We start from the raw sequence: 72,089 nt of genomic DNA on the forward strand, positions 1-72,089 counted from the left end.
AGTTTATCTCAGCATCTACAGGGACTACCTGTGAATCACATACAGTTTATCTCAGCATCTACAGGGACTACCTGTGAATCACATACAGTTTATCTCAGCATCTACAGGGACTACCTGTGAATCACATACAGTTTATCTCAGCATCTACAGGGACTACCTGTGAATCACATACAGTTTATCTCAGCATCTACAGGGACTACCTGTGAATCACATACAGTTTATCTCAGCATCTACAGGGACTACCTGTGAATCACATACAGTTTATCTCAGCATCTACAGGGGACTACCTGTGAATCACATACAGTTTATCTCAGCATCTACAGGTACTACCTGTGAATCACAATACAGTTTATCTCAGCATCTACAGGGACTACCTGTGAATCACATACAGTTTATCTCAGCATCTACAGGGACTACCTGTGAATCACATACAGTTTATCTCAGCATCTACAGGGACTACCTGTGAATCACATACAGTTTATCTCAGCATCTACAGGGACTACCTGTGAATCACATACAGTTTATCTCAGCATCTACAGGGACTACCTGTGAATCACATACAGTTTATCTCAGCATCTACAGGGACTACCTGTGAATCACACACAGTTTATCTCAGCATCTACAGGGACTATCTCAGCATCTACAGGGACTACCTGTGAATCACATACAGTTTATCTCAGCATCTACAGGGACTACCTGTGAATCACATACAGTTTATCTCAGCATCTACAGGGACTACCTGTGAATCACATACAGTTTATCTCAGCATCAACAGGGACTACCTGTGAATCACATACATTTTATCTCAGCATCTACAGGGACTACCTGTGAATCACATACAGTTTATCTCAGCATCTACAGGGACTACCTGTGAATCACATACAGTTTATCTCAGCATCTACAGGGACTACCTGTGAATCACATACAGTTTATCTCAGCATCAACAGGGACTACCTGTGAATCACATACAGTTTATCTCAGCATCTACAGGGACTACCTGTGAATCACATACAGTTTATCTCAGCATCTACAGGGACTACCTGTGAATCACATACAGTTTATCTCAGCATCTACAGGGACTACCTGTGAATCACATACAGTTTATCTCAGCATCTACAGGGACTACCTGTGAATCACATACAGTTTATCTCAGCATCTACAGGGACTACCTGTGAATCACATACAGTTTATCTCAGCATCTACAGGGACTACCTGTGAATCACATACAGTTTATCTCAGCATCTACAGGGACTACCTGTGAATCACATACAGTTTATCTCAGCATCAACAGGGACTACCTGTGAATCACATACAGTTTATCTCAGCATCTACAGGGACTACCTGTGAATCACATACAGTTTATCTCAGCATCTACAGGGACTACCTGTGAATCACATACAGTTTATCTCAGCATCTACAGGGACTACCTGTGAATCACATACAGTTTATCTCAGCATCTACAGGGACTACCTGTGAATCACATACAGTTTATCTCAGCATCAACAGGGACTACCTGTGAATCACATACAGTTTATCTCAGCATCTACAGGGACTACCTGTGAATCACATACAGTTTATCTCAGCATCTACAGGGACTACCTGTGAATCACATACAGTTTATCTCAGCATCTACAGGGACTACCTGTGAATCACATACAGTTTATCTCAGCATCTACAGGGACTACCTGTGAATCACATACAGTTTATCTCAGCATCTACAGGGACTATCTCAGCATCTACAGGGACTATCTCAGCATCTACAGGGACTACCTGTGAATCACATACAGTTTATCTCAGCATCTACAGGGACTACCTGTGAATCACATACAGTTTATCTCAGCATCTACAGGGACTACCTGTGAATCACATACAGTTTATCTCAGCATCTACAGGGACTACCTGTGAATCACATACAGTTTATCTCAGCATCTACAGGGACTACCTGTGAATCACATACAGTTTATCTCAGCATCTACAGGGACTACCTGTGAATCACATACAGTTTATCTCAGCATCTACAGGGACTACCTGTGAATCACATACAGTTTATCTCAGCATCTACAGGGACTACCTGTGAATCACATACAGTTTATCTCAGCATCAACAGGGACTACCTGTGAATCACATACAGTTTATCTCAGCATCAACAGGGACTACCTGTGAATCACATACCACTACCTGTTCTAACAGTGATCATACAGTTTATCTCAGCATCTACAGGGACTACCTGTGAATCACATACAGTTTATCTCAGCATCTACAGGGACTACCTGTGAATCACACATACTACTGTGAATTATTTCTCAGCATCTACAGGGACTACCTGTGAATCACATACAGTTTATCATACAGGGACTACCTGTAATCACATACAGTTATCTCAGCATCTACAGGGACTACCTGTGAATCACATACAGTTTTATCTCAGCATCTACAGGGACTACCTGTGAATCACATACAGTTTATCTCAGCATCTACAGGGACTACCTGTGAATCACATACAGTTTATCTCAGCATCTACAGGGACTACCTGTGAATCACATACAGTTTATCTCAGCATCACAGGGACTACCTGTGAATCACATACAGTTTATCTCAGCATCTACAGGGACTACCTGTGAATCACATACAGTTTATCTCAGCATCTACAGGGACTACCTGTGAATCACATACAGTTTATCTCAGCATCTACAGGGACTACCTGTGAATCACATACAGTTTATCTCAGCATCTACAGGGACTACCTGTGAATCACATACAGTTTATCTCAGCATCTACAGGGACTACCTGTGAATCACATAGTTTTCTCTCAGCATCTACAGGGACTACCTGTGAATCACACACAGTTTATCTCAGCATCTACAGGGTAAATCACATACAGTTTATCTCAGCATCAACAGGGACTACCTGTGAATCACATACAGTTTATCTCAGCATCTACAGGGACTACCTGTGAATCACATACAGTTTATCTCAGCATCTACAGGGACTACCTGTGAATCACATACAGTTTATCTCAGCATCTACAGGGACTACCTGTGAATCACATACAGTTTATCTCAGCATCTACAGGGACTACCTGTGAATCACATACAGTTTATCTCAGCATCAACAGGGACTACCTGTGAATCACATACAGTTTATCTCAGCATCAACAGGGACTACCTGTGAATCACATACAGTTTATCTCAGCATCTACAGGGACTACCTGTAAATCACATACAGTTTATCTCAGCATCAACAGGGACTACCTGTGAATCACATACAGTTTATCTCAGCATCTACAGGGACTACCTGTGAATCACACACAGTTTATCTCAGCATCTACAGGGACTACCTGTGAATCACATACAGTTTATCTCAGCATCTACAGGGACTACCTGTGAATCACATACAGTTTATCTCAGCATCAACAGGGACTACCTGTGAATCACATACAGTTTATCTCAGCATCTACAGGGACTACCTGTGAATCACATACAGTTTATCTCAGCATCTACAGGGACTACCTGTGAATCACATACAGTTTATCTCAGCATCTACAGGGACTACCTGTGAATCACATACAGTTTATCTCAGCATCTACAGGTACTACCTGTGAATCACATACAGTTTATCTCAGCATCAACAGGGACTACCTGTGAATCACATACAGTTTATCTCAGCGTCCACAAATCATTTTCTAGAAATTTCTAAAAGTCCACGGTCAAATTCGTATATCTACGTCGAGGTCTTTAAGTATGTCTTAGGCATCTCTGACAAATTTAAATTGTATTTTAGAAGTGTGTGAACTTATTCGCAGGTCCCTACGAAACCATTGTATAATCCACATGTGTGAATGTGCTATGCACCAAAAACAGTCAAAATGAAAAAGTTGTGGTTAGTTTGTTAAATCAAAACGTGTTCCAACAGGAATGCAACCAGTTTATATCTACGTCTTCGAGACAATTTGTTTATCTAATAGTACGAAACACGTTAATTTCTTGATTCTGCTTGCTCCCGTAATTCTTTGGGCCTAGTGTGCTTGTCCACGACATATTTTGAATCTTGTGCTTGACCACTTGTTTGGTACCTGGTGCTTGCCCCGATATATTTTGGTACCTGGTGCTTGCCCCGAAATATTTTGGACCTTGTGCTTGCCCCGAAATATTTTGGACCGTGTGCTTGCCCCGATATATTTTGGACCTTGTGCTTGCCCCGATATATTTTGGACCGTGTGCTTGCCCCGATATATTTTGGACCTTGTGCTTGCCCCGATATATTTTGGACCGTGTGCTTGCCCCGATATATTTTGGACCGTGTGCTTGCCCCGATATATTTTGGACCGTGTGCTTGCCCCGATATATATTTGGACCGTTTGCTTGCCCCGATATATTTTGGACCGTGTGCTTGCCCCGATATATTTTGGACTGTGTGCTTGCCCCGATATATTTTGGACCTTGTGCTTGCCCCGATATATTTTGGACCGTGTGCTTGCCCCGATATATTTTGGACCGTGTGCTTGCCCCGATATATTTTGGACCTTGTGCTTGCTCCGATATATTTTGAACCGTGTGCTTGCCCCGATATATTTTTAACCTTGTTCTTTCCCTGATATATTTTGAACCGTGTGCTTGGCCACGACATGTTTTGGATCTGGTGCTTGCTCCCGAAAATATTTGGGCCTTGTGCTTGCCAACGACATATTTTGGAACAAAGGATTTTGGACCTTGTGCTTGCTTCCGAAGTGCTTGCTCCCATAATTCCTTGGGCCTTGTGCCTGCCCCGCCATATTTTGGACTTTTTGCTTGTTTCCGACATCCTTTGGGCCTGATGTTTCTTGCGACATGCTTAATGTCTCTTACTCGTCAGATTATTCTTTAGAACAAACAATCCTAAAACAACATAGTTATTGAAACATGTTTTGAAACTGCTTGTCCCAACACCAAAGGACGTGAGGCTGGCTTTGCCTCCATATTCTCTGCACATCGATCCTTTAGTATTACTTTAGGAATGTTGATTGTTATCATTTGACATATGTTAATGTTACACGTCTCAAATCCTTAGGACATATTACATAGTAGTTGTTCTAACCAATGGTAACGACCAATATGCACAACCAATGGTCAATATATATATAATATAAATACTATAATACTACCAATGGTCAATATATATGTATTATAATTCAAAAACTACAATACTACCAATGGTCAATATATATATATAATATAAATACTACAATACTACCAATGGTCAAAATATATATAATATAAATACTATAATACAACCAATGGTCAATATATATATAATATAAATACTATTATACTACCAATGGTCAAAATATATATAATATAAATACTATAATACAACCAATGGTCAATATATATATATATAATATAAACACTATTATACTACCAATGGTCAATATATATGTATTATAGATATAAAAACTATAATACTATTAGTTACACAGTGTGTTTGTGACCTAAGACGGAAATTTTTTATCAGGCGAGGCGAAGGTTTGGTTGTGACGACATAGCCGATCTCAGACATTCTAATTACATTACTACATCCACAGGCTTCTGGTTTGATAAAAATATAATAACCTACATGTACCTCTACTATATGAACAAGGTGAGACACTCCGATACTTCAACTGTGGAACGGAAGTGGAACTCTTCAAGGGAGCAGTTGCAAGAAGCAATCTGATAGGTCAATTAATTTAATTAACCAATCAGATTGCTCCTTGCAAAACTGATTGCTTGAAAGATCAACTTCCGTTCCAAAGGTAGCAGTATACAGTAGATTTGAAAAATTCAGCAAAATAATGTGCAGGCTTTAATTCATCCTCGATACTCCAGGGGTTCCGATCACTTTCGATCTCTACACCCCTGGACTATCTCATAGTAAAACCGGAGGCAACAGAATAGAACAGGTAATTTAGTCATTTGATGTACATCAAAAGAGCCGTATAACGGTACACTGTGGTTGACTGTGTGGCTTAGATGTTAGGCGTCGATCTCTCTGTAGTCTTCAAAGGAAATCTTTGCTAGCCTGTGATTGGTCAAATGTTTTCCGCTGAGCTGCCTTCAATTTCACTATGAGATAGTCCAGGGGTGTAGAGATCGTAAGTGATCGGAAGCCCTGGAGTATCGAGGATGGCTTTAATTATGTACACACATCTGTTTAACCTTAAATACCATCTATATAAAAGTATATATATTTTTAATTTACACAGCATTTGCAATTGTCATGCAGAGTTCAATTTTGGACAGGTCCGTTTTTGTTGTTTTGTGAGCCTGTAAAAACCATGGTAACCAATTTTTTTTCAGATTGCAAAAAAAAATGGTATCAAGCATCATTGTCGTGATAGCGGAACTGAGCCTATTTCGACATGGGTATAAAAATTAAACTTTCGAACAATCTTACCTCGTACCGAGGCTATCAATTTCTGCTGCTACAGTCCACAGAATTGAGTTTTTCCGTCTTAGACGCACCTTCGGATACCCTCTAAACCATTAATTTCGAACCCATTTTGTTGAATTTCTTTATGCAAATGTGAAGCCTCCATCTAAGTCAAAAAGATTGAATTCACCAAATTAAGGACATATACATTTTTTTTAATTTTTTTTATGCATATATTAAAACAGGGGCTTTCTGCTTATTAAAAATTCGGTCTGCTACCATAGTTGATGCATCGTCCGCTACTTGGATACTTCGTGTCTTGTTTCATATTAAAAACCCGTAACTTCGCGACAAAAACCTGGCATACATTGCAAAAAGAGGATTCTTAATTAATGTACGTTGAATAAACGAGCGGACACTCAATATTTTCGTCAAATTTGGTCTTATTTCAAAGTGAATTGAAGCGTACCCTCAACTTCCGGTTCATGGAGTGTTTCACATTTTATTTTTTTCCAAAACCAGTTGCAGACGCCTGTGCTACATGTGTGTTTCACTTACTGATAATTGGAAACTACCCACTCCCTCTCCTCGATATCTAAGTGCATGCAGTAAAGGAGGATTTATGTGTGTCGTTTCGAAAATTTACTATTCCCTGGAAAAGGCATGCAGATATGGCGCATTTTTTTTTTTTTTTTGTATCATAAACCCAAGTGACTGTCATTTTGCCAGAGTTTATAACGAGAGCAATGGAGAGACAAAAGTTAAATACCACACATCATATTGAACAATCGATACTGTGATCAGTAAGAAACACTAATGTATCGGGAGAGGAGCAGCCAGATTGGAATTCGAACTCGGGAACGTCAAAAACTAGACGGATATTCTGTCGATTGAACAATTTGTTCGCCGATGATCGACCCAGTGCGATCCCGCCAAATCCCTCCTATACCAAAATCTGCGTCCTCGAAGACACAACAGGCCATTATACCATGGGACAGGCGAGGATAAAATGTAGCGGCCAGACCGGAGCTCGAACCCGGGACCTCCGACGTCAAGACGTTACATAGTCTATATTTTGTAGAGGTAAGCGTGTTGGAATAATATTTCCACGAGTATATTATATACTCTTAATAGATTCTTATTGTCTGTTTTTCTACTTATTCTACGAATATTCCTTGTAAATTGGAAAGAGTCTTTAAGGTCTTCTGGATCTCAATAAACTAACCCTCGGTTTCCAAAATTTATGGAATAGCCTAGAAAACTGTTTGTGATCTTTGTAGTCCGCTGAGACGTACTGGGTGACATCTGAAGGGTCTACGTGGGGAATGGATTGTAGGGACGATAACTTGTAGAAATCTGCCAAACAGAGCGAAATTTTATATAGTTCTTGGTATGTTAAAGTGATTCAATGCTGTCCCATGCTCAGCCTTAACAAAGTGGGATGACTTGATTCTAAATTAATCAATGACATGTGGACCTGTAAAATAATGAGCAAATCTGATAACACAAATTGAAAATCTTGTTAGTAATAAAATTATAAATTAATGAAATGCTTATACATGTAGGTTGTTTTCAGTATTCATCCCTTCCATGTTTGAATGCAGAGCATTTCACGTTCGATGGGATGGCACAAATGGTGATGTGGTATCGTTTATTATAAGTACATGTGTGGCAAAGGGACAAGCGGGAATCTTGGGTATGAAGAGTTGATATTTATAGAAAACATTATCAAGGTTCATGATGTGGGGCAGTTGCCAAGTATTGGTCGCTGGTCGGTGGTTTTTCTCCGGGTACTCCGGCTTTCCTCCACCAACAAACCTGGCACGTCCTTAAATGACCCTGTTAATAGGACGTTAAACTAATAAAACCAATCAAACCAAGCTTTATGATATATGTATAAGTCACAATATATCGAACTATGCATATAACAAAATGATTTCCTTAGTCTCATGGTATTCATTTCAGCACATGTATAATGAACTTATTTATACATGGTGAACTTTATATTACATAATGATATTTTAGGCGCCCTCATATATACAGTAAGTGGTATTTTATGTTCAAACATCAGAACACGTTTTATAGACAATACAATATACAGTAAGTGGTATTTTATGTTCAAACATCAGAACACTTTTTATAGACAATACAATATACAGTAAGTGGTATTTTATGTTCAAACATCAGAACACTTTTTATAGACAATACAATATACAGTAAGTGGTATTTTATGTTCACACATCAGAACACTTTTTATAGACAATATAATTGACAGTTTATTTCACTAAACAGTACCGTAAAGAATTACGCATAAGGCAAAAAAATAATATGTTTGTTTAGGGTTACCCGACCGACCCTAACTTTTTACCCCCGACTCTATTTTTTTTTCTCATTTTTCCACGAAAAAAAAATTAAATGTCGGGATTTCGATCTCAGGCTCCGGTTCCGGCCATTATTTTAGAGTGAAAGACACTGTTTTTGTTTAAATCCTCCCGACCTACCGACCCTATTTTTTTGGCTAATGTAACCCTAAACAGACATTTTTGGCCTTATTCACTTAAATACAAGACTGACATGTATTAAATCTAAGTATCTGACTTAAAACAGATTTATTGTTCATCTCCTATATGTTAATAAGATTCTACAATTCTAAATTGTAATCACATTGTAATGGCACTTTATCTCATTATCCTTGACATAAATAATATCATTTACAAACAAAACTCATGTACATGATAATTAAATTAATCTGATGCATATAAAGCAGTCAGCCTTTACTTGGGAGGAATTTACACTTTGTTTAATATAACAAGTTATTGTTTCACACCTTGTCATGCAAAAACCTGATGTGTAGGTATAGGTGTGATGACATGTAACAAAACGGCGGTTAATAAATTATAAAAAGAAAAAAACTTTAAAAAAAAATATCAATAAACAAAGTAAAGACAGGCGGGTTTCATACAGTGCAGTGAGGACTGTCTAAAGTTCACTTAACAGATAGTTACAAAGCAGTGTATAATTAGCTGAATACATTCGCGGTACTAATTTGTCAGTGATAGTGTATCAATAACAGTTGACCAAGGTGACGAAATGAGATCAAACATATTATGCAATAGAATATGAAAACATATCAGTCAAGTATCTGTCAATACTGCATACTTCCAATCTCTCACAGAGGAAAAGTGTGGCCAATAAATCTCTTGCTACCACAGTTGACTCCACAATAACTCCCTTTCATGGTGTGTATTTTTCCAATCAGCCTGTCGTTTTGTTCGAGGTTAAGAAGCATGCAGTATGTAAATGTTATTGCATGGCTTTCGAGTAATAATGGATTTTTTACCCACGAGTGAAGCGAGTGGTTAATAAATCCCCAATGACAAGATATCATGCAATAACTAACTTACTCGAAGGTGCAGTAAATCAGTTATTGCATGATTTCTCGTCACTCGGGGGTAATAAATTTCTTATTACTCGAAAGCCAATAGCCTTTACTTAGTGAACGCTTTAGATACTTTGACCACAGTTCATACCATAAAATACATAGATGTATGGAACAAAGGCACTGAATGACACCTATATTGACCTCAAACTCAATTTGATTGTTGATTATAACGTAAATGATACTGTCGTGGTCCAAATTGATGATGCTAATTATATAATATGATGATTGACAAGATATGGCAAGCCAATTTAACATTTATCAAAGGAGCAAAGTCTGTCCCGTATTTAATCGAATCATATAAGATATATCATTTATTTATTTCATTTATTTATAGTATATAAAATATCTTATATAACATATATCTCGCATAGAAATTAGATTAGATATCTTATTTATGTATAATTATAAGGAATCTCATTTAATATTCTATATAAGATATTTTATATAGTATATAAGATATGACAATAGATATATAAATATCTTATATAATTGAAATATCGTTGCTATATAAGATATCTTATATAGAATGAGATTTCGTAGCATTTAAAACAGAAACTAATTTCTCCCTCGAGCATCATTCGGAGCACTTCGGTGCATATCTAAGAACCATTCGGAAAAAAAGGCGGAGATGGCGCTGAAAGGGATAACCTAGCGCTGTTTGGTTGCTTTCAACGATATATATTGAAAACGCAGAAGCACTTATTTCCGTTATTCTAGTTGTCGATTCTGACATATCGGCAATAAATATAATAGCGGAGTCAATCTGCATGCACACTTTTATCTCGTTCAACCAAATGCTTTATACTAGCGTAGCAGGCGAAGCCAACAAGAGTCTGGTTGAACGAGTAGAGGTATACTGTACATGTCTCTATATATATGTAGACTCGCGAGATATTTCGGGTAGGGAGACTTCATGTTTGGGGCTTTGTTGAAATCTCGTTACTCTATAAGATATATTGCAACGAGATTTCAATTATATAAGATATCGCATATATTATAGAATATGATATCCTTTATGATATACATGTATAAGATATCATTATATAATAAATTATATATCTTTAATACGATACAAGATACCGTAACTGTATCTTATATAAGATTCATAGAAAATTTTGTATAAGATATCTCATATATTATATGAGATATCTTACACAGGCAATATGTCTTCAGGTAAATTCAGGTCAATTTCAGGTCAATTTCAGGTGAAATTTTTCAGGTCAAATTGACCTGAAAAGAGCAAAAAAGTCATTTCAGGTCAAAATCTTGACCTGAAATTGACCTGAAATTCATATGAAATTGACCTGAAATTGACCTGAATTTCACATGAAGAAATTTTCAGGTCAATTTCAGGTCAAGATTTTTTCAGGTCAAATTTACCTGAAGACATATTGCCTGTATATTTCGCAATCAAGATATCTTATATATACGCATTGAAATTAAAGATCGACATTGTTCTTTGAATAAATGTCATTTTGGCTTGCCAAAACAAGATTCAAATGTTGTTCGTCGGTGTTTGGTGACGCTCATAATGGTTTGTCCAATACCCATCCGCCGTCCTTCGACGCAAGATGGAGTGCCACATGGGCGTGACAGATTGGATTGGTGAAGTTCATGTATAAGGCGTGGTCAATATTCAGACACAAATTATTCTGATTGGTGGAGAGAAAATGGTTGTGACCAATATGCAAACACACCCTAAGATGATTCCCAAGTTTGGTCCATGGTCATTTCATAAAAATGACGCATTGGTACGGATGCGTACATTGCAGTATCGTAAGGTTTTGTCGATGACGTAGTAGCTAGTCGTACTCCGAGCCAATAGTAATACTTATCTCCCCTGGGTGTATGTAGGTGGCGTGGTACCATTGATTTGTGTCAATTACAACTGTAAAAAAGGGGAAATGCTTTTAATATGCATTTGATATTTAGATTTAATTGGAAAATATTGTCTATGTAATTGATCGTCACATGTACACGTGTAGTTTGGAAGTCGTGACTTACATATGTCTCCTTTCTGGACTGTGATGTTCATGCTGTGACACACATGTTCACACTCCGGGGTCGGGATCAGACTCCAAGTTTTCTCTCCTGAGATTTGTGCCTGCCAGGACGGTCGCTGTACATAGTCTAACTACAGCATAGAAAAACGAGTCTAAATAGTGGAATGCCATTTCCTTTCAAAATAGTGTATTAAATCAAATACTCGTAGATAATGTTGAATATCATCTTCTGTGTTATAATTCATCAAGAAACTATACATGACACCCGAACTATTTGCTCATAGTTTCTTGATCATTACTATCTTGTAAACGACGTAATTAAAAGAACATGTACACTAACATGTAAGTTGACGTAATAGACAATAAGACAGTACCTGTTTTTGTGGATCCGCTTAAAAATGTATTAATGATTTTTTTCTGTTAGGCGAGCTTCCATCCGTTTCGATCCCTATAAATACGTATTGCACACACAGGTGTGATTTGACTAATCTAGGCTTCCAAAAAGTTTGAAAGTATTCTATAAATACAAGCACTATAGGATTGTTTCTATAAACTACTTACGTGTATAAAAGCTCCCAATCCGGTTCCACCCATGAAGATCCAATCTAGAGCACTGGATTCGGCGTCGTTCGGTAGGAAATAAGGTTTTTGGTAATGTTCTCTAAGAACGCTAGATACACCAGGGTGACAGTTACTCCTGAAAGGTGATAAACAAAAGTACAAACAATCTGTACAAAGAGGAGGCTAGATACGCCAGGGTGACAGTTACTCCTGAAAGGTGATAAACAAAAGTACATGTATACGGTAATAACAATCTGTACAAAGAGGAGGCTAGATACGTCAGGGTGACAGTTACTCCTGAAAGGTGATAAACAAAAGTACATGTATACGGTAATATACGGATACGGTAATAACAATCTGTACAAAGAGGAGGCTAGATACGTCAGGGTGACAGTTACTCCTGAAAGGTGATAAACAAAAGTACATGTATACGGTAATAACAATCTGTACAAAGAGGAGGCTAGATACGTCAGGGTGACAGTTACTCCTGAAAGGTGATAAACAAAAGTACATGTATAACAATCTGTACAAAGAGGACGCTAGATACGCCAGGGTGACAGTTATCCTGAAAGGTGATAAACAAAAGTACATGTATACGGTAATAACAATCTGTACAAAGAGGAGGCTAGATAGTCAGGTGACAGTTACTCCTGAAAGGTGATAAACAAAAGTACATGTATACGGTAATAACCTGTACAAAGAGGAGCTAGATACTCAGGTGATAAACAAAAGTACATGTATACGGTAATAACAATTGTACAAAGAGGACGCTAGATACCCAGGTGACAGTTACTCCTGAAAGGTGATAAACAAAAGTACATGTATACGGTAATAACAATCTGTACAAAGAGGAGGCTAGATACACCAGGGTGACAGTTACTCCTGAAAGGTGATAAACAAAAGTACATGTATACGGTAATAACAATATGTACAAAGAGGACGCTAGATACGTCAGGGTGACAGTTACTCCTGAAAGGTGATAAACAAAAGTACATGTATACGGTAATAACAATCTGTACAAAGAGGAGGCTAGATACGTCAGGGTGACAGTTACTCCTGAAAGGTGATAAACAAAAGTACAAACAATCTGTACAAAGAGGAGGCTAGATACGTCAGGGTGACAGTTACTCCTGAAAGGTGATAAACAAAAGTACATGTATACGGTAATAACAATCTGTACAAAGAGGAGGCTAGATACGTCAGGGTGACAGTTACTCCTGAAAGGTGATAAACAAAAGTACATGTATACGGTAATAACAATCTGTACAAAGAGGAGGCTAGATACGTCAGGGTGACAGTTACTCCTGAAAGGTGATAAACAAAAGTACATGTATATGGTAATAACAATCTGTACAAAGAGGACGCTAGATACGTCAGGGTGACAGTTACTCCTGAAAGGTGATAAACAAAAGTACGTGTATACGGTAATAACAATCTGTACAAAGAGGAGGCTAGATACGCCCAGGGTGACAGTTACTCCTGAAAGGTGATAAACAAAAGTACATGTATACGGTAATAACAATCTGTACAAAGAGGAGGCTAGATACGTCAGGGTGACAGTTACTCCTGAAAGGTGATAAACAAAAGTACATGTATACGGTAATAACAATCTGTACAAAGAGGAGGCTAGATACGTCAGGGTGACAGTTACTCCTGAAAGGTGATAAACAAAAGTACATGTATACGGTAATAACAATCTGTACAAAGAGGAGGCTAGATACGTCAGGGTGACAGTTACTCCTGAAAGGTGATAAACAAAAGTACATGTATACGGTAATAACAATCTGTACAAAGAGGAGGCTAGATACGTCAGGGTGACAGTTACTCCTGAAAGGTGATAAACAAAAGTACGTGTATATGGTAATAACAATCTGTACAAAGAGGAGGCTAGATACGTCAGGGTGACAGTTACTCCTGAAAGGTGATAAACAAAAGTACATGTATACGGTAATAACAATCTGTACAAAGAGGAGGCTAGATACGTCAGGGTGACAGTTACTCCTGAAAGGTGATAAACAAAAGTACATGTATACGGTAATAACAATCTGTACAAAGAGGAGGCTAGATACGTCAGGGTGACAGTTACTTCTATAAGGAGATTAACAAAAATACATGTATATGGGTATGATAGACCCAGACCGTCGTAACAATGGCGTGACACAACAAAAAGTAACGTTACCAGAACAGTTGAAGTAAAACTTGAAGTCTGTCCATCGTGATCAGTCTGAATGAGAAATTCAAGGTCTCTTCGAGATTTGTCTTTCTGTTGCATTTAGTTGGCTTTTGATCACGGATGGTTATTGTTTTTATCGAGCTTTGTAATGAATATTACGTTGTTTGGTGGTATTTACGTGGCGTTCAATTCCGACGTGTCACAATATGTACGGTTTACGACGCGTTGCGTTCTCCGGCCTTACACAGTGAATGTATGCAGTAATCAGACACAGACAAGGCAACTTCATAAAGAGTCTGGGCAATAGTCGAAAAAGACAATGCTGTTAAGAAAGCTGGAAGTTACACAAGATAACTTCCACCCACTGTCCTACACTACCACTAGTATCTGAAGATGTACAGGGATATCCGCCACCTCTAGCTGTCCCAGAACAGAACGTAAACCATATGCTGAAAATGTATACTAGGAGGTAGAAATCCCCCGAGGTCGTTTCCAAGTTTTCGGAGTATACATATTTCACCATTGCTTTCATCCTAAAGCATACCACGCCGCACAACAAGACACCAAGAGGCTTGTTGATTTCAGACTCTTCGACAGAAGACACATTGTGGATTGAAAAAAACTCTAGCAGATGAATTGTAATAACAACAAAGAAATAGTACGAAATCATGTGTATCGGCAAGCACAATTCATAGCTGAAGTTCATCATGGTATCGCAAAATAAGTCACTACGTGAATGCGACAGGAGTTACGAACAAAAATTCATACGCCTGACAGTCGACGGTATAGTAAGTCACAGTAAAAGTTGCAACGGTAAGCTGCGGCAATCTTCGAACCAAATAAGTTCACTACGCCTGACAGGTGCGCAGATTCGCATCGCAACACAAATAAGCACAGCTTGACAGGCTGTACGCCTTGATAGGCTGCGGACAGCAGGGAGAACATTGCTATGAAGGTCCCCAATGATGGCGTTGCACCTTTCTGGTATTATACATGTATGGTTGATGAAAGTAACGAAGCACATATGAGAGACTAATCCCATTGGTCAGATCACTCAGAGATTTCAAAAGAATCTTTGTATGGACATATCAAAGGGTTCTGGAGACATCCTAAGGTAATCATGTAGGACACTGAGATCTTAGTTAGGGAACTTTATGATGATATGCAGCTTTCTATCTTCGGAAAGTTATTTACACATATGTAGGTACTCCTGTCGGCTGCACTAGGATTTTCCTATCGTCAGCTGTCGCTGGCCTTCCCGCTTACACGGCATGATACAAGACCTCCAGAATTCGCGATGCTGTCTCATAGAAGTATTGCGATGCAATGTTTGTTCTTATTATGGAAGCATTTCCATTTAAGCCTGTGACAAAAAGATGTTCGGTGTCGACATTTTATTCATAGAAATCTTTGTCAGACTGTGAAAGAAAAGTTAAGCACGTTGAAGAGAATTTTGTCTTTGGGCCGTCGGAAGAAGCTTCTTTCCCATCTCGACGAACCATCACATAGACTAAGCAAGATCTAGTAAAACTTTAAAGGAAAATTAACCAAAAACGGGGAGCCAATGGAAACATAATGTAACTCTAACGGAAAGAATAACACCAGGATTTGGACATTCTTGGTAAGAGTTGTATGAGAGGTGGCGTTGATTAAGGTTCCTCTTTTGCCTTTTGGGGTATCTGCTTTCGTTGTTTACATATAAATGTATACTTGTATACTTACACTTGCTAGGCTTGTTCACTATACGCAAGTACTAGCCGATTTTGTTTACCGTAACTGCATGGTAACATTGAACTTTGAACTTGCGTAACGCGCCCCATAGAATATATTCTTAGAGGAATTGCTCCATACAAGCATGGTTAACATAAAAGCGCAACCCAATCCCTATATGTGCACATGTAAGTCGTGGCGACCCATTGGTTAGGTTAAGATCATGTTCCGACGTATTACCAAAAGCCAAGCACCTTGTGGGGCAGTTCTCATGAACTGACTGCTGATCGGTGGTTTTTTTCGGATACTCCGGCTTTCCTCCAATATATACAAATTCATACCTGCCACGCCCTTAAATGACGTTGGCTGTTAGACGTTAAAGCAATCAATCCAATATATACACATTGTACTCATTCACTTGGTATTTTGAGCTACATTGTATGATTTTTTTCGATTTCGCGCTAGTGATTTCTATACAAGTCATATCCTTTACATTACCCATTTTACTAGAACACGATTCTACAATACAAGTAGACATTAAACCTAATTTAACCACTTTAAGATGATGATTGGCCGTTTAGGTATGGTTAGGAACTGAGACGAAACGCCAATAAAAAGTGTGATAGAGACCGGCGGGAAATAAGGTATCTCAATATGTAAGTTTTAGGGTACCTGCAGATCTGTGGATCTTATCGTAAACCTAGCTTCTCAAAGTTAATGGTAATAGTTTATACGTCACCGAAGAATCACAAACTATTTTATGACATTGTGAGCTAGGCATTTATGAAAAGAGATGCTGAAGGTTGTGTCGCCCGGAATGACAAGACTTAACAGGTTAACCTGCCAATTCTGGTTCGGATTAGGGCCTCACGACCACCAGTTATATAACCCAGAGATTGTGGAGCGTGAGTATATATTCCATACATCGTACAAGATAAAATTCGATAATTTCATTGGTAGAAACAACGGTGATAAAAACCAAAGCGAGGATTATCTCTATTCAGTTTTATCTGTCTTGTCTTGAAACTCTATGGCCAAACATTCATCTATTTCATATGAATACGCAATTAAAGAATGAGAGCGCGTGTAAATCACGCGAGGTTGTAGCCTGGCGCGTGATTTTTGTTGACCATTCTGATGTGTAGTGCTTAGATAATAGAATCCATCAGATGTTTTTAGTATTTCGATACATCGAGAACTTCGATTCATAAAACTTCAATTCATACATGGGCTAGTTAGTAATACTATATAGTGAAGAAATTCGGGACCAGACAAAAAGTTCGATACAGCGAGAAATTCGATTCGTCGGAGTTCGAATCTATCGAGGTTAAATGGAGTTCTATCGCTACAGACACCGTAACATAATTCTATCGTTACCAATACAGACATTTAGCGTGGCATATTTCTATCGTTACAGTACGGAAATTTACCGTGACAAAGTTCTATAGTGAAAGACATTTACCGTGACATCGTTCTATCGTTTCAATGCAGACATTTACCGTGGCATAGTTCTATCCTTATAGTACGGACATTTAACTTGACAAATTTCTATAGTGGGAGACAATTACCGTGACATCGTTCTATAGTGGGAGACATTTAAAGCATATTTCAATCGTTAAAGCCACAGGACTAAACCATTTACCCCTACAAGTTAATTCTTAAATCATCGTTTAACAGTACAAATGATAATGTACCGTAACGTACCTTCTATCGTAAACAGTCATTCACCGTAAACATTAGTTTTCTATCTGGAAACAATTCAGCCATTTACCGAGTGGCTCATAGTACTAGTCGATACAGAACGGAACAATTACCTTGAAAAAATTTTCTATAGTGGGAGACCAATTACCCTGACATCAGTTCTATAGTCGGGAGACCACATACCGTAGAACAAACGTTCTAACACGTACTCTTAACAGCAAGTTACAGTTAACATAGGTCAGATTCATCCAGTCGCACAGTACAGAGAGTGTTTTACCGTTGACACGAGCTCTATTCTTTGTAAAACAACAGTTATTCTATATCACCGTGACGTAAAGTTCTATTCAGCTACGCGTACTCAGGTTTATTTAACAGTAACACTGAGACTTCTAAATCGTAAACCAGACATTCGCCGTAACATATTTTCTATCGTTAAAGTACAAACATTTACCGTAACATAGTTCTATCGTTACAGTACAGACATTTACCGTAACATAGTTCTGACGTTACAGTACAGACATTGACCGTGACATAGTTTCTATCGTTACAGTACAGACATTTACCGTAACATAGTTCTGACGTTACAGTACAGACATTTACCGTGACATAGTTCTATCGTTACAGTACGAACATTTACCGTAACATATTTCTATCGTTAAAGTACAGACATTTACCTTAACATAGTTCTATCGTTACAGTACAGACATTAACCGTAACATAGTTCTATTGTTACAGTACAGACATTAACCGTAACATAGTTCTATTGTTACAGTACAGACATTAACCGTGACATAGTTCTATCGTTACAGTACGAACACATTTACCGTAACATATTTTCTATCGTTAAAGTACAAACATTTACCGTAACATAGTTCTATCGTTACAGTACAGACATTTACCGTAACATAGTTCTATCGTTACAGTACAGACATTTACCGTAACATAGTTCTATCGTTACAGTACAGACATAACCGTGACATAGTTCTATCGTTACAGTACAGAGACATTTACCGTGACATAAATCTATCGTTACATACATTAACCGTGACATAAAATCAATCTTTACACACACTATACCGTAGCATAGTTCTATCGTTAAAGTACATACATTTACTGTAATATAGTTCTATCGTCATATACAGACATTTACCGTGACATTTCTATCGTTATAGTACAGACATTTACCGTGATATAGTTCTATAGTTGGAGTACAGACATTTACCTCGACATATTTCTATTGTTACAGTACAGACATTTACCGTGACATAGTTCTATCGTTACTGCAGAGATATTTACCATGATATAGTTCTATCGTTACAGTACAGATATTTACAGTGATATAGTTCTATAGTTACAGTACAGACATTTATCCTGACATAGTTCTGACGTTACAGTACAGACATTGACCGTGACATAGTTCTATCGTTACAGTACAGACATTGACCGTGGCATAGTTCTATCGTTACATTACAGACATTTACCGTAACATAGTTCTATCATTACAGTACATACATTTACCGTGACAAATTTCTATCGTTACAGTACAGACATCTAACGTGATATAGTTCTATCGTTACAGTACAGACTTTACCGTAGCATAGTTCTATCGTTACAGTACAGACATTTACCGTAACATAGTTCTGTCGTTACAGTACAGACATTTACCGTAACATAGTTCTATCGTTACAGTACAGACATTTACCGTAACATCGTTCTATCGTTACAGAACAGACACATGCCGTGGCATAGTTCTATCGTTACAGAACAGACACTTGCCGTGGCATAGTTCTATCATTATAGTACAGACATTTACCGTGACATAATTCTATCGTTACAGTACAGACTTTACCGTTACATAGTTCTATCGTTATAGTACAGACATTTACCGTGATAGATTTCTATCATTACAGACATTCACTGTAACATATTTCTATCGTTTCAGTACAGACGTCTACTGTAACATAGTTCTTTCGTCACAACATAGAAATTTACCGTAATATAGTTCTCTAGTTACAGAACAGATATTTACCGTGACATAGTTCTATCGTTACAGACATTTACCGTAGGATAGTTCTATCGTTACAGTACAGACATTTACTTTTTTTTTAAATATAGTTCTATCGTTACAGACATTTACCGTAGCATAGTTAAATCGTTACAGTACAGACATTTACCGTAATATAGTTTTTATCGATACAGTACACACATTTACCGTGACATATTTCTATTGTTGCAATACGTACATTTACCGTGGCTTAGTTCTATCCTGACAGTACAGACATAAACCGTGACGAACTTCAATCGTTATAGTACAAACATTTACCGAGACATAGTTCTATCGTTTTAGTTAAAGACATTTACCGTAGCATAGTTCTATAGTTGGAGGCAATTACCGTGACTTCATTCTATCGTCACTGTACAGACATTTACCGTGATATATTTCTATCGTTCAGCGTACAGACATTTACCGTGACATCGTTCTATCGTTAGAGTACAGACATTTACCGTGGCTTAGTTCTATCGTGACAGAACAGACATTTACCGTGATATAGGTATATCGTTACAGACATTTACCGTAACATAGTTCTATCGTTATTGTACAGACATTTACCGTAATATAGCACTCTGACATATTCTGTCAATATGGTTCTATCATTGCAGTATATCCATTTACCGTAACGGGTTTTACTGTTACAAACTTAAGTACAGATATTTACAGTGACATAGTTTTTTATCATTACAGTACAGACATTTACCGTTAAATAAATTAAGACCATGTAGTGTTCGAGACGGGGTGTGGCGAAAAAATATATTGACACTGGCTATATATCATAAAAATTAATGTATTGTTTGTATTAAACTGATACTTACCATCCCACATACCACAACTTTTCTCCTTCCTTAAAATCAGCTCTATCTTCTGTCATATTTAAAACATCTCTTAAAGTCTCAAATTCGGTCTTGTATGGAAAGAACTGACATTCCTCCTCGACGGCGTCTAACGATCCATTAACAGAATTGTAAAGATCTCTGAAGAATCTGAAGCTGAAGGTATCCATGGCGGTCCAGTGGCGGGTAGCGTCCTTCACCAGGACTGGCACAGCCGTGTAGGCATATTTCTGGAGAAACTTCTCCGTGGAAATATTAGTTTCAATGGGAACCGAAAGGAGATGTTCACATATTTGACAGTTTGTTTTCGGTCGAGCTATTTCTATCAGAAAACCGTTGTTTTCTACAATACACCTGGAGTTCTGGAAAGCTAGTCTTATATCTTCTTTAATGTCGTAATGGTAGGCCAGAACCCCAAGAATGGTGGACAAGATAGCGAATACGGTGGCTAGGGCCCATAATACTTTGTTCACTCGATCGGTATCATTTTCGATTTTCACCTGTACAATTTTACCTTGGAACACGGCATGGACTACTTCCGCGTCTAACCCTCTTTTGGTTGCCTCTTTCCGAAGTTCACAAAACTTGTCAAATAGTTTCTGCTTAACTTCACGTTTTGTATCCATTTTCTGTTTGACAGGGTTCATATGAATACGAAATCAATATTTCACACAGCTTACACAAACGTATAGTTCCAGAACGCTGAACACACGATATTGAGATAGATTTGCCTTCATTGTCCCCAATTAACTATCGGTGTTGTGTATATCAGCTGTTAGCAGTATGACGTATGCACGTCCGGTCAGTGTCCAGCAGTTGAATAATTAATATATAAATGTCACATTTAACACTTGTCGTCGATACGGCGGAGTTTACAAAACAACTTGTCCCCTTTTCTCACTCGGATTGTATAGATATAGGAAGTTAAAACACCCGTGTGTGTACAGTACGTACATGTGTACCTCCACGTTTTGTGTACTGTTAGAGAGCTCGGTAGATAAGTCGCTCTCCGTATAGGTTAATCTCTTATATTTACCAACCGGTTCAGACTTGTCGTCAAGTGTTACACTATACTGAGCCCACGCTTTACCGATACACACACCGATCATGTCGAACTGTTCATCGTTAATGTACATCACGTAATTATTAGCATATTAATATTCAATTTGGACGTGTTCATAATTAACACATGCTATAATTATGAAAGGAAGCGATATGGAATAATGATTGTAATGAAAATGTCACACCGTTTTCCTTAAAGCTCAACATACAATAAGAACAGGTGTCTGTTGGATCGATTCTGTTTCCATAAAGAGGATACAACATAGACAATGTCTGAAAATTAATTATTCTTTTTTTTCTATCTTTATTTTTTATTTTAACTAAATTTGTGATTAATCAGTCAGATGAGACCAGAATGAAGCCCTAATTAAACAAATGATACGCTACTAAAGTATACACACTACGAGATTTTTAGGGAAACTAATGGAAGTGCATTTTATATTATCAATCGATTTTAATGGTTTATTCGTGAGTTTTGAACGGCCTTAAATGAGTGGCGTGTCATAAAATATTTGCTATAAAATCCTGATATTACATGTACAGTTGCCATGGTTCTTCCTTTGAGGACATGACAGTAAAATATGATAGTAGTGTTGCACATATTAGAAACACATATTATGTTTCTGCACATATGTACACGGACTATTAGTCATTACTCGATCACACCCTTTTTATCGGGACTGTAAATAATGTGTTTAACTAATATTGCTTTTTTAAAGTATACCATTTGATTTATACTTTCATATATCAAGACACATGAATGTAATATGCTGAAGAAATGTCAATACCTCTGTATGTAAAACCCACATTTTCTATCACAGGTGTAGCTTAAAAACACCACCAAAAACAACAACAAAGCAACCTTTTGATCAAGCAAATTTTCGTACATAAATCTTGGAATTTTACTCAAAATATCCAAAGAGTGGATGTAAGCACATCAGGCTACATGTTGTCTACAAACCGTGATCTCAACAGAATCTAGCCGTGTTTGTTTAAGTTCGATTTACGAAATTAACTATATGTTTACTGAAGTATTGCGTGTCTCTGTATAACTTTACTTGCTTTATCCCCCACACAAAAGTTTATTTAGTGAGATAGTCTTACATTGCACACTGATATTCTTAGAGTGCACACTGGTAGTCTTACATTGCACACTGATAGTTTTACATTGCACACTGATAGTCTTACATTGCACACTGATAGTTTTACATTGCACACTGGTAGTCTTACATTGCACACTGATAGTCTTACATTGCACACTGGTAGTCTTACAGTGCACACTGATAGTCTTACATTGCACACTGGTAGTCTTACAGTGCACACTGATAGTCTTACATTGCACACTGATAGTCTTAAATAGCACACTGATAGTCTTACATTGCACACTGATAGTCTTAGAGTGCACACTGGTAGTCTTACATTGCACACTGATAGTTTTACATTGCACACTGGTAGTCTTACAGTGCACACTGATAGTCTTACATTGCACACTGATAGTCTTAAATAGCACACTGATAGTCTTACATTGCACACTGATAGTCTTACATTGCACACCGATAGTCTTAAATAGCACACTGATAGTCTTACATTGAACACTAAAAGTCTTACATTGCACATCGATAGTCTTACATTGCACATCGATAGTCTTACATTGCACAATGATAGTTTTACATTACACACCGATAGTCTTATATTGCACATCGATAGTCTTACATTGCACATCGATAGTCTTACATTGCACATCGATAGTCTTACATTGCACATCGATAGTCTTACATTGCACACTGATAGTTTTACATTCACACTGATAGTCTTACATTGCACATCGATAGTCTTACATTGCACAATGATAGTTTTACATTACACACCGATAGTCTTACATTGCACATCGATAGTCTTACATTGCACATCGATAGTCTAACATTCTACACCGATGGTCTTACATTCAACACCAAAAGTCTTACATTGCACATCGATAGTCTTACATTGCACATCGATAGTCTTACATTGCACACCGATGGTCTTACATTGCACACCGATAGTCTTACATTGCACATCGATAGTCTTACATTCTACACCGATGGTCTTACATTCACACCAAAAGTCTTACATTGCACATCGATAGTCTTACATTGCACATCGATAGTCTTACATTGCACATCGATAGTCTTAATAGCACACTGATAGTCTTAAATAGCACACTGATAGTCTTACATTGCACACCGATAGTCTTAAATAGCACACTGATAGTCTTAAATAGCACACTGATAGTCTTACATTGCACATCGATAGTCTTACATTGCACACGATAGTCTTAAATAGCACACTGATAGTCTTAAATAGCACACTGATAGTCTTACATTGCACACTGATAGTTTACATTGCACACTGATAGTCTTACATTGCACACGATAGTCTTAACTTGATGTCTAATGACACTGATAGTCTTACATTGAACACTAAAAGTCTTACATTGCACATCGATAGTCTTACATTGCACATCGATAGTCTTACATTGCACATCGATAGTCTTAAATAGCACACTGATAGTCTTAAATAGCACACTGATAGTCTTACATTGCACACCGATAGTCTTAAATAGCACACTGATAGTCTTAAATTGCACACTGATAGTCTTACATTGCACATCGATAGTCTTACATTGCACACCGATAGTCTTACATTGCACACTGATAGTCTTACATTGCACACTGATAGTCTTACATTGCACACTGATAGTCTTACATTGCACACTGATAGTCTTACATTGCACACCGATAGTCTTACATTGCACACCGATAGTCTTACATTGCACACCAATAGTCTTACATTGCACACCGATAGTCTTACATTGCACATCGATAGTCTTACATTGCACACCGATAGTCTTACATTGCACACCGATAGTCTTACATTGCACATCGATAGTCTTACATTGCACATCGATAGTCTTACATTGCACACCGATAGTCTTACATTGCACACCGATAGTCTTACATTGCACATCGATAGTCTTACATTGCACACCGATAGTCTTACATTACACACTGATAGTCTTACATTGCACATCGATAGTCTTACATTGCACAATGATAGTTTTACATTACACACCGATAGTCTTACATTGCACACCGATAGTCTTACATTGCACATCGATAGTCTTACATTGCACATCGATACTCTTTCATTCTACACCGATGGTCTTACATTCAACACCAAAAGTCTTACATTGCACATCGATAGTCTTACATTGCACATCGATAGTCTTACATTGCACATCGATAGTCTTACATTGCACATCGATAGTCTTACATTCTACACCGATGGTCTTACATTCAACACCAAAAGTCTTACATTGCACATCGATAGTCTTACATTGCACATCGATAGTCTTACATTGCACATCGATAGTCTTACATTGCACACCGATAGTCTTAAATAGCACACTGATAGTCTTACATTGCACACCGATAGTCTTACATTGCACACCGATAGTCTTAAATAGCACACTGATAGTCTTACATTGCACATCGATGGTCTTACATTCAACACTAAAAGTCTTACATTGCACATCGATAGTCTTACATTGCACACCGATAGTCTTAAATTGCACACTGATAGTCTTACATTGCACACCGATAGTCTTACATTGCACACCGATAGTCTTAAATAGCACACTGATAGTCTTACATAGCACACTGATAGTCTTACATTGCACACCGATAGTCTTACATTGCACACCGATAGTCTTAAATAGCACACTGATAGTCTTACATTGCACATCGATAGTCTTACATTGCACACCGATAGTCTTAAATAGCACACTGATAGTCTTACATTGCACATCGATAGTCTTACATTGCACACCGATAGTCTTACATTGCACATCGATAGTCTTACATTGCACACCGATAGTCTTACATTGCACACCGATAGTCTTACATTGCACACCGATAGTCTTAAATAGCACACTGATAGTCTTACATTGCACACTGATAGTCTTACATTGCACACCGATAGTCTTAAATAGCACACTGATAGTCTTACATTGCACACCGATAGTCTTACATTGCACACCGATAGTCTTAAATAGCAAACTGATAGTCTTACATTGCACATCGATGGTCTTACATTCAACACTAAAAGTCTTACATTGCACATCGATAGTCTTACATTGCACATCGATAGTCTTACATTGCACATCGATAGTCTTACATTGCACATCGATAGTCTTACATTGCACATCGATAGTCTTACATTGCACATCGATAGTCTTACATTGCACACCGATAGTCTTACATTGCACATCGATAGTCTTACATTGCACATCGATAGTCTTACATTGCACACCGATAGTCTTACATTGCACACCGATAGTCTTACATTGCACACCGATAGTCTTACATTGCACACCGATAGTCTTACATTGCACACTAATAGTCTTATATTGCACACCGATAGTCATACATTGCACATCGATAGTCTTACATTGCACATCGATAGTTTTACATTGCACACCGATAGTCTTAAATAGCACACTGATAGTCTTACATTGCACACCGATAGTCTTACATTGCACACCGATAGTCTTAAATTGCACACTGATAGTCTTACATTGCACACTGATAGTTTTACATTGCACACTGATAGTCTTACATTGCACACCGATAGTCTTAAATAGCACACTGATAGTCTTACATTGCACATCGATAGTCTTACATTGCACATCGATAGTCTTACATTGCACATCGATAGTCTTACATTGCACACTGATAGTTTTACATTGCACACTGATAGTCTTACATTGCACACCAATAGTCTTAAATAGCAAACTGTTAGTCTTACATTGCACATCGATAGTCTTACATTCAACACTAAAAGTCTTACATTGCACACCGATAGTTTTACATTGCACATCGATAGTCTTACATTGCACACTGATAGTCTTACATTGCACACTGATAGTCTTACATTGCACACTGATAGTCTTACATTGCACATCGATAGTCTTACATTGCACATCGATAGTCTTACATTGCACACCGATAGTCTTACATTGCACACTGATAGTCTTACATTGCCACACTGATAGTCTTACATTGCACACCGATATTCTTACATTGCACATCGATAGTTTTACATTGCACACTGATAGTCTTAAATAGCACACCGAAATCTTGCATTGCACATCGATAGTCTTACATTGCACACCGATAATTTTACATTGCACATCGATAGTTTTACAGTGCACACCGATAGTCTTACATTGCACACTGATAGTCTTACATTGCACACCGATAGTCTTACATTGCACACCGATAGTCTTACATTGCACACCGATAGTCTTACATTGCACACTGATAGTTTTACATTGCACACTGATAGTCTTACATTGCACACCGATAGTCTTAAATAGCACACTGATAGTCTTACATTGCACACTGATAGTCTTACATTGCACACCGGTAGTCTTACATTGCACACTGATAGTCTAACATTCCACACCAAAAGTCTTACATTGCACACCGATGGTCTTATATTGCACACTTATAATCTTACATTGCATACCGATAGTCTTACATTGCACACGGATAGTGCATACCCATCATTGATACAATGCAGATTAACTACGTCATTTTTAATTAAGGAATATTGCCATAAGGACATCAGCTCTAACATTAGGCGAAATTTGATATTTTTTTACGATTAAATATATTACGAAAACATAATGGAACTTTAAGGAGTTCATATAACCACATAGTAAAGTCCTCAGGGTCGCTAGTCGCTACCCTCTTCTTGATCAATTCCTGGAAGTGGAATCTGTGGTAATATCATCATCGATACTCCAGGGGTTACAATCATTGAATGGATAAAATGTCAATGATAGTAACCCATGGAACATCGACGGTGTGGTTATATTGGCAATTAATATCAATTTTGCTATCGTGACGCAATACACTATTGTTAATGCAAAACAAAACCTCAGTAATGTAATTATTTTCTCAGAAAGGCAATTTTTTCTTTAATTAACGTTTTAATTATGTTAAAAGACCGATTTCCATAATCATAAGTATGTGTTAATTAATTCAATATCGTTCCTATCAGAGTAGGTGTATCGGTAATTACTGCGTCTGTAATCTAAACTTTAACTATCATATCTTTATCAAAGATAAGATTGGTCTATTCATGTTAGCATACTATTTATCAATACCATGCATAGTATTTGAACATAGTGAAATCATGAAACGACCTTATCAGAGATTTATATTATCGAAGTCACTGACTTATAAAACCATCTTACAATCGAATACTTTCGCACAACCATAATTTAAGTTGGTTCGGTATTTCCTTTTGAAAGAAAATAAAGTGAACATGACTAATTTTTCATTAGATTAAATAGCAAATTCGATTCCGCTCTATTCATCGAAAATAAAAACAGTCTGAGAGTCAGAGCAAACACACATTAAATGTATTAAAAAGAATTAAATAGAGTAGGCCTACTATCTAAATCCGAATACATGCGGTATTTTGATTTATAAACGGTAGCTCGATTGTACATTTTTGTGCATAAAAAAGAGTCAAATGATATAGGCAGGTTTTACACATACCGTAATAAAACCAACTAAAATTGCATAAACAAATAACTGTGTGTTGTCTGATAACATCGAATCGTGAAGTTTTTATTAGACTAGTTAATAACTGAAATTTTCTCTTTGCCTGTGTATTCTTATTGTCTAATCGTATACATGTATTTGGTAAAGGTCTTTGGGTAAAAATTAAACCTACATTTGTACCTCAAAATTATATCTACAGGATGTGGTTGAAGGGAAACTTATTTCAATATAACTCACTTTCTAAAATCGAGCATCACAGTATATTTGAATTTTTTTTTTACTAAACTGCTAGTAGGTTCTACGTACATGTACATGTACTGTTTCAGTAGAAAAATGACAGAACAGGTGCTTTGGAAAAATGTCCATTTTTACATGATAAGTTGAACTGTTGTTTTCATATTCACATTATCTTTGTTATGCTGTTTTGTATGTATATGGCCATTTTTGGCGTCGAGAAAACTGTTGTGTGGCGAGGTCAGTACGAGTTATGTCCCGTTGATGCGGTTCATGTTTTTGTGTTTTAGGTGCTTACTTGTTAAAAAATTATATGTTTACTTTAAAATTCGAAATTTGACTGAGAAAACAACGATTTGGATGTTGAAAATAAAATTGAATTATATGAACATTTATTTATCATTGTTTTGGTTGGTGATTTTACCCAGAATGCATTGCGTAAATAGTTTCAAAATGGAGCACATAGCAATGGTTTGAGGTCCGAGAGCATCATAGTTTCTAGGGAGACGACGTATTTAAGGGGATATTGAAGTTTTCTACGGCATGGTTGCCTAGAGATATACGGTATGCATGAAATTCACCATAATGATTTTATCGAATTTCACGAAATATATCATTTGCAAGACATTACACTCCTCTCACCCACCTGCCGGGCTGAGATTCACTTGTCACACTCACCAGTTGTGAGTTTGACGATGTTTGACCAATTCATATGTAAAAAATTGTTTGAAAAGAAATTATTTGAATATCTGATGGATCTGAAAAACGTTCTTAATAACGATAAATCATAACAGTATGGTCAAAACTTCATAAGTCGCCATTTCGGACCCAGAATTTCCGAAGTAACAAACGATACTAGAAATTACTGCACAAATTTTAGTAAATTGCACTTTATCTTCGCATGTATTAACGTGACAAATTAGTAACAAATCCATACTCCAATTTGGGGTATAATATTCTAGTTTGCGTATAATAGTTTTCCCCGATCTTTTCATCATTAGTGGTCTTCCATGGTTCACTTGTTTTTTTTTTTGTTTTTTTGCTTTTTTTTCTCTTTTAAAAATGTTCTCAGTTTTAACTAATCACAAGTGCCGTGGAATAGATTTCTTTGTATTAAATTCCTCTTTCTGTATGTGAGCAAAAGTTCTTTTAGGATCGGGGAGTAAATCTGTATGCAGTCATTGCAGTGAAAACAATCAACAATTTTATTAACATGCCTATCGTGTGATCTATTTATGATAGGCCTATTAATTGAGTGATACAGTTTTGGATTGGGTTGATTGCTAAAAAAAACTGCATTTGCGAAGACAAATTTTAATTGGATCCAAAATTATTCTAGTCTACAACTAGACATATTTCCATACAGTTAACTTTGCCAAACCTACCCTACCTACTAGCAGACGACCAGGTCTCGCCAAGTACCAGTTCTTGCCATTTCATCTTTATGATTACCATATGCCAATAATTTACGTCAATAAAGTTATCTTCTGCTAGAAGACACTGCCAGTACCATCTTGAAAAAAGATGTCTGAAAATTTTTGGGCGGTCATACAAGTACACGTGCGAAGGTCACTGGGTGAGAATTGGTACTTGGTGAGAACTGGTCTGCGCCTGGCAGGCATTGGGGCACTGGCTTCATAATGAAGTAAACATAACAAGCATTTGCAAGTGCCACAAACTGTCTATATGTGTACATAAAAGCACTTACACAACAAAGAAACAGTTATTGATAATATTTAAGAAAATTGATGAAAAAAATATTTTGATGAAATTACTTAATACTTACGGATAGTCCTCATGCTTTTATAGCTTTTTAGGTGGAACCAAATTAAATGTACAGATCTAGGTTAAAAGTATGAAGATTATTTGAATGAGATAAATACACTTAAACCTGACTTATATACTAGCTACTTGTAGTTATCTGTATTTCTTTAATTACAAATTCCAGCCAAAAAGATTATAGAATTGAAGTGCCAGAAAGATGGCTGTATATTTTGATCATCGTCTGGAATCTGACCGATCTGGGATTAACACAGATGCAACATGGTTCAGTGGCTCCCCTATCCTTGCTGTCAATTCATACAGTGATGAAAATGGTGGCACAGTCAATCTGTTTTTGGATGAGGTATGTAAATTAAATCAGTTCTGAAAACTTTATTATTTAACCTTTTAAAAAAAATTAAAATTTCTGCAAAGAAATGTGATTTAATTTTTAAAAATAAAACTCAACAATTTGCAACCACACGTTGTTTTTTTCAGAATTGTATATAATAAATAACAAACACAGTTGTCCCAAATTTTAAGGCTATTTTATAGTTTCTTTATGTTCTCTTAGGGTGAAAAATTACTGAATGTTCCTTTACACCGTGCGGGTCAAGCAACGTCAGTGGCATGGCATCCAACTAAGAAAATTGTGGCAGTTGGCTGGGAGAATGGAGAGTTACTTGTTTGGAATGAAGTGGATCATGAATTGTTTGAAGGCTTACCACTGCACAAATCTGCCATTACTGTATTACACTGGAGCTCCTCTGGTACCAGGTTATCCTCAGGAGACAAGGTGAGAACAAGTAAATTATTTTAGTCTGCAGTCTATTTCAGATACATTGCTTTTAAACTGGTAGGTTTCGCCCAATGAGATACAAAGACAACAAAATTTAGAATTTATCCTCTACATAGGTATAATCTTCAGACCATTTTCAATGCATACAGTGAACAATATAGGTGGTCAGTTGCCTAGCTTGACCGGGAAAATATTCCTCTAAAAATAGATTGAAGTCAAGCTTAACATAGAACAATGGCATATTTGTATCCAAAACGAGGCTGCATCAACAACAGAGGCATCCAATAAAATGTCATAGCAGTGACAGTCCTGGCACGGTAAATTGTATAAAAAAAACAACTCACCATGCGATGGATTGTTTATAAATACATATCATATAATCTACAACACTTCATGTTACTGACATACGCTCGCTAGCATAATACATCAAACATATAATGTAGTTAGTCTGACACTGCATGTCCGCTGGCATGTGTTGAAATTAAACTCACCACATGGCATGCAGCAAAAGAAGAAACAAAAGTCGCATCTGATGCCATCTCTAACTTTCTTTCCATAGAGGTATCGTAGAATGCTGCCAATTCTATTCTAATTTCCTCCTCTTTGATGCTGATTCAGATACAAATTTTTTTCTCACACGCTTTTGTTCTGGAGGCATTTTGTTTTCTATTAGTACGCAACAATGCACATGTTCGAATCTTCAACAACCCAATTCATTGCAGCTTCATTTGTATACTACCCAGTCACTCAATCGTCGTAGTTAAACAAGGATTTCCTTCAATTTTGTTTTCAAGACACGTTTGTTCAATTTCATACGCATTAGAAGTTAATTTGAGGTATTTTTTGTATGTTTTTTTTGTGTCTTTTCTCCTGTTTGTCGTGTTTTACATGTATTATATATGTTGGGTGAAACCTACCTTTGATATTGTGTGCATTTTAGTATGGAGAAAAATGAGATACTTAGTTTATGAAGTCAGACCAAAAAATGGACATACATTCTTTTTCATTGACACAAGCAACAAAAACGGACGGACATTCTTTTTATGGACACTTTGCATGCTTTTTGTCTATGACTTACTTTGATTTTGCTATTGCTTTTATGAAAAATAATGAAATTGAAAAACAAAAACGAAAATTAATAGACTTATTAGATATATCTTACCAATGGTCAGTCAAGTGACCAGATACATTTTTGTATTGACAGGCTGGTGTACTAATGGTTTGGAAGTCAGATGGGAAAGGCCGTTTACAACAGAACCCTCTGTACCAACACCATATCCAGGAACCCATCAGTAAAATACTGTACAGACCTATCCCTCCACCAGATCCCGAACAGTAAGCTATCTACATACAGAAAACAAACACTGTCTCTGTGTCCATGTCGGCACATTGTTTGGGATTTCTGCACTTCTTTCAGTATTTTCAGAATTTTACAAGTAACAGGGTTTATATTAATACTGACTACTCTTCATAATCACAAAGTCCTGGTCCTCAAAAATAGACCATGATTTGAATCATTATTATGTTAAAGAAAGTGTGTTGATATATAGTTAAACTTTCTGTCTGAAGAATTTAGACATTGAACAAGATATCCAAATGTACTGCATGCAGATTGACAATATGATTGAATTGTTTTATACGATTAATACGGTGTGTTATTTTGTTTACAGCGATATAGCTGCACTTGCTAGAGCTGCAGTTAGTGGGGATGAGAAAGCATTAGATCTATTCACATGGAAGTCCAAGGGTAAAGGCAATACCAAGATGACATCCATGTTTGGTCCAACTGAAGCCCTGACTTTCTTCGTAGGTGGAGAAAGTGGTATGTTGATGTAGTCCAGAACAGAGAATTTTAATCTACTTCATACTAAATTTTATATATAAAAATCCATTGTTATTGAAATGTCCGTCTAAACGTGATAAACACAGAGAACACTTTATCTTTCTAGAAAGTATTACAAGCTGTTTCTATTCTAATAGCGGAGATAATTAAATTTCTACAGGAATGTTTTTTAATGTTTCATATGAGAGGTGTTTCAAAATTATACTGAATCTTTGTTTAGTTCAGGACACATGAAATAATAATATTTAATAGAGATGATTAAAATACAAACTTTACCATTTGACAGGAGGTGTATACTATATGAATGAAAATGGACAGTGTACACAGATATTTTCGGTGGATACCGCCATCCTGCGACTGTTGTACTATGAAGAAAAGAATGTGCTGATCACAGTAACAGAGAACATGATGCTCACACAGCACGCTATAATGCCAGAGGGTGATGCTAAGGAGCTAATGAGGGTCAGTGGTTCAACATCTATCCTAATAAAACAATGGAGAAACACAAATATACAGAATCTTCAAAAAACACTTTTCATTGATTCCTTTGTTTTTGTTCAAATTATGCAATAACTTGAATTTAAAACAATGACTGTATAACATTGTAGGTGAAGATGAGTGGGAGGGGAGAGAACCCAGTGATTTGCTGGGCTGGTAAAAGTACCATTGCCACGGCTACAGGAGAAGGTGTTGTAAGGTAAGTCTAGCATACACATGACTGGTAAATATATGATATGGCTGGCATTGTAATAACTGCCCAGTTAATTGATGATTGATATGATTTTTGTTCTTTTTCTTATTTTCTGTGTATTAAATGAGATATTTTATATCTGCAGGATGTGGGATCTAGACCATGAAGAAAACTATATACTTTCCTTGGATGGACATGGTAGCTATGACTCATCAGAAAACATCATGTGTATCAGTTACTGTGAGGAAAAAGGTGAGCAATTATTCCACTATTGTCAAAAAGCTGCAAATAGATTTTCTACAAAGAATTTTTCCATTCCACTTATTGTCAACGCTACACTCATTCCATGAAACTTTACATGTACTGTGTATTTTATTTATGGAAACTTATGTGTGCATGAACTATTGAAGGACATTCAAATTAATTTCAACAAATTTTATTTGAAAAAAATATGAAAAAGGATTTAGCAACAGGCATAGCTTATATAGGATCTCTCCCAGTTGTAATTTACTGCTTCAAAAGAATTTCTAAAAATTTGAAAGGGAATGAGGGTAGTAGGCACTGTAAATATTGTTTCCTATTCTTACACAGCTATGAGGTCTCTTTGTGGTTCTAGTCAGTGATACAAAACAGTGATTTACATATTAATCTCTATATTGTATGACAGGAGTACTTGCTGGAGGCACAAACCTTGGTAACATAGCCCTTTGGAGATATTCCCCGCCCCTGGGGAGTCGAGTAGTAGATGGGGAGCACAAGTGGAAGCTGCAGGCACCAGCTACTGTGGAAGGCAGTATCCGACAGCTCTCTGTGAGTTATACGTGTCCATATCATATGAACAGTGTTTAGCCCATCACATTAATGATAATGTTGTCGGGTGTCATTTAAAACAATAAAATATTATAACAGGCTTTTTATCAAATTATTATTCCATAGTTACCGTATTTTTGCGCGTATAGTGCGCACTTTTTTTCATAAATTATCAAGTGAAAAGTTGGGGTGCGCACTATACACAAGTACAAGGCATGGCCAGCTCCTGGATCATGATCACCGACCGACTGGCAGGTCCTAGATAAAGTGTGCAGTAACATTTTGTATATGTTGTCGTGATATGGTTATGATTTAATACTTGGATCTTTAAGTCAGTGATCAATGCATATATTCAATATAAAAGGAAAAAATCACTTGAAATTTCTTTCTTTAATTCCTTGAAAGTTCGTTTTGGGAGCCACATGTGTTCATGACTGGACACATGTTACGATCGTGAATCTCCAGTAAGCTATCTCCAAATCTAAATGGCTAACTGAATATAGTCTGGAGCTTGAAACGATGTATAAGTGTTTAATTGATTCGTCACATTAAACAGATTACCCTATAAATATGTTTCTCCAGCATGTGAAAAATTTTTGAACTGGCAAATGTTTACGGAAGCGAGTGTAATGGCCACATGCAGAGCCAGCAAATTAAATACGAAACTAAAACCTTCTTACATTAACACTGACCAATCGGCACTATAAATGATGGTATGACTGTAAAATTTACTCTTATTACCATTTATTGAAATGGTTCTGTAAGATCTCATCCTGATTTCAATACTAATTCAAATAATTGAGAATACGGAAGTATGCAGTCAGTACTCAAATATGGCGGCCACCTGTGGTTGATTAGCCTACTCGGTCGGCTTTCCAGCTTATATCTTGGACAATGATTAAATCTAAATGCCTATCAGATACACAATAGACTTGATTGATACCACTTGGAATTACACAAGGTATGATTAATCATTTGATTGTAAAAACAGCGTTGTTGAGATTCTCATTATAGTGTCATCGGCAATTCACAAGCTAACTAGGCCTGCCGTTGTGTAAACAAAGTGTCAATCATCATGTCAAACCTCTCACCAGTTAATGTTAATGAACAGAAGGTTGTTTTAAGCACTGATAAACAATAAGAACAATTTGATTTTGTTCTTCAAGAGTGATTGGAGGCAATGCAAAATGTTTTGAACGAAGACACAAAAACAGATTTTTTTTTGGTAATTTTTTTTTCCAAAATGAAACTCAACAACGTACCTGCGCACTATACGCGCAAAAATATGGTAGCTACAGTCTTAATTGGAAAATTATTTGAAACTTTAAAGGGACAATTCAGTCTAAGAACACATTAAAATTTGCACGGAAACAAACTAGTTCTAATAGCAATTAGATTAGTTGGATTTACTGTGATATGCCAGAAAAGCCCACTGTAGTGAAATGCACGTGAAATGTTCAAACTCGCTTACTGTTCACCATTACACATAGTGGTCAGATGTCTTGTATGTCGAACCCAAGGCTTTGCCAGTGTTGTAAAGAATTTTTTGTCTATAACTACTTAAATTGCTCTTACAGTAGTGTGTTTACCATATTAGATGTATGTTCTTGTCTAAAAATGATTTCATCAACTCCTCAGTGGTTATGTATTTCATTTGTTTAACGTGCGTGACTTTGGCTCGGGTATGGGTACAGCTTACATGTTGTACTGCTTAATCGTATTGATCAACAATGTGAAATTTCAACGGTATCAATCAAAATACATAACAACGTGGTGCAATTTGTCAATATTTCTTGTTATATGTTTAATAAGGAATGTAGAACAATACATTCATGTCATATTTTGCTTCGTGGTTATGTAACAGAATTAGCATTAATGACTTGTCCCTTTAATATAATGTAATTATTCAATTTTCTGAAATATTTATTCAATTTTCAGTGGGGATCTAAGAAGAACCTACTAGCTGTAAATACCATTGCCAATGTGTTCATGCTCAATGAGCAGACTATGAGCTCAAGTTTTTCTGGTCAGGTATGTCTTTTAATTATATAACACAATTTCATTAAAAGTGTGTCAGCTATGTTGATGACACCTTTCAACATTTGTATTCTATTCATTTCTGTCTGTCATCATACTGAACATTTTACAAGTCATTTATCTATCTTCCCAACATTCTTAAAATATGTTAGCTGTTTGAATAGATACATCTTACATTATACCATGTACATGTGCCAGTTTGATATAACATTTCCTTTTTTTAATCTGTCAATCCTGTTTTAATAGACGGCAGTGGTACAGTTTGGCCCCAGTTCCTTAGCCCTGGAGATGTTCACTACCGGGACACACCACGATCTCAAAACAGACATCCAAGTTAAAGGTGTCTGTACAACCAAGGTAAGGTCATTACTGATGCACAGACTATTCACTTATCAACATTTAACATTCAAAACAGTGAAGATACCTGCATACAAAACTGTTGATTATAAAACTTGTTGGGTATTTGACCTGATGTGTTTGTTTTTGCAGGATACCTTAGCAGTGTGGAACGGCCGTAAAGTGATCACATATGACTATTCTGAGGACAGAACTATCATCAAGGGAGCAGGTACATCTCTACTCACATCTATTGGTTAATGGGACATTATTTTCTTTTTTAGTGTAAAAGAAGATACAGTGTCACAAATAGTGATTCTATTGAATAGAGATATACAATATTTAAATATAATACAGGAAGTATATTTACAATTGTTGTCAATACATCAAATTGATAATTTGTAATTTTTGGTTTGTTTTTCAGGAGCATTTCAAACTGAAACTATGGAGGTGCGACTTTATGAACAGAATGTGTACTGTGTAGAAACGGGCAAGGTTCAAGTCCGCACCCATCAGGTAGGTTATTAACTGAAAGATAGGCTGAGAAATGTAAGGAAGGTAGGAAATGTTTATTAAGTTCTCCCAACAGAGTGGGGAACTTATTGTATCTGCTTCGTTTCTTCTTCTTCTTCTGGTTCTTCTTTTTCAGTCGCAACTTTGTCCGACCATATTTTTGCAAAACCATAAGTTGGATCGCTATGAAAACTTACAAGGTCATTTCTGGTGACCTGCAGATGTGTCGACCACTTTTTTTTATTTTTTTTTGACCAGCATCCAAGATGGCTGCCACAGCCTTTCATTGTTTAAAATTGAACTGCTGATAGATATTTAAATACTGGTCCGATTTGCCTAAAATCTGTTTCAATATTTAGTTTAAACCAGGTTCTAAATTTTTAAAGTGAAAAATACCATAATTATGAAGAAGAAAAATCTGATTTTCAAATTTTTTACCTGGTACTTGGAGTTCAGCAGGGATCCATTTTAGGTCCACTATTATTATTGTTGTTTTTTTCCTGATATAAATGATATTGTTTCCATTGATATAACGCTATATAAAATGAGTGATTTTGAGGTGATCCTGACCATAGCTGACATTTAAAAAAAAAAAAAATGAAAGACAAATTTTTGTCAACGTGTAGATTGAACCATATTTTAAATGTATAAATTGCAAGTACAATTATAGACATTGCTATGCTTACTGCCTAATATATTAACTTTGAATGATGTGACTTTTCAAAAAGCATTTTTCTTCTGCAAAATAAAATTTGTTTAACGGTAAAAGAATGTCACATGATCATTCAGGGGAGGTCACTCTTGTCAAAGTAGGCTCTGTGGTGAATGGGGGAACTTTATGTGACGGCATCTGTCACAATAAGATTTTGTTGAAGTTGATATTAATGTTTATGTAACTTCTACTAACCCTGTACTGTTGGTATTAAATGTTTTAGGGTACAGTTAAGCAGGTGATAAACTTCTCTGACGCTGAGGGTCAGCCTGTCAGTCTGGACGTATGTGGAACGTCACTAGTCATCGCTACAAACAACGGAGTCATCCGTGTGTATGATTTATCTAGAAGGTAAGTTTAAGTTGTACTAAATTAGGTGAAAATTGACAAATTTTATTTGATGCTATTCAATATTTAAACTTTTAGTTATAGTTTTGAAAATTAACTTTGAGAAACTTATTAACATTCATTATTAATATTGCTATGTTTTTATTTTTACAGAGAAGCTAAACCAACAAGCCAACCAAAGAATTTAGGAGATGTTATCCCTGGTTTCAATGGAATCATATCTGCCAGGTGTAATTCAAATGGGTCGAAAGTCAGTGTTCTTGTTAAAAATGTGAGTACATATAATATCCCTTGGCTGTCATGATAGTACCTTTATTCCACTTTGAGTTATGTTTTGTATTTATGATAATTGTCTTCTACAACATTTGGTTTAGTCATATAGAGAGTTTGTTTAGCTCAGGAAATCTAGTAAGCAACACATAATTAATCTGAAATTATACAACTTGTTTGACAGGGAGTCTACATTCAGTATGTAATATGTAAATTAGTGATTTTCATTAAATAAACAGGATTTTTGATGACATATTTTGCAGACTACAAGCCATGCAGATCCCAAGCTTTACTTTTGGGATGTGGAATCAGATATTGTTTCTTACTTCAACTTTGAGAGTGGACGTGGGGAGCAGGATGACTTTCCTCCTGAGCAAATAGAGGGTGTAGAGGGAGACACAAATGATGCAGAGAGGTAACATCATCTCATAATAGTCCATTAACACTTGAATTTGATATCAGAGCTGTTTTGCTATAAGCTCAGGCATTGGGTTGTCCATGCAATATACTTACTGTTTTACTTAGGTAGAATAACATGTTGTATATTTTGTATACAGGGGGAAGAACAAGGCCGCTGTTATATTTTGTTAGATAACTTTTTGTCTGTTGTGTTAACAGAGGAAAGATCCAGGCTGCAGCTGACATCGCTGGAAGGTACCCTATGACCCATTACTGGGACCCACATGACACCAAGCTGATCATGTGTGAAGCCAAGGTGATGGCCAGTGCTGTGGAGAAGAAAGAGGAAAAGAAACGCCACTCTCTGACTAAAGCTGTTGAGGAAGGGCCGGTAAATTCTAGCTAATTACATTCTCAAAATAAAAGAGACAAATGAATGGCAGTGATTCTTGGCTATCAAACTACTTTCTGTTATTACTTCTGCAGATCAAGGGTCAGTAACTTACTATATCATCTAACAAAAGATGTGGAAGCAGGTATAAAATTTAATTTTATCTCTGTAGTAGCAGTTTGATGGCTCTTTTATTATCTAGAAAATTTGACATGAGTAGGTTATTTTATAGGAGGATTTGATATTGGAGACAGTCCTAACTATTAGTATTAATTCGGAGAATTCAGTGTGTTCTAACTGAAGAATTGATGTTGCTAAGTTATGTATTATGTTAGAGGATAAGTTCTGTCCTAACTGAAGACTTGATGTTTTAGGTGGAGGTGATGCTGGTGTCACTGTTCTGTACACCAGAGAATGGTATCCTGATCCAGGACAGTTTCCAGATGCCTGATAACTTCCAGGCCCTGCTCGGTATAGAAGTACCATACTACTACTTCATCAAAAAGGTATTACACTCTAGCCAATAGATAAATGTCTGAAGACATATCTCACACATATCTTTGAAAATAATGAAGTGTTAAGAGCTGTTATTTGCATAAGATGATGCTATGTTCAAGGAAGAAAAAATCACAATCAACCTAGACAACTTCTGTTTAATCTATAGAACCATATACACTATAAATAAAATGAAGAAGCAATGTTAATATAATGATAATTAATTTTTATTTGTTTTCATACTAAATCCAACTCTCTGATTGGCAAATTCTTTTTCTTCATATACTATGAAGAAAACATCTGAGAATGGCGCGAAAATCTGATGTTATCATGACGTCACAATACAGACATCCACGTTGCGTATTGATTTAGAAAAAATAATCCAATGGAAAATCAAAAGCATCGTACGTTTAAACGTACTTATTGTTATCATGTAGTCTGAAGTATTGATGTAACTATTTTTTAACTTCATAGGGTTATGAAATAAATTTTGTTTGCAAACCTTTGTGAGAATCCGCTATGCAGATTCACACAGTTTGCAAACAAAATTTCTTTCATACTCCTATGAAATTAAAAAATAGTAACATCAATGCTTAAATGAAAACTATTGAATTTAGATTCTGTTAGATACTAAAGGTTTGCAAGCAATGAACATCTGCTTTTGTTGACAGTCTGAGAATCTCAAAGATGAGGAGCAGGATAAAGATGATGGTCCACAGCCAGAAAATCTTATTAAGTCAGACACTGTCATACAGCCTAAACTGGTGGCAAGGAAAACCATGCGTGACTTTGTAGGGTTGGAGAACAGCGATAAGAACACGAGAGAGGCTATGATGAACTTCAGTTATTATCTCACCATCGGTAACATGGACGAGGCATTCAAGTCTATCAAACTCATCAAAAGGTAAGCTACCACACAGGGACTAAATATCAGTAGGAGATCTTTAATTCACATTAGAAAATAAAAGATAATGAAGATAGAGTCATATTTTAGTAGTACATGCATTGAAGGATAAGTATTTGCATCATTTAATGATCGTAAAGTCATTTATTTGATATATAGAAATTTCATTGAAATGAAGTACTAACTTTTTTAATGTTTTCACAACTGACTGTAACTCATGACTTTTTTGTTTATCAGTGAATCAGTGTGGTAGAACATGGCTAAGATGTGTGTGCTGTAACTCATGACCTTTTTGTTTATCAGTGAATCGGTGTGGGAGAACATGGCTAAGATGTGTGTGAAGAGTCGGCGTCTGGACGTGGCCAGTGTATGTCTAGGTAACATGGGCCATGCTCGTGGTGCTAAAGCTCTTAGAGAGGCCATGAAGGAACCAGAACTGGACGCCAAGGTGGCGGTACTGGCCATGCAACTAGGGCTGAAGGTATGGAACTGTGTTAATATATCTCTTTAATGTTATAAGACAATCGTGTTTTACATTGTCAAACAAATGATTATTTACATCGTCATTCAAGTAGCTTGTTGTAGATATAGTACGATGGTTATTGGAGTTTGTTTCCTTGCCAGGTTTGAGCCATAGACATAATAACATAATTTTGTCTATGACTCAGTGTTGCATTGTCCCCTTTATGCATACAGTAAAGCATTATTTTCTATTTGAGAACAACAGATTTGATTAACCTTTCATTTAGCAGAAACTATATTTTTGATGTATGATACCTACAATTATTGAAAATGAATTGTGTAGTTTTGTGTGTTTATACAGAACTAATGTTTTCTTTTTGTTTTGGATTTTATAGGAAGATGCAGAAAGATTACTGAAGAATTGTAAACGCTATGATTTACTGAATGAATTCTACCAATCATCTGGACAGTGGATAAAGGTATGGATATGTATATAAAACATCAGATGTATTTGTTAAATGGCAGTATTTCTGGGGAAAAAATCATGTAATATCACAGCAATGATCTATTTAATAAAATGTTTTTCTCTCTCTTTTCTCTGAAAGCCAAATTTTTCTGTTTTCTTTATCAGGCATTAGAAACTGCAGAAATGTATGATAGAATCCATCTCAGAGCCACATATTACAACCATGCAAAACACTTAGAAGTCAGGGGAGACTACTCTGATGCTATTCCAAAGTAAGTGTGAATTGGCAACCTATTGCGATCGGAATAAACTTTGTAGATATGTAAGTCTTTATTATTGTAAGCACAGACTTTTTGAAAAGTATTTTTTTTATGTGACTGGTTAATCCAGACTGCGAAGAAAACATAAAAAAGGAAGATAACGACAAATTATCTAAGTAATGCGATTTTTGTACACTTAACTCAGGGCTTAGTGTTAGTGGTAGTCTTGCTTTTAATAATTTTCAGTTTGAATTACTTATATTGATGTTGGCCTGCTCTAATTATATACATATATGTATATATATATATATATATATATAAAGTGAAAGTGTCATATTAAGAAGATTGTTGTTTCTCTTATTACAGTTATGAGAAGTCGGATACTCATCGTTTTGAAGTGCCTAGGATGTTATTTGATGAGCCAGAGGCATTAGAACAGTACATCGGCAGACATAAAGACAAGTAGGTATTCTAGTTCAGATAAGTTTTTCTGTCCATCTTTGAATGTAAAGTGGTCTTATGAAATCATTGTTTGGGATTAATCAGTACAGATTATCATTGGTTCTCTTTTCTATGTTTGCATAGTACAGAGTTGTGGACAGGTATTGATTGTAACGTCATGTGTTTCCAATCGTTATGTCATACATTTCTGAGAAAACAACGTGAATTGTGTTCACAAAATCATGATGTCACAATCCATATCTACTGCAAGGGAGCTAACTCATAACTGTAATATGCAATACAGAATAATAACAACTGTAAGTTTAATGGAGATATTCCTTTGACTTGACTTTAATCTTGTGTGACAGGGCGTTACACAAGTGGTGGGCCCAGTATATGGAGAGTACAGGTGAGATGGACGCCGCCCTACAGTACTATGAGACAGCTCAGGACTTCCTCTCTCTGGTCAGAGTCTACTGCTACTGTGGCAAAATGGAGAAGGTACAGGTCTAAATTATACTGTTGTAATTTACTTAAAGTTATAAGAAGAAGCTTGGTGTGTGCTTTTGAAAACACTTTAATGTAAAACACTTTTGTAATGGAATTTTACATATCATTTGATAGATGATTGATGCACATCACTATTAGAATTATGAGTTATTCCATATTTTTTGTGTTCGGCAGGCGTCCGAAATCTGTAATGAGACTGGTGATAGAGCTGCCTGTTACCACTTAGGTAGACAGTATGAAAACCAAGACCTCATCAAAGAGGCTATACACTTTTTCCAGCGAGCACAAGCTTATGGAAATGCCATCCGTTTGTGTAAGGTAAGTATTGAGGCATCCTAATTAAATGTACACTTGTGTAGGATATCACTTGCTTAAGGCCATATCCAAAATAAATTCTTGTTTGATCAAATGCTGGTTTCGCAAACACACTGACAAAATACATCTCAACATCTGTAAATCTTGTTGACATCTTTATGTTAAATACAGTGGAACCTCCCGAAACCGATCATGGTCGGTGCATATAATTTCGGCCGGTTTAGAGAGGGTTCGGTTTGGAGAAGTGCACCGAATACCGATCATCACGATCCGGATTTAATCGATCGGAAGTCGTTTTTTACACAAGTGTACCGCATGTATGCCTAGTGTTTGTTAAAACCGACCGATATTGATTGTTAATGTGAATGTTATCACAAAAGAGAGAATCATACTTTTAAAAGGAATGGATTACAGCAATCTTGACTTTGTTACCGCTTAGAAACGTGTAGTTTAGTTAGTTAGTTGCGTGAATGTTCTTGGGGATGTTCTCGTCTGCAACCTACATACGACCGATCGCTTCCGGTTACGTCAAGAATTAAATTATATGGTCTAATTACACGTTGATCAGTCGATGCCGGTTATTATATGACATAGCCATTTTCTAAAACAATACATGGCTTCGGCTTCTTCATACAGATAATTTACGTTATCCGACAACTACATATGTAAATAAAAAACCTGTGTGATTTGAATACGAAACTTTCTCTTTATTACTAGCTCTGCTTGTTTTCCTACAGTAAACAAACCGTAGGCACATGGTAGACCTTCGTTAGATATCTAAACAATAGACATGATTAAATAATTACACCACCATCTTGGGTATAATTACCGTGTACCTATAGCCTTCACATCTGTATACATGCCCAAGGACATGGCATGCGACAACTATGGTACAGGTACGTGTGTATTTCACGGTCGGTTGATCAGACCTCAATGTAATCTATCGGTGTCGCTCAGGTAAGGCCGGTTTTCAGAAGTGTATTTTAGTTACATTTGACTATTCCGATCTTAAAATCGGTCCGGTATTCGGAATTGGGAGGGATCGGTTTTGGGAAATTTTTTATACACTATTAATAAAGAGGAATTCATTCCGTACATAACATCCATGTTCGGTTTCTAGAGGTGATCGGTTTTGAGAAGGTTCGGTTTTGGGAGGTTCCACTGTAGATGCTAATAACCAACCAAAGCTAGTCTGTACAAAGTTTGCATCCATGTAGATACAACTGTGATAGACTTTGATCATTGTTGTGTGTACAAAAGTTTGTATCGCTGTAGATACAGCTGTGATAGACTTTGATCATTGTTGTGTGTAGGAACATGGCTATGAAGATCAGCTGCTGAATCTGGCGTTACTAGGACGTCCTGAGGATATGATGGAGGCCGCTCGCTACTATGAACAGAAACAAGGATCACAGGACAAGGCTGTCATGCTCTATCATAAGGTAGGCTGTAATATTATCACAAGGTAGGCTGTAATATTATCATAAGGTAGGCTGTAATATTATCACAAGGTAGGCTGTAATATTATCATAAGGTAGGCTGTAATATTATCACAAGGTAGACTGTAATATTATCACAAGGTAGGCTGTAATATTATCATAAGGTAGGCTGTAATATTATCATAAAATAGGCTGTAATATTATCATAAGGTAGGCTAAGTAATATTATCACAAGGTAGGCTGTAATATTATCATAAGGTAGGCTGTAATATTATCATAAGGTAGGCTGTAATATTATCACAAGGTAGTCTAATATTATAATTATTTGGTAGGCTGTAATATTATCACAAGGTAGGCTGTAATATTATCATAAGGTAGGCTGTAATATTATCACAAGGTAGACTGTAATATTTATCATTTGGTAGGCTGTGTAATATTATCACAAGGTAGACTGTAATATTATCATAAAATAGGCTGAAATATTATTATAAGGTAGGCTGTAATATTATCACAAGGTAGGCTGTAATATTATCATAAGGTAGGCTGTAATATTATCACAAGGTAGGCTGTAATATTATCATAAGGTAGGCTGTAATATTATCACAAGGTAGGCTGTAATATTATCATTTGGTAGGCTGTAATATTATCACAAGGTAGGCTGTAATATTATCATAAGGTAGGCTGTAATATTATCACAAGGTAGACTGTAATATTATCATTTGGTAGGCTGTAATATTATCACAAGGTAGACTGTAATATTATCATAAAATAGGCTGTAATATTATCATTAGGTAGGCTGTAATATTATCACAAGGTAGGCTGTAATATTATCACAAGGTAGGCTGTAATATTATCACAAGGTAGGCTGTAATATTATCACAAGGTAGGCTGTAATATTATCAGGTAATTTGTAATATTATCATAAGGTAGGCTGTAATATTATCATAAGGTAGGCTGTAATGTTATCACAAGGTAGACTGTAATATTATCATAAGGTAGGCTGTAATATTATCACAAGGTAGGCTGTAATATTATCATAAGGTAGGCTGTAATATGTAAATGGAAACGAACAAGCCACAGGACTGTAGATCCTCGTCAATGTTTGGGGGCCAGTGGCCGAGTAGTTAAGATGTTCTACAATTAAGCCCTCCACCTTTGGGTAGTGAGTTAAAATCCTATGTGGGGCAATTGCCAGGTACTAACAGATGGTCAGTGCTTTCTCTCTTGGAACTCTGGCTTTCCTCTACATCCTAAACCTGGCATGTCCTTAAATGACCCTGGCTGTAAATAGGACATTTAACTCAAGTTTTTGCTCATTATCAAAATCAATAAAATGTTTTAATGATTTCTATTTTTAAATTACAGGCAGGAAATTTCTCCAAAGCGTTAGATCTATCCTTCCGATCCAAACAGTTTGGAGCATTACAAATGATTTCTGGAGACTTGGATGAGCGTGCGGATCCTGAATTATTACAAAGATGTGGTGACTTCTTCATGGACAATGGTCAATATGACAAGGCAGTGGATCTCCTAGCCATTGGCAAAAAGGTTTGTTATAGCATAGTAAGCAGTCAACTGCTAACAATATATACATGTTTATATACTGTATATATCTTAAAGTATAACATGGATTTGGGGGTTTATTATCAAGTATTTTCAGCCACATGTGCGATATGTCAAACTGTTACAGTGAATTGTGTTACCTATTGTGAATGGTCCAATGCAGTATTCATTATCATGTGCCTACAATTTACTCAACATTATCTGTATAAAGTAAACTATTGTTCTAGTACTGGGAAGCCCTGAAGATCTGTATGGACCAGCATGTAGAAATCAGTGAAGACCTAGCGGAAAAGCTCACACCCAGCAAGGAAGATATGGGTAGTGATACAATGGAGAGGGTGAAGATCCTCGAGGCCATAGCAGAGGTGTGCATGCACCAAGGACAGTACCACCTCGCCACAAAGAAGTTCACTCAGGCTGGCAACAAGATCAAGGTACACCAATATTACATCTCCTCAATCCTTTATATAGCATGAAGTTAATCAAGATTTCAAGATGTCCCTAATATGCATCACAAATGTCTTGTTTTATGAATTCTCATTGTTTTGCTGCATAACATAAATTTCACAGATTATATCATACATTTAATGGTGTGAAAAAATGATGCAGGATTTTGTGGACATTAAATCAATTTGATAAAAACTTCCGTAAAAACAGTAACTATTGAATACAAAGTGTGACATGCATATGTACTATGTTTTAGGCTATGAAAGCATTGCTTAAGTCTGGAGACACGGAGAAGATTACCTTCTTCGCCGGGGTGTCTCGGCAGAAAGAGATCTATGTGATGGCTGCAAATTACCTTCAGTCCTTGGATTGGAGAAAAGATCCAGAAATCATGAAAAACATTATCGGTTTTTACACCAAAGGGAGAGCACTGGATTCCCTGGCAGCCTTCTACGATGCTTGTGCTCAGGTAGGCCAAGAGATAGATAGTAAAGAGTATCATACCCTGACTATACTGTAACCCAGCTTTATTTCACAGCTACTTAATTTCAAGATTTTCATTTCAAAACACGTCGACAAAGATTAACATTTGCAGGTTTAAAAAATTTAAAAAATGGAAATTCCTAACAAAATGAGTGATATAGAGAAGACATTGTTTCGCTGTGATAAATTTGCGAATATTCTTGGATTTTGAATTTCGCGAAATTGAATAGCTCATGAAAGAAAACGAGTTTACAGTACCTTGTAAAGTAAGAAATATCTTTATATTAGGTAAACAAAACATCGAGGCATCGTTATAGTTTGGATTTTTAACACCCATTTATTGTTGGGTTATATGATACCATTCCATTTATGATTATTGAACAAAAAAACATGACTATCCATTGTCAGTAAATGTTTAATGCTAGTTTTTAAGCATCAATGCTGTTACAAGTAAGATTAGAGGTGTTTACTGATGGTTGTGTGTCAATATAGGTGGAGATAGATGAGTACCAGAACTATGATAAGGCCCTGGGCGCTCTGGGGGAGGCCTACAAGTGTCTCAGTAAGACCAAGATGAACGATGAGATGCTACAAGAGGAGAAACTCACACGCTTAAAGAACAAAATCACGCTAATTAAGAAATTTGTGACAGCTAGAAGGTAAGTTGGACTAAACATATTTCTGAAAATTTTAAATGATTGCCTCATTTTATTTTTGCCCTATTATGACCTTCAAGGGAAATGCGAACATGTAGTTATATCCCACTTTAAAGTGTGGTTGTCTGCCCTTGTTTTTATTTTTTTTTGTCTCTGATGACAAGGGAAGTTTATAGAGGGGTGTTATATGTTTGTTGTTACTACATATCAACCAGTTTGTGATCTTTGTGCTATGTATTTGATTCAGTTTCAATCACTGTTCAGATTTAGGTTGTAAATGATAAATTGAGGTATTGTTTGACAGGGCGTATGAAGAGAATCCCGAGGATACCATCAAACAGTGTCAGGTGTTACTGGAGGAACCTAACTTAGACGACTCTGTAAGAATGGGAGACGTCTATGGTCTCATTATTGAACATTATGCAAGGAGAGAACGCTGGAAGGCAGTAAGTTAATGTCAAACTGTGGGAGTGTTCAAAAGATTTAATTATTTAAGTCTGTATAGAGAAATATACCTTATATTGTCTTCTTAATTATGTAATCATGTAAAATATAACATTTAACTTTTTTGTTCGATATTTACGGGTATGATTAAGTCTTGTTCATATTATCTGAATATTTTCAAAATTAGTTGTTTAAAAATGTTGTGACAAATAGAAAATTACTTTCTTGTGCTAATATTTGATGCATTACGATTGCAGGCGTATTCTGCTATGGAAGAGATGAAGAGTCGGATTCCAGCACTAAACATGGCATACTATGTAAACATGAGAACAATTGAGGCGGTACACCGAGCCTTGGATATCCCCCTCAGTCGGACTATCACTAGTAAGATGAATGGTATATACGGAGGGGGCGGGGATGAGGAGGATGGTGAAGTAGTGGAAGAGGAGGTCGACCAAATGTACACAGGTGGAGACGATGTATGATATACATCTCATTTTAACCATAGGAAGTATCAAATTGTTAACGTGTTAATGTGATTTGTTAACGTGTTAATGTGATAACAGTACTGTACCACAACTCTACAGGTTCTTCAGTGTGTACCAGCTGTTGGATACAAGGGTTTCTTCTACATGAACAACTGGGTAGACACAAACCCAAGGAAGCACCGAGGAGAAGTTGATTCATGATAGGAATACATATAAATCAGGGCTATAGGAGATTTCTATGACTTCATGGTATGTCCCTGTGCAGTGGTATGCTGTGATCAGTTAGAGCCAGATTTCCATATGACAAGACAAGGGTGATTCTTGTAGCCTTTACTTTTCAACTGTTTGAATGTTAGCAAAAATACATGGAATCCTTTGGTTCATTTCTACAATTGCAAGTAAATAGTTTGTCATAGGTATGAATGACGGCTTTAGCAAGCACTGAAAGTGACATTTTTTCATATCTTTATTTCTGATGTTAGGTTGTCATATCATTTTAATAAAAACATTAATACTTTGTTGATTTCTGCTGCATATCAAAGTTTTTTTATTCATTATCGGCTATTAAGTTATAAAGATGACAGAAGCATGATCTGATCTTTCTTTACTTTGAAGCATGTTATAGATCTGTTGTTTTATGATTGTATTGATTTGTCTATGTCATAGAGAGTGCTGATTTACATATTCACTTTATTCACTTATACCTGATGAAATGTGGGAAACCTACAACAATAATTGCCATACTATCAAACTGTGATGTAGAAGCAATAAGATTTTAATTTATACTCAGCTGTATATTAATCATTCCATATATCTTACCTAAATTAAAGTTTCTGTTAGGCACTGTTAACCAATTATCTATCTAATAATGCTGTATATGAAAAATACACTTACTAGTGCTTAGTGTTGTAATTTATTAATCCGTCAATTTAGTTGACATTGGTTGTGTATCAGGTATCTAAATCAAAGTATTTTGTTGTTTATTTTTATGATGTCAGGCAGTTTGACTGTAAACAACAGATTACAATTAGTATTAAAGGTTAAAGTAAACTTTATTTTACAGAACTTTATTGTACAGAAACGTTCAAGAATAATTTATTTGTAATATTTATTGATATGAATCCAATCTTGTGTCAACATAAGACTATGTACAAGTTTTATGATGTGGATTATGATGACTGAAATGTTTAGTTTATGCTCAAATCACCTAAACGTATAATTAATCTGAGTTAATAGGGACCATAACACATTCATATCAGCTAAATTTGTATTTTTCAAATTCTCACTATTTTCCCATATTCATCATTTTATCATTCTTTGAGTAGTAATATTAAAAAAACATTTGTGTTGATGTAAAGGTCATTAAGGGAAATGTGATGAAATATGTGAATGTTGCTTAACTGTGATTTTACTGTACGACTTCCATGAAGATGTTCGAGTGATTTATATTGTTGTGTCTGTCAACTTTTGTAGATACATGTATTTTTATATACATTACACATGTTTGAAGTCAGATATCCTATTGTGATTTGATGAGATGTCACAGCACTGCCGTCCACATAGAATCTCTTTCTGCACATCCTTCTACACATTGTTTATACCATCTGACATCTGGTAAAATTGATGTCTCTGACTAGGAAATGGATCACATGTTACCGTAGGTAAAATTGATGTCTCTGACTAGGAAATGGATCACATGTTACCGTATTTTCTAACTAGGGAAGTTATAGTGACTGTCTATTGCCCAATCTTTGTCCATAGTGTAGCCAGCTATCTTCAGTAATCACTTGAATTTGTCTACTTTGAAATCCAAAACATACATCATGGCTTCTTATGCTTTTTTTTCAATTTTCACCATAAATTTGTTTTCTTTCCTGGATACTTTTTCTATGGCTGTAACACATCTACTCATGGTTGTGATAATTATTTGAATTTATTTTTATGCCATTGTTATTTGTAATCATGCTAGCTGGCAAATTACAAGTGTAAAGGAATATGCATCCAACATATCTTTTTAGTGCTTGCAGCAATGGTACATAGGTGATTATGTTACTTTGTTATGATATGCATGTAAATACTATGGTAATTAAATACAACGTTACATGTGTCTAATAAAGTACTCTAAAATATAAAATAATTATACCATATGTATTATATTTTATACAATTTATCTCTCAACCGTCCCAACTTCTAAAATTTGTGAAATGAATGATTTCCAATATAATGGAATAACAGATAAATCTGTTTTGTTGATGTTTGTAAGTATTGGATACTGCCTTGCCGAACATTAACATTTTACAGACCTAGAGAGATATTGAATAGGACCTCATGCCTACCAGACATTTTACAGACCAAGTGAGATATTGAATAGTACCTCATGGCTACCAGACATTTTACAGACCTAGAGGGATATTGAATAGTACCCAATGCCTACCAGACATTTTACAGACCTAGTGAGATATTGAATAGGACCTCATGCCTACCAGACATTTTACAGACCTAGTGAGATATTGAATAGGACCTCATGCCTACCAGACATTTTACAGACCTAGTGAGATATTGAATAGACCTCATGCCTACCAGACATTTTACAGACCTAGAGAGATATTGAATAGGACCTCATGCCTACCAGACATTTTACAGACCTAGTGAGATATTGAATAGGACCTCATGCCTACCAGACATTTTACAGACCTAGTGAGATATTGAATAGGACCTCATGCCTACCAGACATTTTACAGACCAAGTGAGATATTGAATAGGACCTCATGCCTACCAGACATTTTACAGACCTAGAGAGATATTGAATAGGACCTCATGCCTACCAGACATTTTACAGACCAAGTGAGATATTGAATAGGACCTCATGCCTACCAGACATTTTACAGACCTAGAGAGATATTGAATAGGACCTCATGCCTACCAGACATTTTACAGACCTAGAGAGATATTGAATAGGACCTCATGCCTACCAGACATTTTACAGACCTAGAGAGATATTGAATAGGACCTCATGCCTACCAGACATTTTACAGACCTAGAGAGATATTGAATAGGACCTCATGCCTACCAGACATTTTACAGACCTAGAGAGATATTGAATAGGACCTCATGCCTACCAGACATTTTACAGACCTAGAGAGATATTGAATAGGACCTCATGCTCCTACCAGACATTTTACAGACCAGACATTTTACGACCTAGAGGGATATTGAATAGACCTCATGCCTACCAGACATTTTACAGACCTAGAGAGATATTGAATAGGACCTCATGCCTACCAGACATTTTACAGACCTAGAGAGATATTGAATAGGACCTCATGCCTACCAGACATTTTACAGACCTAGAGAGATATTGAATAGGACCTCATGCCTACCAGACATTTTACAGACCTAGAGAGATATTGAATAGGACCTCATGCCTACCAGACATTTTACAGACCTAGAGAGATATTGAATAGGACCTCATGCCTACCAGACATTTTACAGACCTAGTGAGATATTGAATAGGACCTCATGCCTACCAGACATTTTACAGACCTAGTGAGATATTGAATAGGACCTCATGCCTACCAGACATTTTACAGACCAAGTGAGATATTGAATAGGACCTCATGCCTACCAGACATTTTACAGACCAAGTGAGATATTGAATAGGACCTCATGCCTACCAGACATTTTACAGACCTAGTGAGATATTGAATAGGACCTCATGCCTACCAGACATTTTACAGACCTAGAGAGATATTGAATAGGACCTCATGCCTACCAGACATTTTACAGACCTAGAGAGATATTGAATAGGACCTCATGCCTACCAGACATTTTACAGACCTAGAGAGATATTGAATAGGACCTCATGCCTACCAGACATTTTACAGACCTAGAGAGATATTGAATAGGACCTCATGCCTACCAGACATTTTACAGACCTAGAGAGATATTGAATAGGACCTCATGCCTACCAGACATTTTACAGACCTAGAGAGATATTGAATAGGACCTCATGCCTACCAGACATTTTACAGACCTAGAGAGATATTGAATAGGACCTCATGCCTACCAGACATTTTACAGACCTAGAGAGATATTGAATAGGACCTCATGCCTACCAGACATTTTACAGACCTAGAGAGATATTGAATAGGACCTCATGCCTACCAGACATTTTACAGAGATATTGAGAAGATATTGAATAGGACCTCATGCCTACCAGACATTTTACAGACCATATGAGATATTGAATAGGACCTCATGCCTACCAGACATTTTACAGACCTAGAGAGATATTGAATAGGACCTCATGCCTACCAGACATTTTACAGACCTAGAGAGATATTGAATAGGACCTCATGCCTACCAGACATTTTACAGACCTAGAGGGATATTGAATAGGACCTCATGCCTACCAGACATTTTACAGACCTAGAGAGATATTGAATAGGACCTCATGCCTACCAGACATTTTACAGACCTAGAGAGATATTGAATAGGACCTCATGCCTACCAGACATTTTACAGACCTAGAGAGATATTGAATAGGACCTCATGCCTACCAGACATTTTACAGACCTAGAGAGATATTGAATAGGACCTCATGCCTACCAGACATTTTACAGACCTAGAGAGATATTGAATAGGACCTCATGCCTACCAGACATTTTACAGACCTAGAGAGATATTGAATAGGACCTCATGCCTACCAGACATTTTACAGACCTAGAGAGATATTGAATAGGACCTCATGCCTACCAGACATTTTACAGACCTAGAGAGATATTGAATAGGACCTCATGCCTACCAGACATTTTACAGACCTAGATATGAGATATTGAATAGGACCTCATGCCTACCAGACATTTTACAGACCTAGAGAGATATTGAATAGGACCTCATGCCTACCAGACATTTTACAGACCTAGAGAGATATTGAATAGGACCTCATGCCTACCAGACATTTTACAGACCTAGAGAGATATTGAATAGGACCTCATGCCTACCAGACATTTTACAGACCTAGAGAGATATTGAATAGGACCTCATGCCTACCAGACATTTTACAGACCTAGAGAGATATTGAATAGGACCTCATGCCTACCAGACATTTTACAGACCTAGAGAGATATTGAATAGGACCTCATGCCTACCAGACATTTTACAGACCTAGAGAGATATTGAATAGGACCTCATGCCTACCAGACATTTTACAGACCTAGAGTGAGATATTGAATAGGACCTCATGCCTACCAGACATTTTACAGACCTAGAGGGATATTGAATAGGACCTCATGCCTACCAGACATTTTACAGACCTAGAGAGATATTGAATAGGACCTCATGCCTACCAGACATTTTACAGACCTAGAGAGATATTGAATAGGACCTCATGCCTACCAGACATTTTACAGACCTAGAGAGATATTGAATAGGACCTCATGCCTACCAGACATTTTACAGACCAAGTGAGATATGATATTGAATAGGACCTCTTGCCTACCTACCAGACATTTTACAGACCTAGAGAGATATTGAATAGGACCTCATGCCTACCAGACATTTTACAGACCTAGAGAGATATTGAATAGGACCTCATGCCTACCAGACATTTTACAGACATATTTACCTCAGACCTACATTTTACAGAGAGATATTGAATAGGACCTCATGCCTACCAGACATTTTACAGACCTAGAGAGATATTGAATAGGACCTCATGCCTACCAGACATTTTACAGACCTAGAGAGATATTGAATAGGACCTCATGCCTACCAGACATTTTACAGACCTAGAGAGATATTGAATAGGACCTCATGCCTACCAGACATTTTACAGACCTAGAGATATTGAATAGGACCTCATGCCTACCAGACATTTTACAGACCTAGAGAGATATTGAATAGGACCTCATGCCTACCAGACATTTTACAGACCTAGAGAGATATTGAATAGGACCTCATGCCTACCAGACATTTTTACAGACCTAGAGAGATATTGAATAGGACCTCATGCCTACCAGACATTTTACAGACCTAGAGAGATATTGAATAGGACCTCATGCCTACCAGACATTTTACAGACCTAGAGAGATATTGAATAGGACCTCATGCCTACCAGACATTTTACAGACCTAGAGAGATATTGAATAGGACCTCATGCCTACCAGACATTTTACAGACCTAGAGAGATATTGAATAGGACCTCATGCCTACCAGACATTTTACAGACCTAGAGAGATATTGAATAGGACCTCATGCCTACCAGACATTTTACAGACCTAGAGAGATATTGAATAGGACCTCATGCCTACCAGACATTTTACAGACCTAGAGAGATATTGAATAGGACCTCATGCCTACCAGACATTTTACAGACCTAGAGAGATATTGAATAGGACCTCATGCCTACCAGACATTTTACAGACCTAGAGAGATATTGAATAGGACCTCATGCCTACCAGACATTTTACAGACCTAGAGAGATATTGAATAGGACCTCATGCCTACCAGACATTTTACAGACCTAGAGAGATATTGAATAGGACCTCATGCCTACCAGACATTTTACAGACCTAGAGAGATATTGAATAGGACCTCATGCCTACCAGACATTTTACAGACCTAGAGGGATATTGAATAGGACCTCATGCCTACCAGACATTTTACAGACCTAGAGATATTGAATAGGACCTCATGCCTACCAGACATTTTACAGACCTAGAGAGATATTGAATAGGACCCTATGCCTACCAGACATTTTACAGACCTAGAGAGATATTGAATAGGACCTCATGCCTACCAGACATTTTACAGACCTAGAGAGATATTGAATAGGACCTCATGCCTACCAGACATTTTACAGACCTAGAGAGATATTGAATAGGACCTCATGCCTACCAGACATTTTACAGACCTAGAGAGATATTGAATAGGACCTCATGCCTACCAGACATTTTACAGACCTAGAGAGATATTGAATAGGACCTCATGCCTACCAGACATTTTACAGACCTAGAGAGATATTGAATAGGACCTCATGCCTACCAGACATTTTACAGACCTAGAGAGATATTGAATAGAACCTCATGCCTACCAGACATTTTACAGACCTAGAGAGATATTGAATAGGACCTCATGCCTACCAGACATTTTACAGACATAGAGAGATATTGAATAGGACCTTATGCCTACCAGACATTTTACAGACCTAGTGAGATATTGAATAGGACCTCATGCCTACCAGACATTTTACAGACCTAGAGGGATATTGAATAGGACCTCATGCCTACCAGACATTTTACAGACCTAGAGAGATATTGAATAGGACCTTATGCCTACCAGACATTTTACAGACCTAGTGGGATATTGAATAGGACCTCATGCCTACCAGACATTTTACAGACCTAGTGAGATATTGAATAGGACCTCATGCCTACCAGACATTTTACAGACCTAGTGAGATATTGAATAGGACCTCATGCCTACCAGACATTTTACAGACCTAGTGAGATATTGAATAGGACCTCATGCCTACCAGACATTTTACAGACCAAGTGAGATATTGAATAGGACCTCATGCCTACCAGACATTTTACAGACCTAGTGAGATATTGAATAGGACCTCATGCCTACCAAGACATTTTACAGATCAAGTGAGATATTGAATAGGACCTCATGCCTACCAGACATTTTACAGACATAGTGAGATATTGAATAGGACCCCATGCCTACCAATACTAGTACTAGTGTATCTTACAGATAGTGACTTTGGGAGATGATACCACATTGTGTGTGTGAAGATTTAGTACTCATTAAATATCTTATTAGATACTGCTCTTCTTCTAATACTTGTGAATACTTGTGAGTTCAATGGTCAGAAAAAGTTTGAAATTACCATGGAATTTCTAGAAATGGGGAAGTGTAACACTTCAGGACCCATTGTCTTTGGCTGTATATCTTAAAAGCTGTTTGTGTGGAACACATGGAAAATATTTGTTGATTGATCACCATATGTATAGATTTCATGACAATACATAGATATTTTATAGAAAATGTCTTACATGATATAGGATATTGTTTAAGTTAAAGAATGATTTCAGTATCATGAAGGTGACTGTAAAAAGTTTCTGAATAACAAAAAATCATACAGAAACATTTAAAACAGTACCTAGAAACTTGTTGTCATTTAAACTGACCATATAAGTGTGATAGCTATAAGTAGGAATCATGTCCCATAACTTCTAAACCAATTCGTGATAGAGGAAATCTTCAATGCGGTTTGTGATTAGATTTGTGGTATAAATCAAATAGATATGAACAGTTATTTATAAAAACAAAAACCTGGTTCATATTCTTTTATTTTTAACATATGATATAATTCAAAACTTGTTACATATATACACTGTATATCAAATATAACTTCAGACTGAGGTAACATAAAGAGAAAAATATATGAAGAAACATCTGGCCAAAATAATACTTCTATTCATGTTTTTCAGGAAATGTACTATTTCTTATGTAAGATTCAAATCTGAATAAGCATATATAGAACTCAATCATACCATAGGGGCTCAGATTTTCATTGTGTATTCATAAATCATGGGACTTTTAACTTAACCATCTATGTTCACATTTATCTAAATATTTCATCCTTGTCTCTCATTTCTTAAACTGTTAATCTCATTCATTTAGTAAAACATAATAAGATTGACAAATCAATTTTCTAAATAATAAATTCAATGTATAACATACATAATATAGATATAATAAGACTACGAATTTAAAGAACACAATGTCAAAAGCCAATAATACACATTGAAAAACACAGCCTTGCATAATTTAACATGATTCCTTTGTATCAAGCATTCATGTTCACACAAAATCACCAATGGATCTAAGATGAAACGATGCCCAGTAAGAAATGGCTTATTAGACAAAAAATTCTTGGGAAAGATACTCTGTAAGAAATTGTCATATTGCATTAAGGATACCATCCTCGATATTCCATGGGTTCCGATCACTTACGATCTCTACACCCCTGGACTATCTCATAGTAAAACTGGAGGCAACAGAACAAGTAACCTAGGCCGTTTTCGTTTATTCGGAACAACCGGTTCGACCGTTTGTAAAAGTCATTATTTCAGGTATAAATCCTGACGGACCTGCAGTTTATGATACAGGCCTGTGAGGGTTTTGTCAAAGCTCGTCTGAAAACGATATAATATCACCAGGTCCGTCTTAATTCATAAACGAACAACTAGGTCCGACCAGTCAAACCGCATAATCGAAAACGGCCTTAGTCATCTGATGTACATCAAAAGAGCCGTATAACGGTACACTGTGGTTGGCTGTGTGGCTTTGATGTTAGGCGTCGCTCTCTCTGTAGTCTTCAAAGGAAATCTTTGCTAGCCTGTGATTGGTCAAATATTTTCCGCTGAGCTGCCTTCAATTTCACAATGAGATAGTCCAGGGGTGTAGAGATCATAAGTGATCGGAACCCCTGGAATATCGAGGATGTAAGGATACATAAAAACCTTTAAGGTGTATTATAAAATGAAATAACCAGTTATTGCACCTGTTGTGAAGGTCAGTCTGAGATAAAAAGCAACTTCTCTTTCTGCATATAAAATACACTTATATAGCTTAAAGCCGCATAATCCGTATCTTTCAGGGTCCGTAAAACAAACAATGACAAGATATTGTGTAATAGCCCTAAAAAGTTACGAACTTTCCCCAAATTACAAGTCTAGAAAGTTAAGAGGTCCAAAGAATATAAATTATACTAAAATTTTATTTTAGACTTATGCGCGGTCCGACAGAAAGTCAAAAGTTAACGCCTCCAAATCTTAAAAATGCTACTTTGCGCATGTCCGGAAATAAAAGGTTGTTTTTACCGCAATGGAGCGAGCTTTGCAGTGAAAGCTCGCCGGCTTAGAATCAACTGCTGATTCGAAGTGAATAAGGAGAGATTATTTAAAACTAAAGAAATGTTGTGAATTGCTGAGAATATTATATGGAAAACGAATTCGAGCTATGACAACAACTACTTTGATTTGCGAATGATCTACCAAAACCACATAAACCGATTTCCCTTCGTCTCTATAAGGTGAGTGGGGCCCCGAAGGGGGTAACAGTTTAGGCCTATATTCTATAAGTGTTTGGTCGCTTTTTGGAATTGGTACCATAGTAAAACAGAGATTAGAAATCAGGAAAAGTGTTTGATAAATCGGGGAACATATAACAGATTTAATCTTGGATTACAACAGAAGCATTAATAGAGTCGTATTATACGCGTTTCCTTAAAAGATGATCGCATTCTTTAGTGTTATACATGTACATATGTACGATATATATACATGTAGCTACTGTTACAGGCTTACAGCGTCAGGAGTGTGATATCTTTTCCGATATCTATTTGTGTATTTATGTATATCAGTGATATATATCATTTTACTGTATGCTATGGATATTACTGTATTAAAGATGCTCCACCGCTGACAAATGGTATTTTTTCACTATCAAAAACAGGAGCAGACGATTTGGTATTTTTCTTCAGTTACAAAAGTTACTTACTTTACACCATTACCAACATTGAAAAGTTTGAGCTTCTAATTTTACTTCAAGTTAAAAATATGAAAAATAATTAATTGCATCCCGAAAAAAATTCCACAGCACTATATCCTATATGGAATGATGTACTGATTGCGCATGCACCAACGGCAAAATAAATTATTTTATATTATTTTTTGTGTTAATTAGACATATATAAACACGATAATACACCAATTATTGTTAAAATAATGAATATCATTTATGCTCCGTCGGCGGTGGAGCATCTTTAAAGAAGCCACTTTCAAACTTACTTCATCAGTGCTCGTGTGTGTAAGATTGTATTTTTTTAGACTTACAGTCACTTAGTCACGTACTCGTTATCCTATCTAATGGTCATAATTATATAAAATTCACACCAATACATCATAAGTGGTGTAAGTAAAGAATAGTAATTGACTTTTTACAATATGTATTATATATTATGTCCAATGGCAATATATTTAGGCTACATAAATTCTGGTACTAATTAGTACCATTATTCTTCACATGAAAATGCCTAGACCCCTGTAATTCAAGAAATGACTAACTTATAATTAGTATCTAGTGAGGTTTGATTTTGATAAACTTGTGTTCAAAAGATGTGTAATTGTTATAAATTTGTGTTTGACAGAAAACAATTGGAACTAGTTTGTTTTACATGCAGGATAACACTGAAAGATTATATGCATGCATGTATACAGTATTAATCTATGTACATAACTGACATTTACTCCATATTTTCTTTATAGAATGTATGGGACCTTCAACCAGATGACAGAAGTGCAAGATGTGATGGCAGCTCGCCCAAAAATAATAGGGAAAAACAACTACATGTATCTCTGAGATCAAAACTGACAGTAAAAAATAAAGTCTGTTTGTAATGTACCCATTATGAACCAGAAAGAAATTATTTTCAAGAAGGAAGGACAGAACAAACCTAGCATAATTCTTTACTATTATCACCAAGATATTTTCAAATTATTTATTTCTTCTTCACACAAATGAAAAAAGGAATAATAACAATTATTGCATGTCTACATACCTAGTATGTATAACTTTTGAATAATTTATATGGGACAAGGAAGTAATTCCAATTTATGAACAATAAACCAATTAAAATAATATGTCATTTTTGTCTGAGTTGTTAAATTATGTATTGTTCATTTTAGAAATGTTCAAATACAGAAAATAAATAGCAAACAAGATTGGAGCTAGATCAAGGGTTATTTGGGTCAAAAGTCAGTGTCAAATCTCAAGGTTTTGGCTCTATAGATATACAGATATCCCTATGTGTAATAAAAAAAAATCTTGTTGTTGTGTTATACACAAATTGCACATATATATAAGAATATCCATATATCTGTAGAGACAATAGCCTGTGATGTATGTTGTTAAATTGCATTATTCATTATAGACTATTTTAAGTTGCAAAGTTTTGATTGAATTAGAAAGGAATAGACTGACAATAATTTTAATTAGTCCAGGTCAATGAAGGTCTACATGTACAAGCTCTTAGCAAATTCACTTAGTGTTTGGAGCAAGATCACACTAAAGGAATTAGGATTGCTTAAATATATAAAGATAAACTAACAAAATACAACTAATAAAGTTGGATTTTCCACAAGGTTAGACTAAATAAATACTAAAAAATGAATTTTACTGCAATTACTCTGATGATATGAGAACCACATGCAATGGTCAGCTTATTTACTACTGGATGCTATTTTGAACTCCAGTCATTTTTTTATTGACTTAAAATTCAATGCATAATATGTGTACATGCACACTATACCATGTATATGAATGTGCTATTTGTGCATGAATATGATTGTATAAGAAACACCTAGGTCTTTCATTATACATGTTTCTGATTCATTTGATTCAGAGGCAAATTCACGGCTGGACATCATATTATATGGTAGCTATTATATGGTTCATTGGCAAGCTATCATGTACATTTAACCAAGGGAGCTGTCTTCATTATCTACACAGAAAATATATACATAATTGCATGTTAGACATTCAGAACTTTTAACACACATTAAACCGCCGTATTGCAACCTCGACCGCATTTTTTCTTTTATTTTTTTTTTTAATTTTCTGTAATCCTTGAAATCATATAACCAAATGTTTATAGTTTCACCAGAAATTTATCATCATGTTTTTAACGAACACGGAGCTTTTCCAACGTAAATATCAGAAATATACATACAATAACGCGTATTAAATTTTATACTCGTTTATGGCGGTACATGGTGATTTTTTAAACTAATAGATATGTATGTATACATGTATACATATATATATGACATTGAACAAAAATACATATTATGTCAAGTTTGCTCTCCGTGCTTACTTTACTTGATTTATTATTATATTTCATTTGGACCTTTATAAAACAAGTTATATGGTTATCCAACTGGCAAGTCAAATATCGTCCGAATTATTTATTTTAAAAAAATATCACCAGAGATTTACATGTACATGTAGATAACCATTTTCGTCTCTATATAGTACGATGTGTCTTGTCTATTTCATTATTTATCAATACCATTATTTATATATCTGATACATTTTTGTACAATTTATTATCTTGTCTAGTACGATGTGTGGTATCGCAACACATATTTTATACGAAGGTTAAATACCGTCCCCACAAAAATCCCTCCGGTGGCCCCCGGAAATTAGGCAAAGCATAGTCAACCGATCGCCGTATTGTAAACACTCAAAATGACCGAATGGAAGTATTGTTTACACGACGATAATGTATATATATTGTTCTGGAGGACTCTTTAACTTCATCACATAACAAAACATTCATTTGTTCATGATAAGTAACAAGTTCTTCCGTAGAAGTTCCTGCTAACATGAACGACACGCTTTTGACTGGGCACGCTATTTCGTTTGGTCTGGAAAGTCACGTGATCGTCTACGATTGAAAATGCATATTCAAATACTCTGGATATCGAATTTTTAATCATTAATTTCTTTTGAACTCGGGACTTTTTGGGTGTGTAATTAGGGGAAAGTTGATAACTTTTTATAATATATGTACCCGAATTTTCTTTTGTTGATTTACGGACCCTGAAAGATACGGATTATGCGGCTTTAAAGTAAATAGTCGGGCAAAGAAAACCAGTCTAAATGCGTTCATTGGCCTTCCAAAAGTTCTCACATATTAATACGACGGTCAAGTTCTGCTTACGATTCCCATTTCTGACCATTAAAGTAAAGGAAAGTTGAAAGCATTGAAAGCGAGGCTGCGTGGAAATGTAACCACGGACATAGTCAGCCGGGAGGACGTTTTAGCGATTCCTATACTTTAAATTAATTTCTTAGTACGCAGACAGATTTTGGCGAGAGATTTTATTTTTCTATTTCATAAGAAATTATACTGGATACATTCACACCATTTTTACCGACTTTAGCCATCCTTGCCCGACTGTTCACTTTAAGTTGACTTACTAAACAATAACTCTGGACATTATAAAAATCCATCCACTGATGCAGTATTAAACAATACAGAAAAGACAGAAAAAAACCTGATAATATGTATGAATACATGTACATAGTAGAACACGTGATAAGGGTGAAAAACAATATTTGGTACACTTCGGAATAATGAACAAGTCTGATTGTTTACTGCATCCTTCCGTAATATGGCCAGCCATGTTACTTTTTATTAGAAATCCTAATTCCGTTGTCGGAAATCCTACTTCCGATATCGGAAATTCTAATTCCGTTATCGAAAATTCTATTTTTGATATCAGGAATTAGAATTCTGGAATGCTAGAATTCTATTCCCGATATCGGAAAATCTTAGTAATTCCTTAAAACAGAAATTGAATTTCCGATATCAGAAATTCCCTCTCTCGTTATTGAATTGAATCGGAAATTGAATTCCCGATTTAGAAATACATTTTCTGATACTTGAATTTGCCGATATATCGAATTAGAATATCCGATTGAATTCAGATACCGATTTCGGATATAGGAATTCAATTTACGGAAATCGGGAAATATAATTCCCCATTATCGGAATTAGAATGTCCGATATCAGAAATTCGGAATAAAAAGTAACTTTTTCAAAATGTCTGCACGACACATTCTCCGTGTTGTATCTGTTGACGGATTGGTCGGACTATGAGATGATCTGTTTCCTAGTACCATGTCAGGGCTGTTGACACACATGTAATGATGAGGATAATTTTGTGGATCTCCACAGTATCAAACGATGTATTATTATCTATTTAATCCTCGAATTTACTGAAGATACATAGAGTTCAGCAAGGACAATCTATATATGGACCATATAATTTTATAGAGACCTCCTCATCAACCCCAATTCCGACCAGTCTCTGACAAATCTGAGAACAAATACAATGTACATTGTTTCATTTTGCATTTAAATATATATGTATAAGAAAAAGAGAGCAACATCACGGTGGGGAATCACGTGGTCTGTAGTTGGTGTGTTTCACGAATCAAAATGGCGGCCGCCAGCAGTTTTGCCAGAAAAGGAGGTAAGTCACTGAAAATACCCTTTGTATCGGCATTTTATAGTGACGAGCATATGCTATACATAATTCTAGACAAACCGATACCTTAGTTGTGTTGCAACGCTCTGTACTTTTCTCTAACATTCTGACCAAAGTTTTGAATCGGAGCGATTTTGCTCGTAGTAGAATTGGTAGTATACACGAACATACACTTTTCGTTCGTTTTTGTGTGTTTAGACGGGGCCATTCGCTGTAAATGTGATATTGTCTATATGTTAATGTCTACATTCAATTGTACATCTAACCTTTCTGGCAGAAAACATCATGTTCATTGTTAATTCTTTGGTTTTACGAAAGGGTGAGTAAACACGTACCGTTTTGGATTGATGAGTTGACACGAACTGCTACATGTACTTATTTCCTTCAATTTGACTAATCTGGCAAACATTGATAGTGTGTGCTCAAGTATGTAAGATTAACTTATACCAGTTAAAAGAAAGATTCGCATAATTGATTAAACTTTAACACATAAGATTGGAAGGTGAGGATATACTTTGGGATATACCCATTTGAATTCCGCAAGTGACCGGAAGTGGAAGTCGTTTGCAACATCAGTCAAAATGGCAAATACATTTGTATGTACGTTGATTTTTTACGACAAATATGCCATACAAAACAAACAGGAATTCGTAAAATATGCCGTACATTCATTATTGGCTTACATCATGTTGATCTGAAAAATTATTTTAAAAATCGGGATATTTACTATACTGTTTTATAGTAAATATCCCGATTTTTAAAATAAGTTTTCAAATTTCATATTGTCTGAAAAAAAAATCACATGACTGTCATATTTACTCATCAGTCCATCCACCAATTACAAAAAATGTATGATAACATCCATTTTCATTGAGATGGCCCCCTGTGGTTATTCCACATATGTATGTGTTTGACTATAACTTCGGAAATTTTAGTGAGAGATTTTTAAGTCTTATTTCTGAAGGAAAGAGTCATGACATTGGGTCTTTCCTTAATTTACAATCTTTATTTCTTTATGCAAAATGACGAAATAGTTCCCTTTGTGATAACCGTAATTCTAATAAAAAAGAAACTAGACACGGTGCTCACAAGCGTTCCCATGTTCCAAATACATGTAAAGACGTTTCCTACAAGTTTCGCGAATTTGAAATACACTGTGTGTGGTGTTGCCCATATTCCCTTTAAAAAGCATTTTACAAATTAAAATACTCAATAAATACATATTGAAGCATGGGTTTTGTTCATTAGTTTAATTTATATTCTTCTGTACAGTCCAATTTTAATCCAGTAGCATACTTGATTCATTGCAAGGAGACTTGACCCATCTGACACACAGGAATCTTTTTGTATGGCAACACGTTAAACGTTCCTTCATTCCGTCGTTCTGACAGGCGTCTTATTCCGGTCTTGTTAAGTGATCTCTGAAAAATACCAAATTTGTATTTTTGATGTTGTACAGATTAATTGTTTGTTGTTTATAAACTTGTTTGTGATTTTCCCTTTGGATGAATAAAGTTACGGTAAGTTATTATGTTAGCCTAAATTGGTTACGAAAAACCATCGATGTCTTTCTGTGACTAAGTTGTAGGTTCATTCTATAACATATTCATCTATAAAACTGATTAACAAACAAATCTCAACATTACCAACACTTAAAAACATTAAACGTGTGTGTTAGATACAGTATATATCTATATTGATCGTCTAGAAATGGACGGACACAGACAAAAAGTGTTATGACATTCCCCAATCTTCCCGTTTGTTTCCTTAACCAGATGATATGCAGTAATGCAGTGGGTTGTGAATGTCCTGGATATTATAACAGTTGTCATAGATATTGAACGATATTCCATTAAACGATAGCTTGTTAACATATTCCATTGGATTTTAACCGAGCACATACTACATCATGTGGTTTATTCAAACTGGTATAAGTTAATCGTGTAAACATACTTGAACATAATTATTATAATATCTTTGTTTGCCAGCTTAGTCAAATTAACGGACATATGTAGCAGTTCGTGTCAACTCATCAATCCAAAACGGTACGTGTTTACTCATCCTTTCGTAAAACCAAAGAATTAACCATGAACATGCTGTTTTCTGCCAGAAAGGTTAGATGTGCAATTGAATGTAGACAATAACAAATAGACAATATCACATTTACAGCGAATGGCCCCGTCTAAACACAGAAAACGTACGAAAAGTGTATGTTCGTGTATACTACCAATTCAACTACGAGCAAAATCGCTCCGATTCAAAACTTTGGTCAGAATGTTAGAGAAAAGTACAGAGCGTTGCAACACAACTAAGGTATCGGTTTGTCTAGAATTATGTATAGCATATGCTCGTCACTATAAAATGCCGCTACAAAGTGTATTTTCAGTGACTTACCTCCTTTTCTGGCAAAACTGCTGGCGGCCGCCATTTTGATTCGTGAAACACACCAACTACAGACCACGTGATTCCCCACCGTGAACATACAAACTCTAAAACATGATAACTTTTCAAAAATATCTAACTAAATAATCACCAAAAAAAGACATAATAAAATGAGCATCGTACTTATAATGGCACACCATTAACACCAAACGGGAAAGGGGCAAATATTCCAAATTAATGGTTGAAAGTTGAACAAAATATTTTCATTTGTTTGACACAAAATTGCTCACTTTAAGCAGAATTAATTTTCAATTTACAAGGACCATAACTTCAAGATAGAAGTTAGACCCACTAGCAGAGTGAAACTAAGGGAAGTAACTCTGATAGATAATCCAGGTACTAGTGGCTTTCATTCAGTCAAGCAAATACTGGATTGTGTTGATTTTATTACGTGGACAGGATAAAATTGATTATCACAATTAAATGGTAGTAAGTCATCGGAGAACTAAGTAAGCTTACAATATTTTACACATCGACTTCCAATCCACCAGTTTTCATGCCCCCTTGGTTGATGTGCCTGTAATGTAGAACACGGGCCGTGAAGTTGTAATTATACTGCAAGATGGAAGTTCTGTATAATATTTAAAAAGTTATTATCCAAATAAAAATCAGTAATAAAAATGAAACGTCCCAATATACCCTCATGCAGTTTAATTTAACTACTGAATTGAAATGCCAGATTACCCTCTTCAAAGGTAAAAAACACATTACGTTCACATAAATACTTTCATTTCAATACATGTACATTTTATATAGTGTATAATAGCTCGGATTTGGAGTTTTTATTTTATTTTGTTTCGCATTCTTTTACAAGTAACAGCCAGAGATTATTTAAGGACGCGCCTGGATTCGAAGGTAACATAAGAGTCGGAGTATCCGGAGAAAAAACTACCTTCCTACAATCAGCACCGAATAACTTTGTCACGTAGGTTTCAAATTAGCACCCCTACATGTTATATATATATGTACATATACATATGTGCATTTTTGTATTTAGTATGTTGTACAGTGTCGCATGTACACATTTTGCTTATAAATACACATGTGTATATTACACCACAGGTCTTTGACTCCTTTAGCTATACGGACACCTCTTTATGTGTAATGTGAGGTCCCAATATGACACCTATTTATAGAGGTATCCGTATTTATAAGGCCTGTGACTACACAAAGATAACCTGGCTAGTTTATACCCCACGTACGTGTGTAATTAGACTTTGTTTAGTCTTCTGTTCCAATACACATAAATTTGCTTTATTGTGGTGGTGTCTCTCTGTCATAAACTCCCGAAATAAAGATATATACCATGTGTGCGTAATTTCCCAGCCCTACATATTGACTCGGGAAAGCCACTTTCGTTTTTCTTGGGTTATTCTAGGTCAAGTTATATTTAACAACACGTAATGCAGATGTAGTTTATTACGCAGTGGATTACACTGTAACCCGGTATAAAACTTTTAGTACTTTAATTGTTCTTATCGTTTTTGGCGGAGAAAAACCACCAGAGAACCCTGAGAAAGCGAGTATATATTCAGTCAGACAGACAATCTTTATTACCTCGTTGGCTATAGGGTTACATTAATATAGTTACCAGTGTGAACAAACACGACAAGAAATCCCAGATGGATCTTCCCTTTACTTTTCAAATTTCAATTATCAAAATCCAAGATGGCGGCCTGTCGACCATGTTGTTGACCGATCGGTCCCAAAATGTATTATGCACAGCTAGGACCCAAGGGGAACCGACATATCATATCATGATATGGAATTTGAGACAGATCCTTTAAGTACATTCTGGGATATAGTGGTAACAAACTTCAACTATCAAAATTCAAGATGGCTACCGGTCAGCCATCTTGTCGACTGATCAGTCCCAAAAGTCAGTACGGACAACTAGTGCCCAAGTGGCTACATGTGTAATTTGTGAGCGATCCCTTCAAAACTTTCTGAAAAATAGTAGTAACAATTTTTTACTACCAAAATCCAAGAGGGCGGCCTGGTGGTCATCTTGTTTACCGATTGGTTCCAAAACCCAATAGACACAAATATGGCCCTAGTATGAAATTTGAGAATGATCCCTTCCGTACATGTACTTTCTCAGAAATACATATAACAAACTTTAACTACCGAAATCCAAGATGGCTGACTGGCGGCCTTCTTGTGGACCAATCGGTCCCAAAATGCAACATGCACAACTCGGGCCCTAGGGGAATCTACATATGAAATTTAAGAATGAGCCCTTCCGCACTTTTTGAGAAATAGCGATATCACACCTTAACTACAAAAATCCAAGATGGCTGTCTAGCGGCCATCTTGCTGACCGATTGGTCGCAAAATGCAAAACTAGGCCCTAGGAGAACCTGAGAAAAAGTAAAAACAAGAATTTTTAACGGACGAAAGGACGGACCACGGACGAAGGCGATTTGAATTCATCAGATGGTGGGCTAAAAGATATCAGTTACTTTATCCACTTCTCCATAATAGTAAAAAAAATGTAGGCGGGGGATGGTGTTGGGGTGTCACTATATATGCATCCACTAATAAATCAGCTAACCCAGTGTGTCTCATAAATGTTATGAAAGTAAAAGTGATTTAAGGCGTCTTTGATCAATACATAGGTTTTCAAAAGCTTAAAAATGAATATTGGCTAGACCGATATATAAGACAGGGGCTTGATATACGTTCTATTACACATTAGAATATAGAGATCACGTAGATAAACTTCTGATAAGCAACATCGTAACAGTGAAGTGCTACTTTTTAAATTTCAAAACTATCAAAATCAAAGATGGCGGCCTGTCGGCCATCTTGTTGTCAGTTTGGCCCAAAAATGCAATAGGCAAAACTATGATCATAGGGAAACCTACATATAAAATGTGTGACAGATCACTACAGTATTTTCTGAGAAATATCGGTAACAAACGTCAATAAAATCAAAGATGGCTGCCTGTCGGCCATCTTGTTGAACGATTGGTCCCAAAATGCAATATCCACAGCTAGGGCCCCAGGGGAACCTAAAGGTGAAATTTGAGACGGATCCCTTCGAAACGTTAAAAGAAAAAGCTGTAATAAACTTCAACTATCAGAATCCAAGATGGCTGCCTGTCCGTCACCATGTGGAATGATTGGTTCCAAAATGTTATATGCACAACTGGACCTTAGTGGAATCTATATATTTAAAAGACAATCCCTTCTGTACTTTCTGAGAAATAGTGGTAACAAACTTCGTTTATCAAAATCTAAAATGGCTGTCTTGTTGACTGTTCGGTCCCAAAATGTAATATGCTCAACTAAGACCCTAGAAAAAACCTACATATGAAATTTCAGTACAAAGAAATAGCGGAAACAAAAAAAATGTTAAAGATGCTCCACCGCGGACAGAGCATAAATGGTACCCATCATTTGAACAATAATTGGTGTTTAATCGTGTATATATATGTCTAATTAACTCAAGAAATAATATAAAATATTTGATTTTACTTTCGGTGCATGCGCAATCGGTACTGCATTCCATATAGGACATAGTGCCACGGATTTTTTTCGGGATGCAATTAATTATTTTTAATATCTTTATCTTGAAGTAAAATAAGAAACTCAGACTTTTCAATGGCGGTAACGGTGTAAAGTAAGTAACTTTTGTAACTGAAGAAAAATACTAAATCGTCTGGTCCTGTTTTCGATAGAGAAAAATTATCATTTGTCAGCGGTGGAGCATCTTTAACGGAACGGAAAAACGGACCCCAGACGAAAGACGATTGGAATAACCCGCAATCTGAATTAATTGTACATATTAACAATTCGCTATTGACTGTAGTCAAAAAACCGTACCTCATCAGTGTCTTCTCTAGATCTCCTTCATCCTGTATTCGGTATTTTTTCATAACATTTTCGATGTTCTTCTGTGATGTAGTACGAAGGTAGAGACCGGTCGAAAGGATGACGAGACACACGGTTACCATTGACAACAGTATCACCATATATGTCAGTATGTCACAGGACTCTGAAACAAACGGTAACCATTGACATCAGTATCACTATATAGGTCAGTATGTCACAGGAACCTGAAACAGACGGTAACCATTGACAACAGTATCACTATATAGGTCAGTATGTCACAGGAACCTGAAACAGAAGGTAACCATTGACAACAGTATCACTATATAGGTCAGTATGTCACATGACCCTGAAACAGACGGTAACCATTGACAACAGTATCACTTTGTTGGTCGGTATGTCACAGGACTCTGAAACAGACGGTAATTATTGACATCATTATCACTATATTGGTCAGTATGTCACAGGAACCTGAAACAGAAGGTAACCATTGACAACAGTATCACTATATAGGTCGGAATGTCACAGAACTCTGAAACAGACGGTAATTATTGACATCAGTATCACTATATAGGTAGGAATGTCACAGGACACTAAATAGACGGTAACCATTGACATCAGTATCACTTTATAGGTCAGTATGTCACAGGACCCTGAAACAGACGGTAACCATTGACAACAGTATCACTATATAGGTCAGTATGTCACAGGACCCTGAAACAGACGGTAACCATTGACAACAGTATCACTATATAGGTCAGTATATCACAGGGCCCTAGAACAAACGGTATCCATTGACAACAGTATCACTCTATAGGTCGGTATGTCACAGGGCCCTAGAACAGACGGTAACCATTGACAACAGTATCACTATATAGGTCAGTATGTCACAGGGCCCTAGAACAGACGGTAACCATTGACAACAGTATCACTATATAGGTCGGTATGTCACAGGGCCCTAGAACAGACGGTAACCATTGACAACAGTATCACTATATAGGTCAGTATGTCACAGGACCCTGAAACAGACGGTAACCATTGACAACAGTATCACTATATAGGTCAGTATGTCACAGGAACCTGAAACAGACGGTAACCATTGACAACAGTATCACTATATAGGTCAGTATGTCACAGGAACCTGAAACAGACGGTAACCATTGACAACAGTATCACTATATAGGTCAGTATGTCACAGGACTCTGAAAAAGACGGTAACTATTGGCAACAGTATCACTATATAGGTCAGTATGTCACAGGAACCTGAAACAGACGGTTATTATTGACAAAAGTATCACTATATAGGTCCAGTATATGTCACAGGGCCCTAGAACAGACGGTAACCATTGACAACAGTATCACTATATAGGTCAGTATATCACAAGGCCCTGAAACAGACGGAAACCATTGACAACAGTATCACTATATAGGTCGGTATGTCACAGGGCCCTAGAAACAGACGGTAACCATTGACAACAGTATCACTATATAGGTCAGTATGTCACAGGACCTAACAGAAGGTAACCATTGACAACAGTATCACTATATAGGTCAGTATGTCACACAGGACCTTGAAAAGATAGAAGGTAACCATTGACAACAGTATCACTATATAGGTCAGTATGT

The 72,089-nt window shown here is 36.3% G+C and overlaps 4 protein-coding genes across 5 annotated transcripts in view; 1 reads left to right on the forward strand and 3 right to left on the reverse strand.

The window, feature by feature from the left end:
• Nucleotides 1–5,394: 5,394 nt before the first annotated feature.
• Nucleotides 5,395–21,861, reverse strand: LOC138322795 (bifunctional arginine demethylase and lysyl-hydroxylase JMJD6-B-like). Its single transcript, XM_069266903.1, has 4 exons — nt 20,849–21,861; nt 12,394–12,529; nt 11,834–11,963; nt 5,395–11,717 (listed from the first exon to the last, which is right to left on the reverse strand). The coding sequence occupies exons 1-4, from the start codon at nt 21,511–21,513 to the stop codon at nt 11,632–11,634; spliced, it is 1,017 nt and encodes a 338-aa protein (XP_069123004.1). The 5' UTR covers nt 21,514–21,861; the 3' UTR covers nt 5,395–11,631.
• A 3,251-nt stretch (nt 21,862–25,112) lies between these two features.
• Nucleotides 25,113–27,056, reverse strand: LOC138324251 (zonadhesin-like). The gene is made up of 2 exons (XM_069269329.1): nt 26,403–27,056; nt 25,113–26,012 (listed from the first exon to the last, which is right to left on the reverse strand). The coding sequence occupies exons 1-2, from the start codon at nt 27,054–27,056 to the stop codon at nt 25,113–25,115; spliced, it is 1,554 nt and encodes a 517-aa protein (XP_069125430.1).
• Nucleotides 27,057–29,204: 2,148 nt separating this feature from the next.
• LOC138322796 (intraflagellar transport protein 140 homolog) lies at nt 29,205–51,299 on the forward strand. 2 transcript variants are annotated; one of them, XR_011208485.1, is made up of 33 exons: nt 29,205–29,340; nt 30,725–30,901; nt 31,112–31,333; nt 32,541–32,671; nt 33,007–33,158; nt 33,466–33,641; nt 33,788–33,876; nt 34,016–34,122; nt 34,538–34,680; nt 36,619–36,711; nt 36,964–37,074; nt 37,207–37,285; nt 37,478–37,569; nt 38,502–38,629; nt 38,780–38,897; nt 39,160–39,311; nt 39,515–39,686; nt 40,061–40,192; nt 40,853–41,085; nt 41,389–41,566; nt 41,943–42,026; nt 42,179–42,285; nt 42,640–42,735; nt 43,083–43,215; nt 43,399–43,542; nt 44,853–44,981; nt 46,344–46,526; nt 46,769–46,975; nt 47,245–47,457; nt 47,964–48,130; nt 48,432–48,573; nt 48,829–50,673; nt 50,721–51,299. XR_011208485.1 is itself a non-coding variant. In XM_069266904.1 (32 exons), exons 2-32 carry the CDS (start codon nt 30,758–30,760, stop codon nt 49,054–49,056), a joined length of 4,485 nt encoding a protein of 1,494 aa, XP_069123005.1. In that variant the 5' UTR covers nt 29,205–29,340; nt 30,725–30,757; the 3' UTR covers nt 49,057–51,299. The 2 variants fall into 2 exon arrangements, 1 of the variants encoding a protein (XP_069123005.1); XM_069266904.1 differs by having other exon boundaries at nt 48,829–51,299.
• A 12,369-nt stretch (nt 51,300–63,668) lies between these two features.
• LOC138322798 (uncharacterized) overlaps nt 63,669–72,089 on the reverse strand; it is a 14,502-nt gene continuing 6,081 nt past the window's right edge. Inside the window, exons 2-4 of the mRNA XM_069266905.1 lie at nt 70,458–70,629; nt 67,089–67,146; nt 63,669–64,016 (exon numbers count right to left, since the gene is read on the reverse strand). Of these exons, the coding sequence (XP_069123006.1) occupies nt 67,095–67,146; nt 70,458–70,629 (224 nt within the window). The 3' untranslated portion in view covers nt 63,669–64,016; nt 67,089–67,094. The remainder of the gene's footprint in view (nt 64,017–67,088; nt 67,147–70,457; nt 70,630–72,089) is intronic.

Source organism: Argopecten irradians, chromosome 5, assembly GCF_041381155.1.
Source record: "Argopecten irradians isolate NY chromosome 5, Ai_NY, whole genome shotgun sequence".
Lineage (NCBI taxonomy): Eukaryota > Metazoa > Mollusca > Bivalvia > Pectinida > Pectinidae > Argopecten > Argopecten irradians.

Excerpts from the sequence above, each read along its gene's own strand:
- LOC138322795 (XM_069266903.1), bottom strand. The coding sequence starts at position 21,513 with ATGAACCCTGTCAAACAGAAAATGGATACAAAACGTGAAGTTAAGCAG. Across the intron at positions 12,530-20,848 it reads AAGTTGTGGTATGTGGGATG|GAGTAACTGTCACCCTGGTG; the intron begins GTAAGTATCAGT and ends ATCACCTTTCAG. Across the intron at positions 11,718-11,833 it reads AGTCCAGAAAGGAGACATAT|TTGTAATTGACACAAATCAA; the intron begins GTAAGTCACGAC and ends CCTTTTTTACAG.
- LOC138324251 (XM_069269329.1), bottom strand. The coding sequence starts at position 27,056 with ATGTGCAATGTAAGAATATCGGTGTGCAATGTAAGACTATCAGTGTGG. Across the intron at positions 26,013-26,402 it reads TGCAATGTAAGACTATCGAT|ACTATCGGTGTGCAATGTAA; the intron begins GTGCAATGTATG and ends TTGCTATTTAAG.
- LOC138322796 (XM_069266904.1), top strand. The coding sequence starts at position 30,758 with ATGGCTGTATATTTTGATCATCGTCTGGAATCTGACCGATCTGGGATT. Across the intron at positions 38,630-38,779 it reads GTGTATGATTTATCTAGAAG|AGAAGCTAAACCAACAAGCC; the intron begins GTAAGTTTAAGT and ends TTATTTTTACAG. Across the intron at positions 40,193-40,852 it reads ACTACTACTTCATCAAAAAG|TCTGAGAATCTCAAAGATGA; the intron begins GTATTACACTCT and ends TTTTGTTGACAG.